Below are 71,032 nucleotides of genomic sequence, written 5' to 3' on the forward strand. Positions count from 1 at the left end.
TGTTGTTGCTGCTGCTGGAACTGCTGCTCATGCTCATCGGTTTCCATGTCGGGGAAAGTGTGCGCTGAGTCCATAATGGTCAGATCGTACTGTCACGATTCAGACAGACGACCAGAGGACCACAATTGCGTCACACCAGAAAGTTTATTAAACTTAAGGGAAAAGGGAAGTAGGGAGTGAATGAAGGCTCCAGGGGTAACAGGGATCCCGTCCAATGCGCTGGGTCTGTGCCCCCCCCAGTGGCAGCGATGCGTCCTATGAAGCCGGTGGTGGGTGGTCCAGAAGTCCTGGGGGGGGGAGACACAGACACAACAGGGCGGAATGAAACCAGGCAGCAGTACAGTTCAAGGGAAATCCAAAATACGTAGTAGCAAGGCAGAAGGCGGGTCAGAGTTACCGGGATTGAAGAGTAGTCAGGAGTCGTAATGGCAGAAGCAGGTCTGGATCTCCTGAGGCAGAAGAGTATCCAAAAAACAGGCAGGTCCGGGGTCACAAAACCAGGGTGAGCCAGAAGCGCGAGCAAACAGGTTCCGGGTGTGAGCTTTGCAGACGATCTGACACCGGAGAGCTGAAAGACAGGGCCTTAAATACTGGGAGAGGTAGTGGGTAATGCAGCGCAGCTGGCAGAGTAATTAGAGCAGAGCAGAGCAGGGACAGGTGGAGCTAGTTAGGCTGAGTAGAGAGAGTGGTGAGCAGAGTGGAAGAAAATTAAGGTGGTAACCCGGTGGAGTGAGAGGCCCATGACACCGGGTGAAGAATAGGGCCCACCTGGCCTGGCGAGGATTCAGGTTACGGTGGTCCGTCCAGACGAGGAAAGGGTGTTTCGCCCCTTCGAGCCAATGTCTCCACACGGTCAAAGCTCGGACAACAGCCAACAGCTCCCGATCACCAACGTTGTAGTTCTGCTCCGCCGGGCTGAGCTTCTTTGAGAAGAAGGCACAGGGGCGGAGCTTGAGTGGCGTGCCCGAGCGTTGAGACAGGACAGCGCCTATCCCTACCTCGGACGCATCCACCTCTACTACGAACGGTAGTGATGGATCGGGGTGGGCCAGTACCGGAGCTGAGGTGAACAGACCCTGCAGTTTGCTGAAGGCCAGGTCAGCCTCAGTAGACCAGCGGTGCTGGGACGGCCCACCCTTCAATAGGAATGTAATGGGAGCTGCAACCTTGCCAAAGCCCCGGATAAACCTCTGATAGTAGTTGACGAAGCCAAGGAAGCGCTGCACCTCCTTAACCGTGGTTGGAGTCGGCCAATTACGCACGGCTGAAATGCGATCTCCCTCCATCTCCACACCTGAGGTGGTAATGCAGTAACCGAGGACGGAGACAGACTGCTGGAAAAACATACACTTCTCTGCCTTGGCATAAAGATCATTTTCCAACAGTCGGACCAGCACTTTGCGAACCAGGGACACATGCTCGGCGCGCGTAGCAGAATACACCAGGATGTCATCGATGTAGGCCACCACACCGCGACCGAGCATGTCCCGAAACACCTCGTTCACAAAGGACTGGAAGACGGATGGAGCATTCATCAAACCGTAGGGCATCACCAGGTATTCATAATGCCCTGTGGTTGTGCTGAATGCTGTCTTCCACTCATCCCCCTCCCGAACACGCACCAGGTTATATGCACTCCTGAGATCTAATATGGTGAAGAAGCGCGCCCCATGCATTGACTCAATCACTGAAGGAATGAGGGGGAGAGGATAACTAAATCTTATAGTCTCCTTGCGCAGACCGCCATCTTTCTTCTTCACAAAGAAGAAACTCGAGTAGGCGGGTGAAGTGGAGGGACGTATATACCCCTGGCCCAGGGACGTATGTTTCCATAGCCTCCGTTTCAGCCTGCGACAGGGGGTACACATGACTCCTGGGAGGTACAGCGTCTACACGAAGGTTTATCGCGCAATCCCCTGCCCGATTAGGTCGTAATTTTGTCGCCTGTATCTTAGAAAATGCGTGCGCCAGATCATGGTATTCGGGGGAATGCGCACGGTGGAGGTACCGTCTGGACTTTCCACCATGGTTGCACCAATGGAAACACCTAGACACCTACCCTGACACTCTTGCGACCACCCTGTGAGAACCCTCTGCGTCCATGAGAAGGTGGGGTTGTGGAGTGCTAGCCAAGGGATACCTAATACCATAGGGAAAGCAGGAGACTCAATAATCGAAAAAGTAACCTGCTCACAATGAGTCTCCTAGGTGATCATGGTGACTGGTACAGTGACTTCCTTTACAAACCCGGACCCTAATGGTCGACTATCAAGTGCTCTGATGGGGAGTGGAATGGATAGGGGAACCAATGAAATGCCTTGACGGCATGAGAATGTCCATAAAGTTCCCAGCTGCGCCTGAATCGACTAGCGGCTTACACTGGGGAACTACCATGTGATCGGGAAAGTGGATAAGTAGGGTACAGTGCGCAGCAGAGGGCTCTGAACGAGTGTGGGTGTTCGATACCTGGGGTGATGCGAGAGTGCCCTGCCTGCCGCCTCCAGGCCCAAAAGAGCGTTGACTACGACGTGTGGTGTACTGTCCCTTCGTGCCACCAGAGTGGCACTGTCGCTGTCGTCCTCCGCTCTCTCGGACGGCGGCTCCACCCAGCTCCATCAGCTCGGGATCCGAGTCGTCCGGGGTGGAAACGGGAAGACCCCTACCAGGACGTCCTCTGGCTGCCAACAGGTTGTCCAAACGGATGGCCATGTCCACCAGTTTCATGAAAGACAACATGGTGTCCCGGCAGGCTAGCTCCCGTCGGACGTCCTCCTGCAGATGGCACCGGAAATGGTCGATCAGGGCCCGCTCGTTCCACCCAGACCCCGCTGCCAGAGTCCGAAACTCCAACGCGAAGTCCTGCGCGGTCCTCGTCCCCTGCCTCAGGTGGACCAGATGCTCGCCCTCCTCTTGATCCTCGGGCGGGTGATCGAAGACCGCCCGAAAGAGGCGAGCGAACTCCCCGTAGTCCTCCTTCGTAGGCTCCTCCTTCGTTACAAACCGCGTTGGCCCACTCCAGGGCTTTCCCCGAGAGTCAGGAAACGAGGACGGACAACTTCTCCCGCTCCGATGGTGCCGGCCTGATGCTGGAGAAGTAAAGCTCCAGTTGGAGGAGGAATCCTTGGCAGAGCGCCGCCGTCCCGTCGAACGCCGTAGTCGGGATATCTGGATCCCTCCGGGTGCTGGGGTGTAGGTGGCTGGATCTGGTTGACCAGCTGGTCTCGACAGATCGGGTCCTCTCCTCTCCAGGCGTTGGACGACCTGAAGAACCCGATCCATCGCTTCCCCCAAGCTGGCCAGCATCGTGGAATGCTCCTGGACCCGTGCCACGACTCCAGGCATGCGCTCTTCTCCCGCTGACTCCATAGCGGGTGGGTGATTCTGTGATGAGTGTGATAGAAGGAGTCAGGCGCAGGAGGCTAATCACCGAATGAAGAGTTTATTCCGTCGTACACAAATAGCGCTGGATAGTGACAAACAAAACAGGCACAGGGGAAAATCTACCCTGGCAATAACAATGTACGAGTAGCTCCACCGAGCTACACTACTCTCACAAAACAACAATCACCCACAAGGACAAGGAGGGCAGAGGGAACACTTATACATGGACTAATGACAGGATAAGAACCAGGTGTGTGTAATTAACAAGTCAAGACAAATGGAATGATGATATATGGAGCGGCAGTGGCTAGCAAGCCGGTGACGACGAACTCCGAAGCCTGCCCGAACAAGGAGGGGAGGCAGCCTCGGCGGAAGTCGTGACATCCAGGCTGTGTAAGGGCTATTTGACCAAGAAGGAGAGTGATGGAGTGCTGCATCAGATGACCTGGCCTCCACAATCCCCCGACCACCCAATTGAGATGGTTTGGGATGAGTCGGACGGCAGAGTGAAGGAAAAGCAGCCAACAAGTACTCAGCATATGTGGGAACTCCTTCAAAATTGTTGGAAAAGCATTCAAGGTTAAGCTGGTTGAGAGAATGCCAAGAGTGTGCAAAGCTGTCATCAAGGCAAAGGGTTGCTATTTAAAATAAAATTGGTTACTACATGATTCCATATGTGTTATTTCATAGTTTTGATGTCTTCACTATCATTCTACAATGTAAAAAAATATATATACAAATAAAGAAAAACCCTTGAATGAGTAGGTGTGTCCAAACTTTTGACTGGTACTGTATATATAAAAAACAATAGCTCGTAGGATAATGCAATAACGCAATAATGCATGTGATTGAGCACTTTGAGCATTTCTTTGTAAAACTGAAGATACTTTATAATTTTTTTGCCCACAGGGGGTGACGCTCCAGCTGATGATGGCAGTGGGAACAGCTGTGATTGGCTCGCTGCAGTTTGGCTACAACACAGGGGTCATCAACGCTCCCCAAAAGGTGAGTGAGAAAGGGCCAATCTCAAATGGCACCATAATCCCTATATAGTGCACTACTTTTGCCCAGAGACATGGAGGCCCTGTATAGAGAATAAGGTGCAACCACGTTTCTATGTTTGTGCCCCTTAAAGCCTGTCCAAACTCAGTGAATGTAAAGACAGTATTCTTCCTATTCTTTCTTGACACTCCTGACTAGCTCAGCAGGTTAAGATGTTCCTCAGAGATGCATGGCGCTTATAGATCTCCTACCCAAAGGTGCCGTACGCCCATGTCCAACGCCCATGTCCAACGCCCATTTTCCAAGCCATTAATAGTCTAGCAACAATACGTACCTCTGTCTGTGACATGAGTTAGATGGCAAATGTGACTATATATCAAGTGCCTCTTAACATTCGTTACCTGTTAGCTAATGGCCCATGTTACACGCAGTATTGGCTTTAAGATGATCAGGATCGATGATTAGGGGGTTGATTACTTGCTATCTTAAAGGGGAACGTTTATGTATAACCCTACGATTCAGTCCTAAACTGTTTTACTACATATCTGCTTTTACTACATGTCTCGCTGCTCAGCCAAGTCACTAATCACTTTTTTACATGTAAATAACCTTCACAATATATTATTGCATTACCAATATTTTTCAGTATATCTTTCTTGCTTTATTACCTTTTTTTGTATTTGTATTTGTGCTCTTTTTGACTTAGTTATTGTGTTATTGTTACTATTATTGAATGCTGTGCATATGTCGAATAAACTCTGATTTGATTTGTTTGTCAAGGATTGCATCTCATCTCTCCATCAAGAGCCCCGCCAGGTCAATCAAAGGTGATACATCAAATACATGTAGGATCTTTGACTGACATGGTGAGACACGCTGGTGAGATGAGATTAGACTCACTCCTTCTACTGAATTGAACACTTGGCTACAGATGTTAGATCTTACTTTGACCTGTTTCGTAGCAGGGGTAAAAATCCTCCTGCAGCAGGAGGATTTGAATGTCTGAAGAAATATTTAGAATCGTCACAAAGGGGAAGCTGTGTTTGTATACAATGCAATACCGTACCTATTCTCTTAGAAAAAAATAACCTAAAACGGTTTTTCGGCTGTCCCAATAGGAGAACCCTTTGAAGAATCCTTTTTGGTTCCATGTAAAACCCTTTCCAAGGAGGGTTTTACATGGACTCCGTAAGAGTTCTACCTGGAACCAAAAATAGTTCTCCCTGGAAGCAAAAGGGGTTTTCCTATGGGGACAGCTGAAGAACCCTTTTGGAGCCCTTAGACTGCAGAGAGCAGTTCTGGGCTCCAGTTCAAGTCCACTGGGCTCCAGTTCAAGTAGCCCATGTAGGCTACGTGCAGGCTACAGCGCGTCTCGTGTGAATTCTTATGTGGATTATAATAAATCAACATATTTGTAGGGAGTAAATGTATTTTTCGTTAGGGGAAATCCTTTAATTTTTTTATAATTTGAATTATACTGTATGTTCAAGGCAAGCAATAGGCAGAATAAATCATCGGTGGCCTCAGTGCCTATGTGGTCCAGCAGTTACAACTGCTGACCCCGTCAGTGCTTAATTTGAGCCGGATCCTGCACCTCTCAGACTTGACCTCGTTTGTTCCAGCACCTATTTGCCCGGCTCCCGTACCTCATGCGGCATTATTTATACAATTTGTTCACTGTTTGCACTGTAAACATTTTTTAAAAATCAATCAGAGTTAAATCAAGTTGCCTCCTGGTTATTTCTTCCACCTCCCAGAACAACCATCATGTAAAAGCGCGGTGATCCTTCTGCGCAATCATCCTAATCCTTCCACACTGATTTCAGAACTGCTCTCTAATTTGTACATATACAGTGAAGGAAAAAAGTTTTTGATCCCCTGCTGATTTTGTACGTTTGCCCACTGACAAAGAAATGATCAGTCTATAATTTTAATGGTAGGTTTATTTGAACAGTTAGAGACAGAATAACAACAACAAAATCCAGAAAAATGCATGTCAAAAATGTTATAAATTGATTTGCATTTTAATGAGGGAAATAAGTATTTGACCCCCTCTCAATCAGAAAGATTTATGGCTCCCAGGTGTCTTTTATACAGGTAACGAGCTGAGATTAGGAGCACACTCTTAAAGGGAGTGCTCCTAATCTCAGCTTGTTACCTGTATAAAAGACACCTGTCCACAGAAGCAATCAATCAATCTGTCAGACTGCTGAATGTGGATGTGGTGCAGGAATCAGGCGCAGGACACAGAAGCTTCGTCCAACAGACTTTAGTTGACGACAACGAAATACAAACGGACCTCAAAAGAGCCCGGAGGCGAGCGATTACGCACACCATGCGTTAACACCAAAATTACAAGAAGCGCGCACACAAGTGCGAAAACTCTCCAAACAAATGGAGCAAAACAATCACAGCACCTGCTGACAGGCGGAACATTTACACACAACACACGACTAACAAAACGAGAACGTATAGGACACATAATTAACACTAAACGGAAACAGGTGTACAAATAAGACAAAACCAAACAAACATCGAAAACATACAACGGTGGCAGCTAGTACTCCGGGGACGACGACCGCCGAAGCCTGCCAGAGCAAGGAGGAGGAGCAGCCTCGGCCGAAACCGTGACACAATCAGATTCCAAACACTCCACCATGGCCAAGACCAAAGAGCTCTCCAAGGATGTCAGGGACAAGATTGTAGACCTACACGAGGCTGGAACGGGCTACAAGACCATCGCCAAGCAGCTTGGTGAGAAGGTGACAACAGTTGGAAGAAATGGAAGAAACACAAAAGAACAGTCAATCTCCCTCGGCCTGGGGCTCCATGCAAGATCTCACCTCGTGGAGTTGCAATGATCATGAGAACGGTGAGGAATCAGCCCAGAACTACACGGGAGGATCTTGTCAATGATCTCAAGGCAGCTGGGACCATAGTCACCAAGAACACACTAACACACTACGGTAACACACTACGCCGTGAATGCTGAGCTATAGTCAATGAACAGCATTCTTACATAGGTATTCTTCTTGTCCAGATGGGATAGGGCAGTGTGCAGTGCGATGGCTATTGCATCGTCTGTGGATCTATTGGGGCGATAAGCAAATTGAAGTGGGTCTAGGGTGTCAGATAAGGTAGAGGTGATATGATCCTTAACTAGCCTCTCAAAGCACTTCATGATGACCGAAGTGAGTGCTACGGGGTGATAGTCATTTAGTTCTGTTACCTTTGCTTTCTTGGGTACAGGAACAATGGTGGACATATTGAAGCAAGTGGGGACAGCAGACTGGGATAGGGAGAGATTGAATAGGTCCGTAAACACTCCAGCCAGCTGGTCTGCGCATGCTCTGAGGACGCGGCTAGGGATGCCGTCTGGGCCGGCACCCTTGCGAGGGTTAACACGCTTAAATGTCTTACTCACATTGGCCACGGAGAAGGAGAACCCACAGTCCTTGGTAGCGGGATTGTGGGCAGGTGCAATTTGGACGGAGGCTCAGTTCAAGACCAAGCAAACATATAACCCCTGGCTTGTCAAGCAAAATTCAAAGCTGGGCTGTACAACATGCAAAAAGGTAGGGAGTTTGGGCCCGGAAAAGACTGGAGGGATGAAACTTGCAAAAGAGTGGGTGGAATGTACAGTAACATCCTCTGCCTCTAACGTAAAAAGCAACAAAGAGCCCTCAGAAAAAATGATTTTGAAAATGACCAAACCAAGGCTCATTTAGCGGCAGCAAGCATTGTAGACAAGGATAAAGAGGACACCTTAACACAGGTTAAGTTAACGCTCAAAATAGAAACATAGACACTAGAGCCAGAGTCTTCTGGACAGCTTGCAATGAGGCTAAACGTCACAGACCCGCTCACGATTTTGAGCAAAACATTTACTGTGAGGAGTTAAATGGACTTGACATGGGGAAAATTCTCCATTCCAATGTTGCTTGCTCCAACATACAGCAACATATTTAATCCGAAATGAAGCGAAAACTATTTGAAAGAATAGTACAGTGCTCTCCCAAAATCAGCCTAATGCTCGATGAGGCTACTAGTTTGAATAAAAAGAGTGCCTTCATTGTATACATCAGACTTCATATGGATGACCCAGCAAACATTTCTGTTGATCTTGTGGAACTGGAGGATGTATCTGCTGGGGGAATTGTCCGTAATCTGTTATCTGCATTAGAGGGTGTAAAGTTTACTAAGGACTTTCTCTCCAAATCCCTCATTGGAATTACGTGTGATGGTGTGTCTGTCATGCTGGGACGCAAGAGCGGAGTAGCAACAAGGCTCCAGGCCCTCTTCCCTAATATAACTGTTTGGTACTGCTCGGCACACAGGCTTGAGCTTGCAGTAGGCAATATGGTAAAAGAGATGGGAGCTATCAATCATTTAAAAATACTTATGGACAAGCTATATGCGCTTTATACCGTATCCAACAAAAACTGAATGGAGCTGAGGGAGTGCACAGAGAGTTTAGACATTCAGCTTTGCAAAATCGGCAGGATCTCGGACACTAGATGGGTGGCATCCAGTTTTAGAACTGTAGAATGTGAAAAAATTACCCGGCTCTTCACAATCATTTCACCACAGCAGCTGATGATGCCTCCCGCGACGGCGTGACCCGTCAGAGCTATAGTGGCCTTGCCATGCACATATCCTCGCATGCATTTGTTAACAATCTAGGCCTTATGTGTGATGCACTTCAAGAACTATCTGAATTGTCACTCGAGCTCCAAAAGAGAGACTGCACAATTATTACTGCACACAGGGCAGTCACCAGGGAAGCGAGGGTGTTCAGTGCAATGGCAGAGCAGCCAGGCCGACACACACAACTCAGCCAGAGAGAGATTCAGGAGAACTCTTTCCAAGGCGTCAAATGGAATGGTGGAAGACCCAGCGACAGAGTTTGGCACTGACAATCCATGTACGGTCATACGGGCCTACAGGCAGTACAGGGACACTAATGGTAATGATAAAGGAGACATTCCAGATGGACTTAAAGAGCTGTTGATGGTGTTCAGCAACATCCCCATCTCCATTGCAGAATGCGAGCAGGGATTTTCTCAAATGAATCTGATTTGCACCTCAACCCGAGCCTCTCTGCATACCTCCATCATATCAGGGCTACTCTTTCTGAACCTTGTTGGCCCACCCCTGACCAAATTCAACCCAGTCCCCTATGTGAGGTCATGGATTGCTAAAGGACACAGATGTGTCACAGACACCAGGAGCAAAACAAGAAATAGGGGGGAGAAGACGCACCAGGAAATGGCTGTGTTGTGGGAGGTTTTGGAAAACTAAGGTAGGAACATATTTTTCCTTAACAAACTTGTTCTGTAATGTGAAGTTAATCTGAATATGCACTTCATATTATCACATAGGCCTATATATTATAATGTGTTCTCTGTAGCCTACATTGATTTATTTTATTTGAATTATGTTCTGATATCATATCAAATTATTTTGATATGTTTGTTCTACTGCTACATTGATGTCTTGAAAAGTATATGAAATTGGAGTCTTGTAAGCCCCACAGTTGAGTATGTGTGCATATGCATATGGCGGGTGTTCTGCAGTGGCGCTTAAAAATGTTGCTGTACATTGATGTCTTGAAAATTAGGCTATAAGAAATTCAGACTTGTAAGCCCGACAGCTATACTAGAGTATGTGGGCATAATATATGTTTGAGACCAATGCATGGCCGACGCGTGACGGTGGCTGTGTGAGAAGCTCGCCTGTATCTCTCACAGAGCTAGAATGAGATTCACTTTCTATGATCTCTCTCCCTCTCTGCTCCGATAGACATGACCCTGAACTCTCATCTCTCAAGCGTTGCACTTAATCATTTATTTAGACTCTATGCTGTAGGCCACCAAAATATCTGATCAACTTCCAAATATTGTTTTACAAGAGAGAGAGAGAGATAGGTTTTTGCGCATCATTGGGTGAGTCAGTGAAACTAGAAAGCATTTTTATGACTATAATTTCCTCCTCATATTGTAGCCGACAATATGTCTCCACACACCTAGGCCTAGACTATTGATCGATTCTAGACAAGGTCGTTTTTATTGATCTCTGATTCTCAGACTTAGAATTGCATGAAATGCGTTTATAAAAGGCCAACATTTCCCTCACATTATGCTACAAAAAATTTACCCCATGTGTGCAACTTCTGTAAGTGCCTCTACTCTACTGCTCTATGCCACTACGCAAATACGATAATATGAATGCAATGCTTTATTATAACGTCCGGTACCTCAGAACTCCCCAGGTCACCCCCCTCTCGTGCTCACTGTTTGTTCCGGCACCTCCCGATTTACAAATTAAGTACTGCCCGTCACACATATGCCAGAGTCAGCATGGGTTCGAATTCTGTCCACTGCCCTTTGACTCACCCTTCCCCATGTTTCCAACACTGTTCTATCTCTTCAATAAAAGCAACAAAATTACAAAAGGAGTGGGACTACCCCACTCATAAAAAATATATTTAAGAAATAATAAATCATTGGACAAATAACAATTAGATTGTGAGCGCACGTCCAACATAAAACATGACTATAAATCGTACAAGGTAGCCTAAATGTATTCATAAAACATGCACAGACCTAACAAGCAACAATAGATGCTATGCTAACTGATTCCACCATTGAAAGAGAAAACAAACAAAGAAATAGAAAATAAACTCTATATGCTGAGATTCAGGCCAGATTTTGAGGTGGAAATTAAAACCTTCAAATCAAATCAAATTGTATTTGTCACATACACGTGTTTAGCAGATGTTATAGCGGGTGTAGCGAAATGCTTGTGCTTCTAGCTCCGACAGTGCAGTAATATCTAACAATTACACAACATATACCCAATACACACAAAAAAGGAAGGAATGGGATTTAAGAATATATACATACAGTGAGGGAAAAAAGTATTTGATCCCCTGCTGATTTTGTACGTTTGCCCACTGACAAAGAAATGATCAGTCTATAATTTTAATGGTAGGTTTATTTGAACAGTGAGAAACAGAATAACAACAAAAAAATCCAGAACAATGCATGTCAAAAATGTTATAAATTGATTTGCATTTGAATGAGGGAAATAAGTATTTGACCCCTCTGCAAAACATGACTTAGTACTTGGTGGCAAAACCCTTGTTGGCAATCACAGAGGTCAGACGTTTCTTGTAGTTGGCCACCAGGTTTACACACATCTCAGGAGGGATTTTGTCCCACTCCTCTTTGCAGATCTTCTCCAAGTCATTAAGGTTTCGAGGCTGACGTTTGGCAACTCGAACCTTCAGCTCCCTCCACAGATTTCCTATGGGATTAAGGTCTAGAGACTGGTTAGGCCACTCCAGGACCTTAATGTGCTTCTTCTTGAGCCACTCCTTTGTTGCCTTGGCCGTGTGTTTTGGGTCATTGTCATGCTGGAATACCCATCCACGACCCATTTTCAATGCCCTGGCTGAGGGAAGGAGGTTCTCACCCAAGATTTGACGGTACATGGCCCCGTCCATCGTCCCTTTGATGCGGTAAAGTTGTCCTGTCCACTTAGCAGAAAAACACCCCCAAAGCATAATGTTTCCACCTCCATGTTTGACGGTGGGGATGGTGTTCTTGGGGTCATAGGCAGCATTCCTCCTCCTCCAAACACGGCGAGTTGAGTTGATGCCAAAGAGCTCAATTTTGGTCTCATCTGACCACAACACTTCACCCAGTTCTCCTCTGAATCATTCAGATGTTCATTGGCAAACTTCAGACGGGCATGTATATATGCTTTCTTGAGCAGGGGGACCTTGCGGGCGCTGCAGGATTTCAGTCCTTCACGGCGTAGTGTGTTACCAATTGTTTTCTTGGTGACTATGGTCCCAGCAGCCTTGAGATCATTGACAAGATCCTCCTGTGTAGTTCTGGGCTGATTCCTCACCGTTCTCATGATCATTGCAACTCCACAAGGTGAGATCTTGCATGGAGCCCCAGGCCGAGGGAGATTGACAGGTCTTTTGTGTTTCTTCCATTTGCGAATAATCGCACCAACTGTTGTCACCTTCTCACCAAGCTGCTTGGCGATGGTCTTGTAGCCCATTCCAGCCTTGTGTAGGTCTACAATCTTGTCCCTGACATCCATGGAGAGCATGATTGCTTCTGTGGACAGGTGTCTTTAATACAGGTAACAAGCTGAGATTAGGAGCACTCCCTTTAAGAGTGTGCTCCTAATCTCAGCTTGTTACCTGTATAAAAGACACCTAAGATCCAGAAATCTTTCTGATTGAGAGGGGGTCAAATACTTATTTCCCTCATTAAAATGCAAATCAATTCATAACATTTTTGACATGCATTTTTCTGGATTTTTTTTTGTTGCTATTCTGTCTCTCACTGTTCAAATAAACTACCATTAAAATTATAGACTGATCATTTCTTTGTCAGTGGGCAAACGTATAAAATCAGCAGGGGATCAAATACTTTTTTCCCTCACTGTATATGGACAAGCAATGACAGAGCGGCATGGACTAAGATACAGAAGAATATTATAGAATAGAATGCAGTATATACATATGAGATGAGTAGTGCAAGATATGTAAACATTATTAAAGTGACTAGTGTTCAATTTCTTAAAGTGGCCAGTGATTTCAATAGGCAGCAGCAGCCTCTAATGTGCTAGTGATGGCTATTTAACAGTCTGATGGCCTTGAGATAGAAGCTGTTTTTCATTCTCTCTGTCCCAGCTTTGATGCACCTGTACTGACCTCGCCTTCTGGATGATAGCGGGGTGAACAGGCAGTGGCTCGGGTGGTTGATGTCCTTGATTATCTTTTTGGCCTTCCTGTGACATCGGGTGCTGTATGTGTCTTGGAGGGTGGGTAGTTTGCACCCGGTAATGCGTTCAGCAGACCGCACCACCCTCTGGAGAGCCCTGCGGTTGTGGGCGGTGCAGTTGCCGGGCGGTGATACAGCCCGACAGGATGCTCTCAATTGTGCAGTGAAGTTGTTTCCTACCTTCACCACCTGGGAGCAGCCCGTCAGGAAGTCCAGGACCCAGTTGCACAGGGCGGGGTTCAGACCCAGGGCCTCGAGCTTAATGATGAGCTTGGAGGGTACTATGGTGTTGAATGCTGAGCTATAGTCAATGAAGAGCATTCTTACATAGGTATTCCTCTTGTCCAGATGGGATAGGGCAGTGTGCAGTGTGATGGCAATTGCATCATCTGTGGATCTATTGGGGCGGTAAGCAAATTGAAGTGGGTCTAGGGTGACAGGTAAGGTAGAGGTGATATGATCCTTAACTAGTCTCTAAAAGCACTTCATGATGACAGAGGTGAGTGCTACAGGGCAATAGTCATTTAGTTCAGTTACCTTTGCTTTCTTGGGTACAGGAACAATGGTGGCCATCTTGAAGCACGTGGGAACAGCAGACTGGGAAAGGGAGAGATTGAATATGTCCATGAACACACCAGCCAGCTGGTCTGCGCATGCTCTGAGGACGCGGCTAGGGATGCCGTCTGGGCCGGCAGCCTTGCGTGTGTCACGGTTTCGGCCGAGGCTGCCTCTCTCCCTTGTTCGGGCAGGCTTCGGCGTTCGTCGTCTCCGGAATTCTAGCTGCCACCGATTTATGTTTTCATGTTCGTTTGCTTTTGTCTGTTTGTGTCACACCTGTTTCTGTTTTACGTGATTAGTGTCCTATAAGTTTCTCGTTGTGTTTGTCTTGTGTTGTGTGTGATTGTTTTCGTCAGTGTAGTGTTTGCTCGGTTGAGCATATTTCTCTCCACTGCGCTGGAGCTCGTTTGCACTTGTTTCGTGCACTACTTATTTTGTCGCACCTGTTTGTGCGCATTTTGCCTACACGCCTTGGGCGTAGTTTAGCTGTTGGGCTTTGTTGCCCTGTTGCCTGTGTTTGGGTCGGAATACAGCTTTTGGAACCTACCGTCTGCGTCCTGCATCTGATTTCCTACACCACACCTACACACGCCCTGACAGAATCACACACCACACCCATGGAATCAGCAGGAGCAGAAGCAGCCCAGACAAGACTGGAAGCCCAGGTTCGGGATCAGCAGGAGCAACTCCTGCAGATGGGGAACGCCCTGCAGGAGGTTATTTCCACACTCCGAGGCTGGGGTTCGCCTCCACCACCGCCCGCCCAGCCAGCACCATCGGCCAGCCCGCCCGTTCCAGCACCGGAACATCGAGGAGTCCGACTATCTCTCCCGAGGGCTTACGACGGGACAGCGGCTGGGTGTCAGGGGTTCTTGCTCCAGGTCGAGCTGTACCTGGCCACAGTCCATCCGGCACCTTCAGGGCATGAGAGCGTGTCCGCCCTAATCTCCTGCCTGGCCGGTAAAGCGTTGGAGTGGGCCAACGCGGAGTGGAGGAAGATCGACGCCACGACCATTACCTACACCGAGTTCTCCCGCCGCTTTAGGGCGGTGTTCGACCATCCCCCGGAGGGGAAAGCGGCGGGGGAGCGTCTGGTCTTCCTTAGGCAGGGGAGGAGGAGTGCCCAGGAATTCGCACTCGAATTCCGTACTCTAGCGGCAGATGCAGGGTGGAATGATCGGGCCCTCATCGATCTCTACCGATGTAGCCTCAGAGAGGACGTCCGTCGGGAGCTGGCCTGTCGGGACGCCAGTCTCACTTTCGACCAGCTGGTCGACATGTCAATTAGGTTGGATAACCTATTGGCTACCCGCGGACGTCCTGAGGGGGGTCCGTCCATTCCATCCTCCAGCGCACCCGAGCCGTGTCCTATGGAGCTCGGGGGCGCTGGCGCTAGAGGTAGGAGGAGTCGGCAGAGTGGGGGGTCCATCCACTGCACCAACTGTGGTCGGGGAGGACACACCGCGGCTAGGTGCTGGGGATGGCCTCCTCGGGGAGATGACGACAGGTCCCGCACTGGGGATTCCCTCCAGGTGAGTAGGCGCCCCACTCACCCAGAGCTCACTGTTGCCCATTTTTGTATGCCTGTGTGTTTTCCGCAGGTGGCACCTCATTCCCAGTGTAAGGCGCTGGTAGATTCAGGCGCGGCTGGGAATTTCATTGATAAGAAGTTTTGTTTAGAGTTAGGGTTTCCCTTTCTCCCTGTGGAGGTTCCTTTTCCCGTTCACGCCCTAGATAGTCGTCCGTTGGGTACGGGCTTAATCAGGGAGGTCACGGCGCCACTTAGGATGTGTGCGCAGGGGAGTCATCAGGAGATAATACAACTGTTTCTGATTGACTCTCCTGCGTATCCGGTGGTGCTGGGCATGCCCTGGTTAAGTACCCATAACCCCGTTATTTCGTGGCAGGAGAGGGCTCTGAAGGAGTGGTCTGCTCAGTGTGTGGGTAGATGTTTGGGCGTTTCCTTAGGGGCTACCTCGGTGGAAAGTCCAAACCAGGTGCCCGCATTGCACATTCCACCTGAGTATGGGGATCTGGCTATCGCGTTTAGTAAGGCGAGGGCGACGCGGTTGCCACCCCATAGGCAGGGGGATTGTGCGATAGACCTTCAGGCAGGAGCTGCGCTCCCACGGAGTCATGTGTATCCTCTGTCTCAGGAGGAGAAGAAAGCTATGGAGGTTTACATAGACGAATCACTGAGACAAGGATACATACGGCCGTCCACTTCCCCCGCGTCCTCGAGTTTCTTTTTCGTGAAGAAGAAGGATGGGGGGTTGCGTCCGTGCATCGACTACCGTGGTCTCAATCAGATTACGGTGAAGTATAGTTATCCACTCCCGCTGATTGCGACCATGACTGAGTCGTTGCATGGGGCGCGTTTCTTCACGAAATTAGATCTCAGGAGCGCGTACAACTTGGTGCGCATCAGGAAGGATGATGAATGGAAAACAGCCTTTAGTACCACCTCGGGCCATTACGAGTATCTCGTCATGCCATACGGGTTGATGAATGCTCCGTCAGTTTTCCAATCATTCGTGGATGAGATCTTCAGGGACATGCAGGGACAGGGAGTGGTGGTGTACATAGATGACATCCTCGTGTACTCACCTACCCGTGTCGAGCATGTGGCCCTGGTGCGCAGAGTGTTGCGGAGGCTGGTGGAGCACGACCTGTATGTGAAGGCAGAGAAGTGTCTGTTTTTCCAGGAGTCGATTTCCTTCTTGGGGTATCAGTTGTCTGCGTCAGGGGTGAAGATGGAGGTAGACCGAGTGTCAGCCGTGAGTAATTGGCAAACACCAACCACTGTGAAAGAGGTGCAGCAGTTTTTGGGGTTTGCGAATTACTACCGGAGGTTTATCCGGGGTTTTGGGCAGGTGGCAGCTCCCATCACGTCTCTCTTAAAGGGGGGCCCGGTGCGTCTGCAGTGGTCAGTCGAGGCGGACAGGGCTTTTAAGAAGCTGAAGGACCTGTTCACCTCGGCTCCGGTGCTGGCGCATCCGGATCCCTCTTTACCATTTCAGGTAGAGGTGGACGCGTCTGAAGCCGGTATTGGCGCCGTGCTGTCCCAACGGTCAGGTGCGCCACCTAAACTCCGCCCCGTTGCCTTCTATTCCAAGAAGCTCAGCCCGGCGGAGCGAAATTATGACGTAGGGGACAGGGAGCTGTTAGCTGTGGTCCAAGCCCTTAAGGTGTGGAGGCACTGGCTTGAGGGGGCTCAACACCCTTTCCTCATTTTGACGGACCACCGTAACCTGGAGTACATCCGGGCAGCGAGGAGGCTGAACCCTCGACAGGCTAGATGGAGTATGTTTTTGACCCGTTTCTCTTTTAAGATCACCTACATCCCTGGGTCACAAAACGGTAAGGCAGATGCACTGTCTCGGCGGTATGACGGGGAGGAGAGGTCCGTGGAGCCCACTCCCATACTGCCGGAGTCGTGTCTAGTGGCACCGGTGGTGTGGGAGCTCGATTCTGAGCTCGAGCGGGCATTACGCACCGACCCTAGTCCACCACAATGCCCGGAGGGTCGGAAGTATGTTCCGCTCGAGTGTCGGGATCGATTGATCTATTGGGCTCACACGTCACCCTCCTCTGGACATCCGGGTATCGGCCGGACAGTGCACTGTCTTAGTGCCAAATATTGGTGGCCTACGTTGGCCAGGGATGTGAGGGTTTATGTTTCCTCCTGCTCGGTGTGCGCCCAGTGTAAGGCGCCTAGACATCTGCCTAGGGGTAAGTTACTACCCCTGCCCGTTCCACAACGACCATGGTCCCACCTCTCGGTGGATTTTATAACTGACCTTCCCCTCTCTCAAGGGAATACTACACTCCTGGTCGTTGTGGATCGGTTCTCTAAGGCCTGTCGTTTGCTCCCCATGCCGGGTCTTCCTACTGCCCTACAAACCGCCGAAGCACTATTCACTCATGTGTTCCGGCACTACGGGGTGCCCGAGGACATTGTGGCTGACCGGGGTCCCCAATTCACCTCCAGAGTCTGGAGAGCTTTTATGGAGCGGTTGGGGGTCTCGGTGAGTCTCACCTCGGGTTACCACCCGGAGAGTAATGGGCAGGTGGAACGCGTAAACCAGGATGTGGGCAGGTTTCTCAGAACATACTGCCGGGACCGGCCGGAGGAGTGGGCGAGATATGTGCCCTGGGCTGAGATGGCACAGAACTCTCTTCGCCACTCCTCCACCCAACTAACCCCTTTTCAGTGTGTTTTAGGGTACCAGCCGGTTCTGGCACCATGGCATGAGAGCCAGATCGAGGCCCCCGCTGTGGATGAGTGGGTGCGGCGCTCGGAGGAGACGTGGAACGCTGCACACGTCCATCTGCAGCGTGCCATACGTCGACAGAAGACGAGCGCCGACCTACACCGCAGTGAGGGGCCTGTGTACGCACCTGGAGATCGAGTCTGGCTCTCTGCCAGAAACCTGCCCCTCCGCCTGCCCTGTCGGAAACTGGGTCGGCGGTTTGTAGGGCCATTTAAAGTCCTGAGAAGGTTGAACGAGGTTTGTTATAGATTACAGTTGCCAGTGGAGTATAAATGTATTAACCCCTCGTTCCATGTGTCCCTTCTCAGGCCGGTGGTAGCAGGCCCGCTCCAAGAACATGAGATCTTGGAGACCCCCCCGCCCCCGTTGGACATCGAGGGGGCACCGGCGTACACCGTGAGATCCATCTTGGATTCTAGACGTCGGAGAGGGGGTCTTCAGTATCTAGTGGAGTGGGAGGGGTACGGTCCGGAGGAGCGGTGCTGGGTGCCGAGGAGAGACATCTTGGACCCGTCGCTCCTGACGGAATTCCATCGGGGGTATCCGACGCGCCCTGCGCCGCGGCCTCCGGGTCGTCCCCAAGGCCGGAGTCGGCGCGCGTCTGGAGCCGCGCGTCAAGGGGGGGGTACTGTCACGGTTTCGGCCGAGGCTGCCTCTCTCCCTTGTTCGGGCAGGCTTCGGCGTTCGTCGTCTCCGGAATTCTAGCTGCCACCGATTTATGTTTTCATGTTCGTTTGCTTTTGTCTGTTTGTGTCACACCTGTTTCTGTTTTACGTGATTAGTGTCCTATAAGTTTCTCGTTGTGTTTGTCTTGTGTTGTGTGTGATTGTTTTCGTCAGTGTAGTGTTTGCTCGGTTGAGCATATTTCTCTCCACTGCGCTGGAGCTCGTTTGCACTTGTTTCGTGCACTACTTATTTTGTCGCACCTGTTTGTGCGCATTTTGCCTACACGCCTTGGGCGTAGTTTAGCTGTTGGGCTTTGTTGCCCTGTTGCCTGTGTTTGGGTCGGAATACAGCTTTTGGAACCTACCGTCTGCGTCCTGCATCTGATTTCCTACACCACACCTACACACGCCCTGACAGCGTGGGTTAACATGCTTAAATGTCTTAATCACAGTCCTTGGTTGTGGGCCTCGTCAGTGGCACTGTGTTATCCTCAAAGCGGGCGAAGAAGGTGTTTAGCTTGTCTGGAAGCGAGACGTCGTCTGTAGACCCTGCCACATACGTCTTGTGTCTGAGCCGTTGAATTGCGTCTCTATATTGATGTTTTGCCAGTTTAATTGCCTTGCGGAGTGAGTAGCTACACTGTTTGTATTCTGCCATATTCCCAGTCACCTTGCCATGGTTGACTGCGGTGGTTTGCGCTTTCAGATTTGCGCGAATGCTGCCGTCTATCCACGGTTTCTGGTTAGGGTAGGTTTTAATAGTCACAGTGGGCACAACATCACCTATACACTTCCTGATAAACTCTGTCACCGTTTCAGTGTATATGTCTAAATTATTTTTGGAAACTACCCGGAACATATCCCAGTCTGCGTGATCGAAACAATCTTGAAGCGTGGATTCCGATTGGTCAGACCAGCTTTGAATAGTCCTTAGCACGGGTACTTCCTGTTTGAGTTTCTGCCTATAGGAAGGGAGAAGCAAAATGGAGTCGTGGTCAGATTTGCCGAAAGGAGGGCGGGGGAGGGCCTTATAACCATCCCGGAAGTTTGAATAGCAATGGTCGAGGATTTTAGCAGTGCGAGTACAACAGTCGAGATGTTGATAGAACTTCGGCAACCTAGTCCTCAAATTTGCTTTGTTAAAATCCCCGGCTACAATAAATGCAGCCTCAGGATATGTGGTTTCCAGTTTGCATAAGGTCCAGTGAAGTTCTTTGAGGGCCGTCGTGGTATCGGCTTGGGGGCGATATACACGGCCGTGACTATAACAGAAGATAATTCTCTTCGGAGATAATACGGTCAGCATTTGATTGTGAGATATTCTAGGTCGGGTGAACAGAAGGACTCAAGTTCCTCTATGTTACTACAATTACACCATGAGTCGTTAGTCATGAAACACACACCTCCGCCCTTCTGCTTCCCGGAGAGATATTTATTCCTGTCTGCGCGATGAACTGAGAACCCATCTGGCTGGACCAATTTCGACAGAATATCCCAAGAGAGCCATGTTTCCGTGAAACAGAGTATGTTACAGGCCTTGATGTCTCTCTGGAAAGAAATCCTTGCCCGTAGTTCATCAACTTTGTTAACCAAAGATTGAAGATTAGCGAGTAGAATACTTGGAAGCGGTGGGTGGTGTGCGCGCCTCCTAAGTCGGATCAGCAGGCTGCTCCGAGTGCCTCTCCTCCGCCGGCGATGTTTTGGGTCAGCCGCTGGAATCAGTTCAGTTGCCCTGGGGAGAGCAAACAAAGGATCTGCTTTGGAAAAGTCGTATTCCTGGTCGTAATGCTGGTGAGTTACCGCCACTCTGATATCCAATAGTTTTTCCAGGCTGTATGTAATGATGCAAAACACTTTCTGAGCTAATAATGTACAAAATAATATATAAAAAAAACAAAATACTGCAAAGTTTCCTAAGAGCTAGCCGCGAGGCCGCCATCTTCGTCGGCGCCAGGTTTCAGAGGACTTTTAAGCATTGAATACATGCAGGTTTGCCCTTTCAGTTTTGATTCACGCACTTAATGAGTGGAGGAGTTCCACCAACGGATTGTTATTTTTTCAATGAATCCCTTACGAAAAATTAATGCAGTCAGAGTCCAGTATAACTGCAGTATGCAGCAAATACTGCGTCCAAAATAACACCGTTTTTTTTTACTGCAGTAATTTTGCAGTGTAACTGCAGTTAGAATGCAGTATAACTGCAGTTCATCTGCAGTACACTGTAGTTATTCTGCAATTACTGCGTCCAAAATACCACAGTCGACTGCAGTTACTGAACTTTTACTGCAGTTTCAAAACTGCAATCTTTTTTTTGTAAGGGTTCAGATAGCCTACAGCCCACTTTAGGCCCACAAGTTAATTGCATTTATTTCAGTTTTCAAGAAGTAAAACGAACTGTCTGATAATCTACACATCAAAGAAAAGTGTCTTAGCTCAACAAAATTGTCTTTGGATAGGCTCAAATGCATAAACATCCTTACGAAAATAAATATTAAAGCCACACAATACAGGCTTTCAATGACTTCAAATGCCGGCATCAAACTGAAAGTACAGTAGGCCTATGCTACTATAGCCGGAACATAACAGTTTAGCAATGGGAATCTCACCTACTGTAAGGGCCATCCACACCAAAGACCATTACTATATTGACAAATGATACATAGCCTAGCTACAAAACGTGGGTAAGCATCCACACTGGAGGAAAGTTTATTGTTCTACAGTAGGCCTACATCTGTCAATCAACTGATGGCTCAAATCAGCTCATCAACTCAGTCAGGGAAACTCAAACAGTAGCCTATTATCGGTTTTCATACCTTTCATTATGTGACAATGGATAGGCTAATGGTTAGCCTACAGAATGTATTGGAATATAATCAAATAACAAGGGGCCTATTTCAACCATCAATGGCACTAGATTATCGCCAACTGATGTCTCGTTAACCCATCAACACTCGCTAAATTCACCCACACATCTAATCTCAATTGCAACCATTATTGGTCACCACATTACCGCTCCCTAAAAGATGTTGTCAGTGTTACCTTAGTCCTGTTTGGAACCAAAGTCTTTCAAGATATGTTCTGCCTCTGGTTGGTATTATCTTCTGAATTTAGTCATTTTTGAACAGTCTAAGGGCTATTTATCTATTTGACAAGCATTCCATACAATTGAAATAGATTATTTCCTCGTTTACCACAGCAAATCTACTGTGGCAATTTACCCAACACTTTGTATGAATGGAAACTAATGTTGCTGTACTATTATTATTTTATTTGTTTACTATTTATGTTATACATTAAATACAACTGTCTTTATAATAAACATGTCAAGACAATCAGTGGGATTGAGTTATTGTGCCAGAAGGGCGTGGGCCGGAATCGAACCCCCGGCGACACGCTATGGCTTATATGTGCATGCTGAAGGCAGCAGCCCTAACCACTGTACCACCCCAGGCCATGATTTAACTCAATTTTGACAGTTGATTTGTAATCTTAGGTTCACTAGTAGCCTTAAAATTAAAAAAAATTCAATAATATATACTGTAGATTTAAAAAATCACAAGGCTTCTTCGAATTTCCAGCTGTGCAAGAACAAATTTTACGACAAAGGTGTAAGTGACAGTCTGGCAGATATACTGGAGAGACTCTGGGACTGTATGGACTTTATACCAGCAGTTTCATGAGAAAGTTACTTGAGGTTTAACTGAAGCCTGCTCTGTAAATAAGAATGTGTATTACTGTGTGTGTGTGTGCGTGTACTTATATTTGTATGTGTGTGTGTGTGTGTGTTTATGTGTGTGTGTGTGTGTGTGTGTGTGTGTGTGTGTGTGTGTGTGTGTGTGTGTGTGAGGGTGTGTGTGTGTGTGTTTGTGTGTGTGAGTGTGTATGCATATGTGTGTGTGTGCATGTGTGTCTGTGTGATTTGGGAGGTTTAAGGCCATCGATGAATCCTGGAGCCTCTTCAGGACACATGAGCACTGTAAATAGCCATGTAGATTAAGATTACGTCAGTCTAAAGTTGTGTAGGCCAGTGAGGTAGCTGCTAGTGGATCAAGTATCTTTGATACTTTGTCATGCAAGGCTTGTAGTCACCTCCACGGTCTGCGGTGGAACATCACCATCTATTATAGTGAATTAAGGTTGCAAAATTCCATTACCTTTCCCAAAATTACCAGGTTTTCCTGAGATCCCTGTTGGAGGATTCCCGGATTTCAATCGTATTCCAGGAAGCCTCCAACTGGACATTTTGGGAAAGGTTTACCATTGCAATCATTCCACTTGCGGTGTGTCCATTACACGTGGCAGAGGTAATGAGGATTATTGTCAGGTTTACAGGATTAAAGTGAAGGCTAGAAGAGTTGTGCAACTAACAATAACAAAGAGATAATTCACGCTGACTGCTCTGGTTTATGGCGCATTTACCTCACATCTCCTTCAAAGTACACTTCAACCAAAAACTAGTATCACCACATAAAAATGTTGTGGGGTATAAGTCAAAGTCAGGTAAAAAAAATAATGTGCTCACATCCAACAAACCGCTGCAGGGGGCAAATGGTGATGCCATAGGAAAAATATGTTTTCCATAGTCAGAGACCCAGGGCATATTCTTTGGAGGGCAATAAACTCTGCCTGACTCATACCTGTATCAATGACACCCTGAATTATGTTTGTCAACATGTAGTCCTGTAATGAACGATCTTGCGTCCTGAATCTCTGCCCCCCTCTGCTGGTCAAAAGCTGGCTTCTGTAAGAATGTTTCTATTTACCTATGTTAAGCTTTTTAGAATACGGCCGAATACGGAGTGGATGCGGATCCGAACTTTTCTGGACCCCTCTTCCCGACAGTAAAGGTCCTGAAAGTTCTGCGCATGTGCGGGATTTTCTGCTTTACACACAGTCTCTGCTCTACTCATAGAGAACAGGCTACTCTGGCAAATGTTGCTCGTTTAATAAAGTTAGATGAAAGCTGAATCAATGTTTGCAAGATCACATAATGATAGTATTCTTCATAACAGAATAGAATAAATAACATTACTGTTAATGTTGGTTATGAGATTTTAGGATGGTCGCATTTTCTCATGTGGCTCAAACTCAACAGCGTGCGCTACTAGGCAAAATATGTGCTTTGATTTAAACTAAACACAGGTTGGCTATGCTACAGTTTGTTAACACCATCTGCTCTAAAATTCACTCACTGTATATCATTCAGAACAAAGCTGCAGGCTAGCCTACTTCGAAACAACACTGTGTAACTCTAGACGATCTAAATTCGTATCCCGATTAAACTGATTGATCAAATGGTTGGTATGCAGATGCATTGGGGGGTTTCATTAGCCAATAAAGAGGCATTGGCTTAATCGGCTTAATCTACCAACCAATCATCTCCCACAACACTTTCCGGCTAACCTTCCCCGTACACTAGCACACCACAAGCACAGAGCCACGCCTCGCATTCGTGTGATTCAATACAATTACATAATGATAAATGCTTTACTCAGTAGGTCACTCACATAGAATTCTATGGTCACTCCTACTAAGGCCAACTTTGAGTGTTTGATATCCCAGGCTTATATGCGCTGTGCGCTATAGCCTAGGGATGAGGTTACATACAGTAACTGGTATCGTAGCGTCTGAGATGACTAACTAGGAACTTTGTTCCGGTACACAGATGTTTCGTCACTGATCATTTGGATAAATCATGATTTCGCAGGTGTTCGCATCTTTCCAATTTCGGAAGGGGCGGGGACATTTAGGCCATATGTTTTGCCTGTAACTTGCAAAGAGAGAGGGGTGGAGATAAGGCCCCGCTTCCGCTCCTCGTTCAAGTATTTTTTCTAACACTTCTCGGCGCAGAATTGAATCGAGCATCTGACGCAGTTAGTTCTGGGATTCCGAGACTACAATATCTATAATTTCACTGTGTGGTTGGTAATTCACTATGAAGTGAATTGTCACTGTATGTATGTATGATAATGATATTATTTAAAGGGGCAATCTGCAGTTGCTACAGATTTTTTTTTTACTTATAAGTGAATGATATGTACCCATTGATTCTTGAAGAATATAACTTATAAATGCCTCATGAGCTTAGTTCAACTGTCGTACCCCATCAGAACCCAAAATATAAGTTTGTTTTACTTTTTACTGTTTTTAAACAAAGTAAATGTACAAAAAATACTAGCTATATAGCTTCGATACAGGGTTGAAACTATATTTTTGATATCATGGATTTTCAGTCATTGCATCCATAACTCTGTCTATGAATTTGAGGGTGGTTACATTTATCCAGCCCCATCCCTCAGCTTTTTACCGGGGAGTATGCTTTGTTATTGTTTCAACTGCTGATTGCCGCATTAACGTCTCCATCAACCTTCAACGATGAATATAGTTCATGTATGTTCTTCATGTTGTGATATGTTGTATTGTACCTTAGATTATCGAGGGCTTTTTGAATGACACATGGAACAACAGGTACTCTGAACCCATCCCTGACACATCCCTGACCACCCTGTGGTCCATCTCCGTGGCCATCTTCTCTGTCGGCGGCATCTTCGGCTCCTTCTCCGTGGGCCTCTTTGTCAACCGCCTGGGCAGGTAAATCTGCTGTATTAGTGTTATATTTTAGGCTGGACTTTATGTTAAAAGGGTGTAGTAATCATGGGTCATTTGTGTTTGTTGTGCTGTCCTGTGCACCTCAACAACAGTATGGCATTTTTGTGCCTTTAGGAAGTGAAGAAGCCAGCCATAATATTAAACTGACCTCTGTAAATGATTTGCAGGAGGAACTCGATGCTCATCGCCAATGTGCTAGCGTTCATCGCCGCCGGGTTCATGGGCTTCTCCAAGCTGGCGGCATCGTGGGAAATGCTGATCATCGGCCGCTTCATCGTGGGGCTTTACTCCGGCCTGTCCACTGGCTTCGTGCCCATATACGTGGGGGAGATCGCGCCCACCTCGCTCCGTGGGGCGCTGGGCACTCTGCACCAGCTGGGCATCGTCACTGGAATCCTCATGGCACAGGTAGGCACTGTCCGTCGGGTGACTTTCAGTTTCACCTGATCTGATGTCAGCGATTACTAGAGAGGACAATCCAAATGTGGCACAGGACAACTGGACAAAAATAGCAATGACAAGAAGACAAATGTTCAAGGAATATCTGCTGCTCTCAGGTGTGATCTTTTAGTAATATTTTTCAAAGCTAGTGATACAGCACAATCATCTTGACAGGTATATTCTTTTCACCAACATACAGTACCCAAGTAACCTCACCACAGTGTATTTCCATGGTAGTTTAACTTTCATTAACAGTGTTACAGTGTACGTACAAATTGTTACTTACAGGTGTTTGGGATGGAGTCGATCATGGGGAACTCCACCATGTGGCCCTTCCTGCTGGGCTTCACTTTCATCCCGGCTGTGTTGCAGTGTATCCTGCTGCCCTTCTGCCCTGAGAGCCCTCGCTTCCTCCTCATCAACCGCAACGAGGAGCTCAAGGCCAGGGAAGGTAAGCCTCTGACCAACTACTGCTACACCCTCACTCCCTCAAACATGGAACCCTCCCGGCTGAGGACCTATTCCTATGGAGAGCAGGAGAGCTCCTGGGTGTGTAGGCTTTTGTTCCAGCCCTGCTCTAACACACCATTCAACTAATCAAGGTCCCGACGAGCAGCTTATTAGTCAAATCTGGGGGTGTTCGAGTAGGGCTGGAACAAACGCCTGCACATCCAGTAGCTCTCCAGGAGGAGGGTCGGCCACCCGTCATGCATCATGGTACCAGTTGAATGCATCATGGTACCAGTTGAATACCAGCTGAGTCCTGAGTCTGCCGTGTATTTGCCTGCAGTGCTGGAGAAGCTGCGAGGCACTGAGGAGGTGGGCGCCGACATGCAGGAGATGAAGGAGGAGGCCAGGCAGATGATGAGGGAGAAGAAGGTGACCATCCTGGAGCTGTTCCGCTCGCCACTCTACCGCCAGCCCATCTTCATCGCCATCATGCTCCAGCTCTCCCAGCAGCTGTCTGGCATCAACGCTGTGAGTGTGGGACACTCTGGGGGACACACACTAACTTGTGAATATACATGTATGCACACACACATGCTAACTCATGCACACACACACACATGCTAACTCATGCACACGCACGCACACACACACACACACACACACACACACACACACACACACACACACACACTTCAAACTACATGATGCACTAAATTATTACCTTTTTGTGCAGGTTTTCTACTACTCCACCAGGATCTTTGAGAAGGCGGGGGTCTCTCAGCCAGTCTATGCTACCATTGGGGCTGGAGTAGTCAATACAGCCTTCACTGTTGTGTCTGTAAGTCAGAAAAACACTGTAGAACATCCATAAACACCCATAAACATCCATAAACACCCATACAATATATTTAATTTCACATCAAATGTATTTCAAATACATGTACAGTGGGGAGAACAAGTATTTGATACACTGCCGATTTTGCAGGTTTTCCTAATTACAAAGCATGTAGAGGTCTGTAATTTTTATCATAGGTACACTTAAACTGTGAGAGACGGAATCTAAAACAAAATTCCAGAAAATCACATTGTATGATTTTTAAGTAATTAATGTGCATTTTATTGCATGACATAAGTATTTGATACATCAGAAAAGCAGAACTTAATATTTGGTACAGAAACCTTTGTTTGCAATTACAGAGATCATACGTTTCCTGTAGGTCTTGACCAGGTTTGCACACACTGCAGCAGGGATTTTGGCCCACTCCTCCATACAGACCTTCTCCAGATACTTCAGGTTTCGGGGCTGTCGCTGGGCAATACGGACTTTCAGCTCCCTCCAAAGATGTTCTATTGGGTTCAGGTCTGGAGACTGGCTAGGCCACTCCAGGACCTTGAGATGCTTCTTACGGAGCCATACCTTAGTTGCCCTGGCTGTGTGTTTCGGGTCGTTGTCATGCTGGAAGACCCAGCCACGACCCATCTTCAATGCTCTTACTGAGGGAAGGAGGTTGTTGGCCAAGATCTCGCGATACATGGCCCCATCCATCCTCCCCTCAATATGGTGCAGTCGTCCTGTCCCCTTTGCAGAAAAGCATCCCCAAATAATGATGTTTCCACCTCCATGCTTCACGGTTGGGATGGTGTTCTTGGGGTTGTACTCATCCTTCTTCTTCCTCCAAACACGGCGAGTGGAGTTTAGACCAAAAAGCTCTATTTTTGTCTCATCAGACCACATGACCTTCTCCCATTCCTCCTCTGGATCATCCAGATGGTCATTGGCAAACTTCAGACGGGCCTGGACATGCGCTGGCTTGAGCAGTGGGACCTTGCGTGCGCTGCAGGATTTTAATCCATGACGGCATAGTGTGTTACTAATGGTTTTCTTTGAGACTGTGGTCCCAGCTCCCTTCAGGTCATTGACCAGGTCCTGCCGTGTAGTTCTGGGCTGATCCCTCACCTTCCTCATGATCATTGATGCCCCACGAGGTGAGGTCTTGCATGGAGCCCCAGACCAAGGGTGATTGACCGTCATCTTGAACTTCTTCCATTTTCTAATAATTGCGCCAACAGTTATTGCCTTCTCACCAAGCTGCTTGCCTATTGTCCTGTAGCCCATCCCAGCCTTGTGCAGGTCTACAATTTTATCCCTGATGTCCTTACACAGCTCTCTGGTCTTGGCCATTGTGGAGAAGTTGGAGTCTGTTTGATTGAGTATGTGGACAGGTGTCTTTTATACAAGTAACGAGTTCAAACAGGTGCAGGTAATACAGGTAATGAGTGGAGAACAGGAGGGCTTCTGAAAGAAAAACTAACAGGTCAGTGAGAGCCGGAATTCTTAATGGTTGGTAGGTGATCAAATACTTATGTCATGCAATAAAATGCAAATTAATTACTTAAAAATCATACAATGTGATTTTCTGGAGTTTTGTTTTAGATTCCGTCTCTCACAGTTGAAGTGTACCTATGATAAAAATTACAGACCTCTACATGCTTTGTAAGTAGGAAAACCTGCAAAATCGGCAGTGTATCAAATACTTGTTCTCCCCACTGTACATACATTTGTATCTTTGCTAAAAATGCATGTAATGCCTTAAATGTATTCCAGAGATGCATATACAGTACATACATTTCCATCTTTGCTCAAAGGCATGTAATGGCTGAGAATTCCAGAAATGCATGGCTATGACATCTAGTCTACAGGGTGGCCAAAGTGGTTCCTAATTCACCATATGACATAATTTGGCCCTACAGAGGATTCTTTAATTACTATTTTTACACAAAATGTTGGTATTGATATAATTTTAACATTCTGTCATGAAGAGTGCATGTTCAACTTCATAAAAAACTAGTTTTCCCATCTCAAGAGGTTAAATATAAAATGTAAAAGACTATAGCCTCTCTTCAGCTTAATTAAATAATGAAAAAATCACTACATGATTTTAAATTTAAATGTATTTTAGTGCTTTTGGTATGCTTTTGATATGTATCAAGTAAAATAAAAATATTTTTTTACCAAATATATTGTAGCTGCGGCAGCCTATTAGAGGATCTGGAGGCGTGGCTTATTGGAGGCGAAGCCTTTGTTTGCTCTTGTTGGGCCACCCATGGGAGAACGTGTCATGCATGTCCATTGTTATGTTAATGTTGGTTAAAGTTTTACACTGTCAGTTCTGTGGTCTGAATGAGAGTGTTATAAGTGCATGTGATACCATTAAAACAGTCACCATTTCATTGCGATATGATTTGGCAAATTCTTTGGATTTGCAATACATTTCAACAAAAACATACTGTGTTTCTTACAAATACAATCAAATGTAATATAATTCAGAAGACATTAACAAAATCATTTAAAAATATATTTACTATCAATAAATACATGTGGAAATATATTCTAAAATACATTGTTTAATGTATTTCAGAATGTATTTTAAAATACATTAAATACATTTTCCGATGCATTTAACATACACTGAGTGTACAAAACATTAAGGACACCTTCCTAATATTGAATTGTATATGTGTGCCATTCAGAGGGTGAATGGGCAAGACAAAAGATTTAAGTGCTTTTGAACGGGGTATGGTAGTAGGTGCCAGGCGCACTGGTTTGATTGTGTCAAGAACTGCAATGCTGCTGGATTTTTCATGCTCAACAGTTTCCCGTGTGTATCAAGAATGGTCCACCACCCAAAGGACATCCAGCCAACTTGATACAACTGTGGGAAGCATTGGAGTCAACATGGGCCAGCATCCCTCTGGAACGCTTTCGACACCTTGTAGAGTCCATACCCCGATGAATTGAGACTGTCCTGAGGGCAAAAGGGGGTGCAACTGAAGTCAATATTAGGAAGGTGTTCTTAATGCTTTGTACACTCAGTGTATATTGTGAAATACAGTACCAGTCAAAGTTTGGACACACCAACTCATTCCAGGGTTTTTCTTTATTTTTACTATTTTCTACATTGTAGAATAATAGTGAAGACATCAAAACTATGAAATAACACATATGGAATCATGTAGTAACAAAAAAAGTGTTAAACAAATCAAAATATATTTTATATTTGAGATTCTTTAAAGTAGCCACCCTTTGCCTTGATGACAGCTTTGCACACTGTTGGCATTCTCTCAACCAGCTTCATGAGGTAGTCACCTGGAATGCATTTCAATTAACAGGTGTGCTTTGTTAAAAGTTAATTTGTGGAATTTCTTTCCTTCTTAATGCGTTTGAGCCAATCAGTTGTGTTGTGACAAGGTAGGGGTGGTATACAGAAGTCATATTATGGCAAGAACAGCTCAAATAAGCAAAGAGAAACAACAGTCCATCATTACTTTGAGACATTAAGGTCAGTCAATCCGGAACATTTCAAGAACTTTGAACGTTTCTTCAGGTGCAGTCATAAAAACCATCAAGCACTATGATGAAACTGGCTCTCATGAGGACCACCACAGGAAAGGAAGACCCAGACTTACCTCTGCTGCAGAGGATAAGTTAATTAGAGTTAACTGCACCTCAGATTGCAGCCCAAATAAATGCTTCACAGAGTTCAAGTAACAGACACATCTCAACATCAACTGTTCAGAGGAGACTGCGTGAATCAGGCCTTCATGGTCGAATTGCTGCAAAGAAACCACTACTAAAGGACACCAATAAGAAGAAGAGACTTGCTCAGGCCAAGAAACATGAGCAATGGACATTAGACCGGTGGAAATCTGTCCTTTGGTCTGAACAGTCCAAATTTGAGATTTTTGGTTACAACCGCTGTGTCTTTGTTAGACGCAGAGTAGGTGAATGGATGATCTCCGCATGTGTGGTTCCCACGTGAAGCATGGAGGAAGAGGTGTGATTGTGTGGGGGTGCTTTGCTGGTGACACTGTCAGTGATTTATTTAGAATTCAAAGCACACTTAACCAGCATGGCTACCACAGCATTCTGCAGCGATAAGCCATCCCATCTGGTTTGCGCTTAGTGGGACTTACATTTGTTTTTCAACAGGACAATGACCCGAAACACTCCTCCAGGCTGTGTAAGGGCTATTTTACCAAGAAGGAGAGTGATGGAGTGCTGCATCAGATGACCTGGCCTCCACAATCACCCGACCTCAACCCAATTGAGATGGTTTGGGATGAGTTGGACCGCAGAGTGAAGGAAAAGCAGCCAACAAGTGCTCTGCATATGTGGGAACTCCTTCAAGACTGTTGGAAAAGCATTTGTTTAACATTTTTTGCATATGTGTTATTTCATAGTTCTGATGTCTTCACTATTATTCTACAATGTAGAAAATAGTAAAAATAAAGAAAAACCCTTGAATGAGTACAGTGAGGGAAAAAAGTATTTGATCCCCTGCTGATTTTGTACGTTTGCCCACTGACAAAGACATGATCAGTCTATAATTTTAATGGTAGGTTTATTTGAACAGTGAGAGACAGAATAACAACAAAAAAATCCAGAAAAACGCATGTCAAAAATGTTATAAATTGATTTGCATTTTAATTAGGGAAATAAGTATTTGACCCCTCTGCAAAACATTACTTAGTACTTGGTGGCAAAACCCTTGTTGGCAATCACAGAGGTCAGAGGTTTCTTGTAGATGGCCACCAGGTTTGCAAACATCTCAGGAGGGATTTTGTTCCACTCCTCTTTGCAGATCTTCTCCAAGTCATTAAGGTTTCGAGGCTGACGTTTGGCAACTCGAACCTTCAGCTCCCTCCACAGATTTTCTATGGGATTAAGGTCTGGAGACTGGCTAGGCCACTCCAGGACATTAATGTGCTTCTTCTTGAGCCGCTCCTTTGTTGCCTTGGCCGTGTGTTTTGGGTCATTGTCACGACCCATTTTCAATGCCCTGGCTGAGGGAAGTAGGTTCTCACCCAAGATTTGACGGTACATGGCCCCGTCCATCGTCCCTTTGATGCGGTGAAGTTGTCCTGTCTCCTTAGCAGAAAACCACCCCCAAAGCATAATGTTTTCACCTCCATGTTTGACGGTGGGGATGGTGTTCTTGGGGTCATAGGCAGCATTCCTCCTCCTCTAAACATGGCGAGTTGAGTTGATGCCAAAGAGCTTGATTTTGGTCTCATCTGACCACAACACTTTCACCCAGTTCTCCTCTGAATCATTCAGATGTTCATTGGAAAACTTCAGATGGCCCTGTATATGTGCTTTCTTGAGCAGAGGGACCTTGCGGGCGCTGCAGGATTTCAGTCCTTCACAGCGTAGTGTGTTACCAATTGTTTTCTTGGTGACTATGGTCCCAGCTGCCTTGAGATCATTGAGAAGATCCTCCCGTGTAGTTCTGGGCTGATTCCTCACCGTTCTCATGATCATTGCAACTCCACGAGGTGAGATCTTGCATGGAGCCCCAGGCCAAGGGAGATTGACAGTTATTTTGTGTTTCTTCCATTTGCGAATAATCGCACCAACTGTTGTCACCTTCTCACCAAGCTGCTTGGCGATGGTCTTGTAGCCCATTCCAGCCTTGTGTAGGTTTACAATATTGTCCCTGACATCCTTGGAGAGCTCTTTGGTCTTGGCCATGGTGGAGAGTTTGGAATCTGATTAATTGATTGCTTCTGTGGACAGGTGTCTTTTATACAGGTAACAAACTGAGATTAGGAGCACTCCCTTTAAGAGTGTGCTCCTAATCTCAGATCATTACCTGTTTAAAAGACACCTGGGAGTCAGAAATCTTTCTGATTGAGAGGGGGTCAAATACTTATTTCCCTCATTAAAATGCAAATCAATTTATAACATTTTTGACATGCATTTGACTGGATTTTTTTGTTGTTATTCTGTCTCTCACTGTTCAAATAAACCTACCATTAAAATTATAGACTGATCATTTCTTTGTCAGTGGGCAAACGTACAAAATCAACAGGGGATCAAATACTTTTCTCCCTCACTGTAGGTGTGCCCAAACATTTGTCTGGTACTGTACATTTTACATACATTTATATATACATTCTAAATACATTCCGTAATATGTTGGAATGTATTTAAAATGTGTTAAATATAAATTTAAAAATTTAACATTATTTGACCAATCTTAATTATTTAATATGTATCCCAAAAAAGGTATCAAACAATATATTGTAAATGTTTTTTTTTCCTTATGTGTAAAATGAAACAGACTAATGTGGCTTGGAAATGTATCCACTCCCCAACCCCCACTAACACCACCATTCTACTCCTCTTCCTCGCTCTCTTTATATAGCTATTCATTGTGGAGCGTGCTGGGAGAAGATCCCTTCACCTCACTGGGTTACTGGGGATGGCATTCTCAGCGGTCCTGATGACAGTTGCCATGGCACTGCTGGTATGTATAATGGTGTACTAAAAGAACATAAAAAACATAACTGGATATGCTTATATCATCTTTCATGTACACGACTACTTCAGCCAGCCTCCTCTACTGATGTGTCTTGCCTTAGGACCAGCTGCCATGGATGTCGTACGTTAGCATTGTGGCCATCTTCAGCTTCGTGGCCTTCTTTGAGATCGGCCCAGGCCCCATCCCATGGTTCATTGTGGCTGAGCTCTTCAGCCAAGGTCCACGGCCCTCTGCCTTTGCCGTGGCTGGATTCTCCAACTGGTCAGCTAACTTTATAGTGGGCATGACCTTCCAATACGTTGAGGTAAGGAGACATAACAGTGCCTTGCAAAAGTATTCATCCCCATTGGCGTTTTTCCTATTTTGTTGCATTACAACCTGTAATTGTAATGGATTTTTATTTGGATTTCATGTAATGGACATACACAAAATAGTCAATATTGGTGAAGTGAAATGAAAAACATAACTTGTTTCAGAAAATTCTAAAAAATACATAACGGAAAAGTGGTGCGTGCATATGTATTCACCCCCTTTGCTATGAAGCCCCTAAATAAGATCTGGTGCAACCAATTACCTTCAGAAGTCACATAATTAGTTAAATAAAGTCCACTTGTGTGCAATCTAAGTGTCACATGATCTGTCACATGATCTCAGTATATATATACCTGTTCTGAAAGGCATCAGAGTCTGCAACACCACTAAGCAAGGGGAACCACTGAGCAAGCTGTCACGCCCTGGCTCTGGGGACTCTTAAATGTTGAGCCAGGGTGTGTAGGTTCTATGTTATATTTTCTATGTTGATGTTCTAGATCGTTTAGATCTATGTTGGCCAGGGTGGTTCCCAATCAGAGGCAGCTGTATCTCGTTGTCTCTGATTGGGGACCATACTTAGGCAGCCTGTTTGGCACTAGTCGGTGTGGGATCTTGTTCCGTATAGGTTTGTTTTGTGTAACCTTAAGACTTCACATATCGTTTGTTTGTTGTTTTGTCGTGTTCAGTACTTAAATAAATATGTACGCTTATCACGCTGCGCCTTGGTTCGACCAGTCATTAAACGATCGTGACAGAAGATCCCACCAAATGAGGACCAAGCAGCGTGTCCAGGAACAGACAGCCTGGACCTGGGAGGAGATCCTGGACGGGAAGGGATCCTGGACTTGGGAGGAGATTCAGGCCGGAATGGATCGCCGTCCTTGGGAGGAGACTGTGGAGGCGCGCTATAGAGAGGAGCAGCGGCAACGCAGAGGGTACCGGCCGAGGAGGAAGCCCGAGAGACAGCCCCAATAAAAAAAATTTGGGGGGCTAAAAGGGTGGTTGGCGGAGCCTAGTGTTAGAGCAGAGCCAACTCCCCGTACTCAGGCTAGGAAGCGTGTGACTGGGCAGGCTCCGTGTTATGCGGAGCCACGTACTGTGCCGCGAGTGTTCCGGCACAGTCCTGTACGTCCTGTGCTAGCACCACGCACGTGTCGTGCAAAGATGGGCATTCAGCCAGGACGGGGTGTGCCGGCTCAACGCTCGTGGTCTCCAGTACGCCTCCTCGGTCCCGTATATCCTGCGCCGGTGCCACATGCTGTAGCGCCAGTACGAGTGCACAGCCCCGTACGTCCTGTGCTGATGCCTCACACATATTGTGTGGAAGTAGGCATTCAGCCAGGACGGGTTGTGTCAGCTCCAGACCTCCAGTCCGCCTCCACAGTCCGGCCCGGCCCGTTCCTGCTCCCCGCACCAAGCCAGTGGTGCGTGTACCCAGTCCAGCCCGGCCTGTTCCTGCTCCCTGCACCAAGCCAGTGGTGCGTGTTCCCAGTCCAGCCCGGCCTGTTCCTGTCCCTCGCACCAAGCCAGTGGTGCGCGTCGCCAGCCCGGTCCGGCCTGTTCCTGCCCCTCGCACCAAGCCAGTGGTGCGCGTCACCAGCCCGGTCCGGCCTGTTCCTGCTCCCCGCACCAAGCCAGTGGTGCGTGTTCCCAATCCAGCCCGGCCTGTTCCTGTCCCTCGCACCAAGCCAGTGGTGCACGTCACCAGCCCGGTCCGGCCTGTTCCTGCTCCCCGCACCAAGCCAGTGGTGCGTGTTCCCAGTCCAGCCCGGCCTGTTCCTGTCCCTCGCACCAAGCCAGTGGTGCACGTTGCCAGCCCGGTCCGGCCCGTTCCTGCTCCCCGCACCAAGCCAGTGGTGCGCGTCGTCAGCCCGGTCCGGCCCGTTCCTGCTCCCCGCACCAAGCCAGTGGTGCGCGTCGTCAGCCCGGTCCGGCCCGTTCCTGCTCCCCACACCAAGCCAGTGGTGCGCGTCGTCAGCCCGGTGCGGCCCGTTCCTGCTCCCCGCACCAAGCCAGTGGTGCGCGTCGTTAGCCCGGTCTGGCCCGTTCCTGGTCCCCGCACCAAGCCAGTGGTGCGCGTCGTTAGCCCGGTCCGGCCCGTTCCTGCTCCCCGCACCAAGCCAGTGGTGCGCGTCGTCAGCCCGGTGCGGCCCGTTCCTGCTCCCGGCTTGGTGCGCGTCGTTAGCCCGGTCCGGCCCGCTCCTGCACCCCGCACCAAGCCAGTGGTGCGCGTCGTCAGCCCGGTCCGGCCCGCTCCTGCTCCCCGCACCAAGCCAGTGGTGCGTGTGTCTAGTCCGGCACGGCCCGTGCCTGTTCCACCGGTGCCTGGTCCGGCACCGGTCAGCTGCTCCACTCCGGAGCCAGAGCAATCCGCTCCACCGGGGTCCGGTCCAACTCCTGTCAGCGGATCCACTCCGGAGCCAGAGCAATCCGCTCCACCGGTGCCCAGTCCAGCTCCGGCCAGCGGCTCCAGTCCGGAGCCTGTACAGATCGATCAACCGTCGTCGGTGCCAGACCAGACCAGGGGCGCAACGGGGAGGTGGAGAGAAAGTGGTGGTCACGCCCGGAGCCGGATCCACCTCCGAGGCGGAATGCCCACCCGGCCCCTACCCTGTTGTGTTTGTGTGGCGCGGTCGCAGTCCACGCCTTTGGGGGGGGGGGGGTACTGTCACGCCCTGGCTCTGGGGACTCTTAAATGTTGAGCCAGGGTGTGTAGGTTCTATGTTATATTTTCTATGTTGATGTTCTAGATCGTTTAGATCTATGTTGGCCAGGGTGGTTCCCAATCAGAGGCAGCTGTATCTCGTTGTCTCTGATTGGGGACAATACTTAGGCAGCCTGTTTGGCACTAGTCGGTGTGGGATCTTGTTCCGTATAGGTTTGTTTTGTGTAACCTTAAGACTTCACGTATCGTTTGTTTGTTGTTTTGTCGTGTTCAGTACTTAAATAAATATGTATGCTTATCACGCTGCGCCTTGGTTCGACCAGTCATTAAACGATCGTGACACAAGCGGCACCATGAAGACCAAGGAGCTCTCCAAACAGGTCAGGGACAAAGTTGTGGAGAAGTACAGATCAGGGTTGGGTTATAAAAAAATATCAGAAACTTTGAACATCCCACGGAGCACCATTAAATCCATTATTAAAAAATTGAAAGAACAAACCTGCCTAGAGAGGGCCGCCCACCAAAACTCACGGACCAGGCAAGGAGGGCATTAATCAGAGAGGCAACAAAGAGACCAAAGATAACCCTGAAGGAGCTGCAAAGCTCCACAGTGGAGATTGGAGTATCTGTCCATAGGACCACTTTAAGCCGTACACTCCACAGAGCTGGGCTTTACGGATGAGTGGCCAGAAAAAAGCCATTGCTTAAAGAAAGAAATAAGCAAACAGGTTTGGTGTTCGCCAAAAGGCATGTGAAAGAGTCCCCAAACATATGGAAGAAAGTACTCTGGTCAGATGAGACAAAAATTGAGCTTTTTGGCCATTAAGGAAAACGCTATGTCTGGCGCAAACCCAGCACCTCTCATCTCCCCGAGAACACCATCCCCACAGTGAAGCATGGTGGTGGCAGCATCATGCTGTGGGGATGTTTTTCATCGGCAGGGACTGGGAAACTGGTCAGAATTGAAGGAATGATGGATGGCACTAAATACAGGGAAATTCTTGAGGGAAACCTGTTTCAGTCTTCCAGAGATTTGAGACTGGGACAGATGTTCACCTTCCAGCAGGACAATGCCCCTAAGCATACTGCTAAAGCAACACTCGAGTGGTTTAAGGGGAAACATTTAAATGTCTTGGAATGGCCTTGTCAAAGACCTCAATCCAATTGAGAATCTGTGGTATGACTTAAAGATTGCTGTACACCAGCGGAACCCATCCAACATGAAGGAGCTGGAGCAGTTTTGCCGTGAAGAATGGGCAAAAATCCCAGTGGCTAGAAGTGCCAAGCTTATAGAGACATACCCCAAGAGACTTGCAGCTGTAATTGCTGCAAAAGGTGGCTCTACAAAGTATTGACTTTGGGGGGGGTGAATAGTTATGCACGCTCAAGTTTTCTGTTTTTTGGTGTTATTTCTTGTTTGTTTCACAATAAAAAATATTTTGCATCTTCAAAGTGGTAGGCATGTTGTGTAAATCAAATAATACAACCCCCCAAAAAATCCATTTTAATTCCAGGTTGTAAGGCATCAAAATAGGAAAAATGCCAAGGGGGGTGAATACTTTCGCAAGCCACTGTATTGCCTTAATGTATATGAATTAATATACATTGACAGTATATATTATTATATATATTATATAGTTCTATAATAGCACTTACTTATGACTTCCACTTTCAAATTTTAAATGTAAAAATAATGTAACTTTTCTGTATTCTCTGTAGCAACTGTGTGGCCCCTACGTCTTCATCATCTTCACCGTGCTGCTGCTGGGCTTCTTCATCTTCACCTACTTCATGGTGCCCGAAACCAAGGGACGGTCATTTGACGAAATCGCCGCTGGCTTCCGCCATGATGCCGGACAAGCGGGGGAGAAGTACACGCATGACGAGATGAACAGCCTGGGGGGAGCCGACTCCCAACTCTAAGCCCTCCGACAACACCGATACATACTCACATACATAGATTTGACTATTTAAAACACTATAGAACCACACATTTGGATAATGCATTTAAAATCATTGAGCATGACACAAAAAAAGTTTAAAGATGTATTTCCATTATGGTCCTCTTTAAATAAATTGTTCCAAAATTTACAAACATAAACATACTAGGCATACTTGGCTTACACATATAGCTAACACATAACAAATCAAAGGATAGGAGACATTGTCGTAGTCATAGAGCAGGACTCCCTCAACAGATCAGCGATCTCAGGCTCCTAAACTGAGTTAGATGATGGTTTGATGATGGTGATGCCAGATGATGGTGACGCAGTTGATGCCAGATGATGGTGATGCAGTTGGCTTGCCGGCTCTGATACATAATACATGGGGTGTTCACAGGGTATCCTTTTCAAATGAATTATTGGGCATTAAAACATATTGTTATTACGGTATTATCTATCATCTATACACCAAAGACTAAGCTTCACAGTTACTAAGTACACTCTTAGAAAAAAAAAGGTGTTATCTAGAACCTAAAAGTGTTCTTCGACTGTCCCCATAAGAGAACCCTTTGAAGAACCCATTTTGGTTCCAGGTAGAACCCTTTTGGGTTCCATGTAAAACTATTTCCACTGAGGGTTCTGTACTCCCAAAAGGGTTCTACCTGGAACCAAAAATATTTATCTTATGGGGAAAGCCGAAGAACCCTTTCAGAATGTGTAGGACAATGATATCAGCAAATTTGAATATATACTTTTATACTAGCAAATTTAGCATACAACTCCACTTGAACCTATTGATTTTAGAGGGCGACAGATGAGGATTCGTAGTCTGTCAATCAGCAGAGGCAAGACATTTAGGAATTTACTGATTTTATCCTTGTCTTGCTTGAACAATACAATGTAATGTTGTGTGTGTGTGTGCGTGTGTGCATGCAATTGTGTCTGTGTGTTTATGTGTGTACACACCACAAGTCACTGCTTTATGTATAGTGACTTTTTCTTTAGAATTTGACAAATGCTGTAAATAATATACAAAATAAATCATTGTAGTTGTATAACCAGAATGAGAGTAAAATCACATGTAAGCTCTAACTTGTCAGTTACAGAGTTGGGACATCTGTATAATTTTCTAAAACAAATTATTTATTAGTGAACTGTAAAATTGTATTGTGTAGCCTACCAAAAAGAAAACGCTAATCTGTGAGTAGTGCCTAGGGGGATGGGGAAGTAGGCAGCAGAATGAGATTTTTTGTGTTTTCTTTATCTTTTATGTAAAAACAATGTGCCACGACTGCTCTACTGACAGCTCTTCCTCTTTTTATGAGATATTGTATGGTAACTGGATATTTTGCTCAATAAAAACAAGCTGCACACAGAGAACCACTTTCATGGATGTGTCTTTTCTGTTCTTTGTTCAATACATTCAAACAGAGAGTTGAAAGTTACCCAAATAATATTCAAATATAATTATTTATGAAATGGTAATTTTGTGGTATCATTTTGACATACACTATATATACAAAAGTATGTGGACACCCCTTCAAATTAATGGATTCGGCTATTTCAGCCACACTCGTTGCTGACAGGTGTATAAAATCGAGCACACAGCCATGCAATATCCATAGACAAACATTTGCAGTAGAATGGCCTTAATGAAGAGCTCAGTGACTGTCAACGTGGCACCGTCATAGGATGGCACTTTCCAACTAGTCAGTTTGTAAAATTTCTGCCCTGCTAGAGCTGCCCCGGTCAAACTGCCTCTGGAAGCAATGTCAGCACAATAACTTTTCGTCGGGAGCTTCATGAAATAGGTTTCCATGGCCGAGCAGCCACACACAAGCCTAAGATCACGATGCACAATGCCAAGCGTCAGCTGGAGTGGTGTAAAGCTCACAGCCATTGTCATGTTTCAGCATGACAATGCCCCCGTGCACAAAGCGAGGTCCATACAGAAATTGTATGTCGAGATCGGTGTGGAAGAACTTGACTGGCCTGCACAGAGCCCTGACCTCAACCCCATCGAACACCTTTGGGATGAATTGGAACGCAGTCTGCGAGCCAGGACTAATCGCTGAACATCAGTGCCCGACCTCACTAATGGTTTTGTGGCGGAATGGAAGCAAGTTCCTGCAGCAATGTTCCAGCATCTAGTGGAAAGCGTTCCCAGAAGAGTGGAGGCTGTTACTTTTGGTCATGTAGTGTATCTTTACCACACCTTACAGTGTAGCCCTTTTGCGGTCAGATGGCGCTATTATTCTTTATGCCGTTTGCTTCCTTCTCAACTTCTCTGCCTCGCCCTGCATGCGCTAGTCTGGGTGCCAGTCTCTATTTAGCGATAACAGTCTCTGCTAAACAGACTGGCACCCAGACTATGCCTGCACCTATTATTTCATGGTTATTATTATTATTATTAGACAGTAGTTGCCATATTACTCTTGTTACTAAGTATTGTTTGTTTGCTTCGTTTTTTCATTTGGAAACTTGAAAATGTTATCCTGCAAAATTTCAAATAAATAAAGGCATCCGCATGCCGAAAGAGTTTGTGCATATATTATGACGACATTTTGTGACGTTTTTGTTTATTTTGGTCTTCTGCAATGGTTTTATCGGGAAGGGTATCTTTACCACTCCTCAGTAAAAGGCACATGACAGCACGCTTGGAGTTTGCCAAAAGTCACCTAAAGCACTCTCAGACCATGAGAAACAAGATTTGCTGAATCTCTGATGAAACCAAGATTGAACTCTTTGGCCTGAATGCCAAGCATCACGTCTGGAGGAAACCAGGCACCGCTCATCACCTGGCCAATACCATCCCTACGGTGAAGCATGGTGGTGGCAGCATCATGCTGTGGGGATATTTTTCAGCGGCAGGTACTGGGAGACTAGTCAGGATCGAGGGAAAGATGAACGGAGCAAAGTACAGAGAGAACCTTGATGAAAACCTGCTCCAGAGCACTCAGGACCTCAGACTGGGGCGAAGGTTCACCTTCCAACAGGACAACGGCCCTAAGCACACAGCCAAGACAATGCAGGAGTGGCTTCGGGACAAGTCTCTGAATGTCCTTGAGTGGCCCACCCAGAGCCCGGACTTGAACCCGATTGAACATCTCTGGAGAGACCTGAAAATAGCTATGCAGCGATGCTCCCCATCCAACCTGACAGTTCTTGAGAGGATCTGCAGAGAAGAATGGGAGAAACTCCCCAAATACAGGTGTGCCAAGCTTGTAGCGTCATACCCAAGAAGACTCAAGGCTGTAATCACTGCCAAAGGTTATTCAACGAAGTACTGAGTAAAGGGTCTGAATACTTATATAAATGTGATATTTCAGTTTTTTTTATTTTTATAAATGATCTCACTCCAATAAATGTTAATAGAAAGTTTGCAAAAATAGATAAGATCTTGCTACCATGGAAAGGAAAATACCTGTCTATTTGTGGAAAAATCACCCTGATTAACTCTTTAGTATTATCACAGTTTACCTATTTGCTTATGGTCTTGCCTACGCCTAGCGAACAGTTTTTTAAATTATATGAGAGAAAAATATTCAATTTTATTTGGAACGGCAAGCCAGACAAAATTAAACGGGCCTATTTATATAATGAATATGAATTCGGAGGACAGAAATTATTAAATATTAACGCATTAGACCTATCACTAAAAGCTTCAGTCATACAAAAGTTATACTTAAATCCGAACTGGTTCTCCAGCAAATTCGTAAGATTGTCTCACCCTATGTTCCATTTTTTTTCCCTTTATTCAGATTACAACCTCTCACTTTCAGTTATTTGAAAAGGAAAACATCTCCCAAAAATCACTATTTCTAAAACAAGCCATAGAAAGTTGGTTGCGATTTCAATTGAATCCTCCAGAAACGACAGAACAAATAATGCAACAAATATTGTGGTTAAACTCAAATATACTAATTGATTTTTAAAAAACATTAGTTTTTGAAAAAATGTTTTAAAAAGGTATAATCTTCGTAAATGATATCATAGGTAGGACTGGTGGAGTTATGTCGCACATGCAGCTAACAAAAACATATGAAAATGTCTGCTCTACCCAAACTTACAAAACATTAATTGCAGCATTACCGCAAAAATGGAAGAGGAAAGTGGAAGGGGGAAAAAGTAAGGAACTTGTCTGTCGGCCCTGCATTAAAGAACATAATTGATTAAAGAAAATTGTGATAAATAAAAAAGTATACCAGTTTAATTTAAGGACCAAAGGATTGACAGCCGTCCCATATAGATTGCAAAATAGTTGGGAAGAGATTTTTGACGTACCGATTCCATGGCATAGTGTTTATGAACTGATACGCAAAACGACGCCGGATTCAAAACTTTGCATTTTTAAATTTTTTAATGACATGGCCGAAGTCAAGGATCGGTAGGATAGTCAGTTTTACGAGGGCATGTTTAGCAGCATGAGTGAAGGAGGCTTTGTTGCGAAACAGAAGCCTATTCTAGATTTAACTTTGGATTGGAGATGCTTAATGTGAGTCTGGAAGGAGAGTTTACAGTCTAACCAGACACCCACATACTCTAAGTCAGACCCGCCGAGAGTAGTGATTCTAGTCGGGCGGGCGGGTGCAAGCAGCGTTCGATTGAAGAGCATGCATTTAGTTTTACTAGCGTTTAAGAGTAGTTGGAGGCCACGGAATGAGTGTTGTATGGCATTGAAGCTCGTTTGGAGGTTTGTTAACACAGTGTCCAATGAAGGGCCAGATGTGTACAAAATGGTGTCGTCTGCATAGAGGTGGATCTGAGAGTCACCAGCAGCAAGAGCGACATCATTGATATACACAGAGAAAAGAGTCTGCCTGAGAATTGAACCCTGTGGCACCCCCATAGAGACTGCCATAGGTCCAGACAACAGGCCCTCCGATTTGACACATTGAACTCTAGCTGAGAAGTAGTTGGTGAACCAGGCGAGGCAATCATTTGAGTAACCAAGGCTATTTAGTCTGCCAATAAGAATGCTGTGATTGACAGAGTCGAAAGCCTTGGCCAGGTCGATGAAGACGGCTGCACAGTACTGTCTTTTATCGATCGCGGTTATAATATCGTTTAGGACCTTGAGGGTGGCTGAGGAGCACCCATGACCAGCTCGGAAACCAGATTGCATAGCGGAGAAGGTACGGTGGGATTCGAAATGGTCGGTGATCTGTTTGTTAACTTGGCTTTCAAAGACTTTCGAAAGGCAGGGCAGGATGGATATAGGTCTGTAATAGTTTGGATCTAGAGTGTCACCCCCTTTGAAGAGGGGGATGACCGAGGCATCTTTCCAATCTCTGGGGATCTCAGACGATACGAAAGAGAGGTTGAACAGGCTAGTAATAGGGGTTGCGACAATTTCGGCAGCTAATTTTTAGAAAGAAAGGGTCCAGATTGTCTAGCCCAGCTGATTTGTAGGGGTCCAGATTTTGCAGCTCTTTCAGAACATCAGCTGTCTGAATTTGGGTGAAGGAGAAGCGGGGGGTGGGGGGCATGGGCAAGTTGCAGCGGAGGGTGCAGAGCTGGTGGCCGTGGTAGGGGTAGCCAGGTGGAAAGCATGGCCAGCTGTAGCAAATTGCTTGTTGAAATTCTCGATTATCGTAGATTTATCGGTGGTGACAGTGTTTCCTAGCCTAGCAGCTAGGAGGAGGTGCTCTTATTCTCCATGGACTTTACAGTGTCCCAAAACTTTTTGGAGTTAGTGCTACAGGATGCAAATTTCTGTTTGAAAAAGCTAGCTATATATATAAATTATATATTTGCAAGAAAGAAAAAAACATATGGGGGATTGGAAGTGATGCAGACAATTACATTGATGGAAGTTACAATCTATCTGCAATATTAAAGCTGATCTAGCCCCACAATTTTTTTTTACAAAAAAATAAATAAAAGAACAGGTGTGCCTTCTTAAAAGTTAATTTGTGGAATTTCTCTCCTTCTTAATGCGTTTGAGCCAAAAAGTTGTGTTGTGACAAGGTAGGGGGGTATACAGAAGATCTATCTGGTAGAAACCAAGTCCATATTATGGCAAGAACAGCTCAAATAAGCAAAGAGAAACAACAGTCCATCATTACTTTCGCCCTGACCTATAGAACTCTAGTTAGTTTGGTCAGGGTGTGATTATCATGTGTGTGTTGATTCTATGTTTGTATTTCTATGTTTGGCCGGGTGTGGTTCCCAATCAAAGGCAGCTGTCGCTCGTTGTCTCTGATTGGGGATCATACTTAGGCAGCCAGTTTTCCTGCCTGTGTTGTGGGATCTTGTTTTGTGCTCGGTGAGTTTGGCTTGGGTGTGTATAGCCTTCCGACGTCACGTTTCCTGTTGTTTTGTATGTTTATTCGGTTTAATAAACATGGGGGCATTTCACGCTGCGCCTTGGTCTGACCCGTCCTTCAACGTCCGTGACATTAAGACATGAAGGTCAGTCAATACGGACAATTTCAAGAACTTTGAACGTTTCTTCAAGTGTAGTCGCAAAAACCATCAAGCGCTATGATGAAACTGGCTCTCATGAGGACCGCCACAGGAATGGAAGACCCAGAGTTACCTCTGCTGCAGAGGATAAGTTCATTATATTTAACAACCTCAGAAATTGCAGCCCAAATAAATGCTTCACAGAGTTCAAGTAACAGACACATCTCAACATCAACTGTTCAGAGGAGACTGTGTGAATCAGGCCTTCATGGTCGAATTGCTGAAAAGAAACCACTACTAAAGGACACCGATAAGAAGAAGAGACTTGCTTGGGCCAAGAAACACGAGCAATGGACATTAGACCGGTGGAAATTTGTATTTTGGTCTGGAGTCCAAATTGGAGATTTTTCGTTCCAACTGCTGTGGCTTTGTGAGGCGCAGTGTAGGTGAACTCCACATGTGTATTTCCCACTGTAAAGCATGGAGGAGGTGGTGTGATTGTGTGGGGGTGCTTTGCTGGTGACACTGTCAGTGATTTATTTTGAATTCAGGCACACTTAACCAGCATGGCTACCACAACATTCTGCAGTGATACGCCATCCCATCTGTTTTGGGCTTAATGGGACTATCATTTGTTTTTCAACAGGACAATGACCCAACACACCTCCAGGCTTTGTAAGGGCTATTTTACCAAGAAGGAGAGTGATGGAGTGCTGCATCAGATGACCTGGCCTCCACAATCCCCCAACCTCAACCCAATTGAGATGGTTTGGGATGAGTCGGACAGCAGAGTGAAGGAAAAGCAGCCAACAAGTGCTCAGCATATGTGGGAACTCCTTCAAGACTGTTGGAAAAGCATTCCAGGTGAAGCTGGTTGAGAGAATGCCAAGAGTGTGCAAAGCTGTCATCAAGGCAAAGGGTGGCTATTTGAAGAATCTAAAATATATTTTGATTTGTTTAACACTTTTTTGTTTACTACATGATTCCATATGTGTTATTTCATAGTTTTGATGTCTTCACTATTATTCTACAATGTAGAAAATAGTATAAATAAAGAAAAACTCTGGAATGAGTAGGTGTGTCCAAACTTTTGACTGGTACTGTAAATCTGGTGAAATAGAAGCAAATATTGGTACCATACTTGTGTTAAAAAATCGTTTTTATGTCCATGAATATTGACCACGAAAATTGCCATTTCCCCATTCACTATAACAGGGATCTTGTTTTCTGTAAACAATGCCTGCAGTAGCGCGCTCGGCCTTCAGAGGGCTGTCGTTCTCCTCTGCTTCCCCCATTCTAATGTAGTCAACTGGGTGGGACTTCCAACTTCATTGGCTGATTCCTCCTGGTGACCCTGTTGGAGTCATGTCCAACCGGGTCATCAGGAGGGATCCGCTAATTGTGAAGAAGAAAAGTGACTACTTCAAAATGGAGATGGCCTCAATGGCCGAACATGCCCCCATTCACATTGAAGCGGCTGTAGTGGAGCGGGTTGAGAGCTTCAAGTTCCTCGGTGTCCACATCACTAAGGACCTATCATGGTCAAAACACACCAACACAGTCGTGAAGAGGGCACGACAACGCCTCTTCCCCCTCAGGAGGCTGAAAAGATTCTGCATGGGCCCTCAGATCCTCAAAAAGTTATACAGCTGCACCACTGAGTGCATCTTAACAGGCTGCATCACCGCTTGGTATGGCAACTGCTCGAACTCCCTGCCATCCAAGACCTCTATACCAGGCGGTGTCAGAGGAAGGCCCTAAAAATTGTCAAAGACTCCAGCCACCCAAGTCATAGACTGTTCTCTCTGCTACCGCACGGCAAACGGTACCGGAGTGCCAAGTATGGGACCAAAAGGCTCCTGAACAGCTTCTACCGCCAAGCCATAAGACTGCTGAACAGTTAATCAAATGGCTACCCGGACTATTTACATTGACCCTCTTTATTATTATTATTTTTATTTTTTGCACTGACTCTATGCACACTCACTAGACTCTACCCACACACTCATAAATACTACACCGACACTCCAACACACACACCACATACGCTCACACACACAAAACACATGCATATTGACTCCACACACACACACACTCACATGCGGACACACTTTCACACTCTTCACCTACGCTGCTGCTACTCTGTTTATTATCTATCCTGATTGCCTAGTCACTTTTACCCCTACCTACATGTACATACTGTAGTTCCTCAACTACCTCATACCCCTGACTCGGTACTGGTACTCCTTGTATATAGCCTCCTTATTGTTATTTTATTGTGTTACTATTTCCTTATTTTTGTATATATTTTTTGGGCAAATATTTTTTTTCTTTTTAACTCTGCATTGTTGGGAATGGGCTCGTAAGTAAGCATTTCGTGGTCAAGTCTACACATGTTGTATTCGGCACATGTGACCAATGCGATTTGATTTGACGCTGTCACAGACACTACAGTGGCACAGATACAAAGATAAGTCCTCTATCTATCTCTATGGACGTAGCCCATAACGTCTTTGCAACATTGTTGCTCACATTGCCACAATGTTTCTCATGCCTAATTGTCTAATTAACACGTACAGCCCCCTGACATTTTTCAAACGTATCAACTATTAAATAATAAGGAATGTAATAATCAGATTTTCATCATTATTTATTTGTATTTTTCGCTCCCTATTCAGGCATTCTTTTGGCCGACTGTTTGCTGGTGCGAAAGAAGGACCTCTGTCAGATGTTTATTTTAATGTCTCATCGTTAAATCTTTGGGTCGCACATCTCAATTGAGATATTTAATAATGCTAATTTAGAAATAAATATATGTTGGCTTAAATGCTCGCGGGTTCATAGACCTTGGAAATTTAGCAATTTCGATTAGGTTGTGTTCTTTGCTCTACATTATTGAGGAACAGGAGAAACACACATCCCTCAATTCAAAGACGAATATATATATATATATTTATATATGAATACTGATAGCATTTAGGGTGGCGTCATAGTTACTAGCCAGAGGTGTTTGATAGGTTTAGGAATAACCAAGGATGGCAGACGAAGCCCTTTTTCAGTTTTTACACAATGAGGTGATACAGTATATTTACAAGTCAACTGAACATGGGGAAATGGTGAGATCTGATTTATTTTTAATGGTATTGGAACATATGGAATGTGTGTGTATAATAACTAATTATGTTGTTTTATCCTCATATCCTTTAGGAAAATGGGAGATGCATTACCAAACTGGAAAATATGGGATTCAGGGTGGGTCTGGGACTAATAGAAAGGTTTGTTCAAGCGCTATGTTTGATTTGTTTATTGATTAATACTAATCAGATAATTAATGTTGTTGTTTACCACTGTGACCACCTCCAATTATTATAATAAACACTGACATCACCAAACACATTATCTCCAAGGGTGATATTTTCCAACCTGATCTGTCAATGATAATGGCACAATCAGGGCCGGCTCTACCCTTTTGGGGCCCCAAGTTAGATATGATTGTGACCCAGACCCCCCCCCCCTTTTGACAGCTGTGAATACATTTATGTTTTAAGGTGAATTTCCTGCAATTCTACATATTTTGCCATGGGGTGGAGAGAAATGTTAGCAATTTTATAACACATCTCATGCAATTCTACTCATTTTACCATGGGGCAGTGAAAAAACATTTGTAGTTTTACAGCCACCTTCCTGCAATTCTACCCATTTAGCCATGGGGTGGATATTTTTTTTTCAGTTTAAGATAATTTCCTGCAATTCTACATGTTTTGCCATGACTTATGCCATGTTAATGATATCTGAGTGAGAGTGACTAAGTGGGGCCCCCTGAAGGTCAGGGCTCCTGGGCACGTGCCCTGCATGACCGGTCGGTATTTGGTCATGATTACTACAAGTTTAGATAGCTGGCCTGGGGCCCTGGGTTGGGTGTCCCTTAGCAGCCTGGGGCCCTAAGCGACTGCTTCTGCCTGGAGCCGGCCCTGGGAACAACATCATGGTGAACATACAATTTTTCTTTAGGTTCACCAAAGACACAGCACGGTTTAAAGATGAGCTTGATGTCATGAAATTCATCTGCAAAGACTTCTGGACCAGTGTGTTCAAAAAGCAAATTGACAACCTAAGAACAAATCACCAAGTAAGGCTCAATTTTCCAATTGCCCTTCAATCACCACCTCTCATGGAAATATTATGCAGTCAAATGTTTTCACTGAATATACTGTAATTTTTCATGTAGTGTTGATTTCTGTGGATTGTTTTTCAGGGTATTTATGTTCTGCAGGATAACAAGTTCCGGTTACTCACTCAGCTCTCTGCTGGTAAACAGTATTTGGAGCATGCCCCAAAGGTGAGGAAGCGTAATGGGGGGAAAAACTCACTTGTCAAGCACTATTTATACCTTTACAAATTTCACCACATGAATGGTTCTCCCTGCCCCTGTCATTGCAGTATTTGGCGTTCACGTGTGGCCTGGTTAGAGGAGGGCTTTCCAACCTGGGAGTGAAGAGTATTGTCACTGCAGAGGTGTCCGTTATGCCTGCCTGTAAGGAATACTTTTCTCTTTGGGAGAGCTTGTGAATTGGGAAACCTATTAAACATCTAACCACACATTCTTCCATAAACACACTATCTATCCAGGGTTGTAAACAGTTTAATGAAAGTCAGACTTATTACAGGTATCCAGAGATATAATGATTCTCAAGCATAACCATGCCCCAACCATTACTCAACAGTCTAATACAACCAACCAAAAACATCAGCCAGCCCAGACCAAAACAGTACTTTGTGTGTGATGTTGGTATGTGAAGAGCAAAATGATATTGGGATAAACAGTACTTTTATCCTTCTGACATATTGTTTATTTCTACACAGGTAAATTTCAGGTCATGATCCAGAAAATGTAGCCCCTTCCGGAGGAAGGCGTATTCACTCCAACCCCACCCATCCCAGTTTTATTGCCTTTCTTTATTGAACAAAAGCTTGAAATGTCCTGCATGCAGACAACAGTGTTGTGCCTACATAACATATGTTTTTATCAAATGTATTTGTACTATTATTGCTTATTGTTGATTATGATAAATGAATGCATTATTGTAACATATTTTTCTTTACATCTGAAAAATATTATTTGCACTGAGTGTTGATTAAAGACCCAAGTCTATTTCGCCTTTGTATCCATATAATTTGTTAAAGTTAGGCCATAACATAGGCCTAAATAAGTAGGCCTAACATGCAAAAAATAGTTACTTTATTTAACAATTTATAAAGATTAGGCCTACAAGGTATGCTGTGTGTGGCGCAGTGGTCTAAGGCGGTGATTTCACTTGAGGACCAATGGAATGATTTATATGTGGGTTTCTTACCTAGCTACCTTAGTTGACTCTGGATAAGAGCGTCTGCTAAATTAGGAAAAAATTCGCTAAATGAAAACGTAGACAGGAAATATAATTTCAGTATGCCGTCATCTAGACTCGTTGAGCCAATGGAAAACCAATTGCTCTGGGAGAGGCTGTTGATTGGCTGGTTCAAATGGGGAGGAAATTTAAACGGTAACGCAAAACCTAATTTTGTGCTCTTAGCACTGCAACTAACTGACGGCTCACGGGATTTCAACTACGGATTGGTTGTGTTTATAAGATACACGTTTAAAAGGTACGTTATAATGTAGTGTATTTTTATGAACATGTTAACTCTTTTGTATCTTATCATTTACCCAGAGAACTTTGATCAACAGTACAGTATCTAGCTAGTACCTCGTTAGCTGGCCAGCTCACGACGTTAGCTACTACTGTACGCTAGTTTATTTTTTATATGGCTCTGTCTTGTGCTTGTTATGTCTTGTCGCTACGCAGTTGAATGTGTTCATGGGGGGAAAAGATTAACGGTTTGCTCGCTAATTTAGCCACTGATACGTTTTCAAACTAATTCCCATCTGAACAATTTGCATCAATCTGCTTGTTAGGAGGATACTAACTACACACAGCTGCTGAAATGGACGGTGAGATGGCGCAGAGTGACTCGGCTAGTCACTACGAATTCGATGCACCGTCACATGTAATTGATTTCAAAACATTGGATACGGAGGACAACGCAGACATTTGGTTTGGTAAGAAATGTTCGCAAGCTTATGCACGATATTATACAATATTTCGGAGGAAATCAGATCTTAAGGGGATGTTTGTAAGGCAACGACTTTACTATTGTCCAACGCACTCAATACAGTTCCCATTGGCTATGTAAGAAGGGATCTTCCCAATATTAATGTATGCATTTCGAAATATTTGTTAGCGTGCTCCAATAGGTGTCTGGCTAAATGCTTTAGCACCTACTGTAACTTGTAAAGTTGTTGAATTTACACTTTATTCTTGAATCATGTGACTTTCTGCAGACCAATGTGCTGGCCAGGATGAGGGAATGTTTGGCCACCTTGCCACCCCAAACAGAAACAATATATCATTTGGAATGACCCCTAAAACACACTTGCCCAGGGTGATTGTATCTCCCAGGGTGAAAGACAATTCTAACTCAGGTTGGTACTTTGGACAGTTTTATGATTATCCAGGGTGATTTCACACTTACATTCAAAAGTTGGACTGACCTGTGTGTAATATGATATCTATTCATGTTTCCACAGTAGAGGCCCCAAGCACTTCCTCAGGACCCACCACAGCAGATGCCCTGAGCATGTCCTCAGCTGCCCTCCCCAACATTGTCACCTCCTGGGGAAATAAGCCAGCTCCGGTAGTTGCCCTGCCAAAAAAGAAGGGACCCCCTGCCCAACCACGCAGGTATGTTGCTTCTAGAACACTCAGCTCGGCTGACATCTTGAGAGTTCTAAGGCTCTACATTGGGTGTCTAAGGAATGTGGAGAATGTGCCTTGTCGTCTTTTTGATGAACCCAGTTGCAGCCATCCTGCTGCATTCATGGGTGTTTGGAATATTTATTTTATTAGTCTAGTTCAATGGGAAAGGAAAGATACAACGACAGAAGGTTATAATGCTAAAGTAATGTTTGTTTCTTCCATAAAAGCATCGACCTGTTTAGCTGCAGACCAGTCCAGGAGTAAATTAAGTTCCTGTTGTATTTGACCTAACTGGTCAGCATTAGACCAAGCAACTATGCTTTTAAGTGTTAATATAACACTTGTTTCTCCACTGAAGGGTGTCAAAGCGCAAAGAGGCAGCCAGCAATGAGGAAGGACGGCACACCGCCCCTCAAGCCGCACCAACTGTCAAGAAGCAGAGAAGGTCAGTAAACTTATATATTTGCACAATCCTTCCCTCTGCCACCTGTGTTCCATGGTTATGATGAGCAACTGTGTGCCTGGGATTATTAAATCTAGCCAGCTCAAACCCAACTGCTGGAAAAACCTTTTGTCCACTTCGAAGTTAAACAACTGGAGTGTCTTGTCTTCCCCCTTTCACCACGGTGGAAATGTATTTTGAGGGGGCTTGTTTAGCATGGTCCAAACTGTTCACTATTGGGTTTGAAATATGACATTGGGTGTTGGTCACTGGTGAATGTGCCACTGTATTACTATTTCACATGCTACGCTCTCCACCTCTTGTGGACAAAAGTAACCAGACTGTCTCGGTTTGTCTGTTTTCCAGGAGCTCCTCATCTCTAACCCCAAGACGCAGTGTTAGAGCCCGCACTAGCGGCACTGTCTGCACCACCGTGCGACTCAATCCCAGAGCAGCCACGCAGGCCCGGCCCGTTGCACCAGCCCCCAGCACCAAACAGTAAGTCATACTGCTATCACTCATGGGTTTTAATTAGTCAAGTAGGCATGAGTGACCTGATATTGGTGCCGACAAGACGGTCAGTCTTTTAATCCATGGATACGTTAAGGAATTTGACTGGTAACGTTTCCCAGCCCCATCCCTCAGCGTTAATACCCTAGCAGTAACTCGCCTTATTCAACTAATCAAGTGTTTACACTGGGCTAGGACAAAAGCTTGCAAACCACAGTGGTTCTCAAGGACCAGGATTGTAGAACACTGCATTTGAAGGTTAATATCCCTAGATTGTGTTATGAAGTGTGTATGTCAACCCCAGGCATAAGAGCTCTGAGCAGCAGGAGATGGAGCGCATCAAGACTCTTCAGAAGGAAGTGGCTGACCAGCGGAAGAGGAACGAGGCCAGTTACAGGGCTGCCATGGCAGGCAGTGAGTACTCCTTCCTACAAGTGAAGCTTTGCAAATCTGTCTGCATTAAGCAGGATTTTATCTTACATTTTCGTCATTTAGCAGACTCTCTTATCCAGAGCGACTTACAGTTAGTGAGTGCATACATTTTCATCATGTCGTCACTCAGGTCATCCCCCTAAGAAGCTGGCTCTGGCCACCACCGTACCCAAAGAGTTCAACTTCAGCACAGATGGGCGTGTGAAGGTGGGCACTTCGCCACCGCACAGGGAGATGGACTTCACCGCTCAGCTCCGCAAGCACCCGTCCTCCCCTGTAAGTAGTAGCTTTATGTTTGGCCACATCAGCTGCTATAGCAGTTTCAGGGATAGTTCACAGAACCCAAATATATGATTTTCCACTTCCCTAAGTTGTCGATTCACCCAGACATATTTGTTTCCCCTTGAATTCATCTCCTGAATTATTTCTTTGTCAGGCCAAGGCGCCAAATGGAACTACTGTGCCCAAGCCCTTTAACCTGTCTACTGGCAGCAAGAGGAAGATGGAGGACACTGCCCCCTACGTGCCCATGGCCCAGCAGATTGAGCAGTTCCACAGACAGACTCCGACCCGCTACCACCTTCGCAGTCGACAGAGCCAGGAAAGGGGTGTGTGTATTAGCTCTAATCCATCCAGTCTTTGGCATTGTTATACAGTCCCACGCTCTGGGGTGTGCTTACTGTATGCATGTGGGGGAAGTAAAAATGACAGCAAATTACAATGATATTCTCTCCTTCAGGCCCGTCGCCTGTGAAGAGTGAGCAGCTGAAGATCACCCACCCTCACACCCCTCAGCTGATGACCCGGCAGAGGAGCCGTCCCACAGCGGTCAAGAGCTGCGCTGAGCTGGAGGCCGAGGAGCTCCAGAAACTCCAACAGTGAGTCCACACACAGGGCTTTTTCACTCACACCCTCTGTCCTTTTGCAGTCATGCGGTGTAGCCTATAAATAGTAGTTATTAGACTTGGTGGGTTACGTCTACTAGCGTGTATTCTACGAATCTAGAATGAAGCCGACACGTTTACTGGTACTCCAGTCCATTCATGGTCCAACGACTCTGAGCCCTCTTAAGGAGGACAGAACGTTCAGATAGAAATACGTTGTCGAACATGTATGATTTTGTTTAAATTTGAATAGGGAATTGTCTTCACTTATTCTATTTGCTACCTTCATTATCCACCCCTGTCCTGTGGTATCTTCCAGGTTTAAGTTCAAGGCCCTGGAGCTGAACCGGAAGATCCTAGAGGGTGCGCTGAACCCCAAGAAGCCCACTGTGAAGGAGCCCACGCGGCCTGAGGGCTTCAATTTGCACATGGACAAGAGGCTGGCGGATCGAAATGCCAGCAAGAAGCCGGAGGAGCCCGAGGAGCAGCACATCTTCCACTCCCGCCCGCTGCCGGTCAGGATCCTGGAGGAGGTGGTGGTGAGTGCTACACGGCCAACTCTAGTTTTTACTAGATTGTCATGGATTTTTGCGCTGGATTGGTAGTACCGGTACATGTAGCCTAGGTGACAGTCTGTTAGCAGTCTGCTCCTAATGGAATTGTCATGCCAAATACTACTCTTTCTGTTCTCCTTTGTTTGGCATGCTCAGTTTTAACTTCAAAAACATTCTAGCGCTGGTATAATACCATGATGGTATATATGTGATGGTGCGCTTGTTAATTGTCTACCCACACCTGTTGGTTCACAGGGTGTTCCGGAGAAGAAGGTGCTGTGTCCCACTGTTCCAGAGTCCCCTGCGTGGGCCTTGAAGAAGAGGGTGCGCATAGACAGAAAGGTGGAGGAGGTGAAACCCCCGGCCCCGCTCAAGGCCCACGCTGCACCCCACTTTGGCCTGCCCTTCCAGCCTAAGCTCCAGGACAAGACCCACATGGAGGTGTGCCCCTTCTCCTTTGAAGAGAGGGAGTGTGAGAGGAGGGTGCTGAAAGAGAAGAGGCTGGAGGAGCTGAGACATGAAGAGGTACTGCCTTAAAACGTTCAGTTTTTCTCCTCTGGTAGCGTTTGCCTCAAATTCTATTGATAGGGTTAACCTGATGAATAGTGCCACTTTTTGGGATAATGAATTAATGCCTTTGGCTGCAAGTTGTTTAGCTAGAAAATGTTATCGTAACCAGATGTCAAATTCTGAACCTCTCAGGTGCCAAAGTTCAAGGCCCAGCCACTGCCGGACTTCCATGAGGTGGTCCTGCCAGAGAAGAAGGTGGCTGAGCCCACCAAGCCTGAGCCCTTCAAGCTGCTCATCGACAAGCGGGGAGCTGTCAAGAACGACCGCTGGGAGCAAATGGTAAGGCCAAGGCGGGGTCCCTTGACAACTCCAGAGTGGTACTGACTGGCTTTATTGAATTCCTGCTCTGCTGTCAAACTGAAGATGTGGCAAAGCTCATGCAGTTGCTTTCATACTCTGACCGTATCAATAGAATAACTAGTTCTTATTTCTGACTGGCACCATAGTACTGTATGTCAGGCACAATCAGTTTTTTGTGTACGTGCATAAACTATTTGCAAAATCCTATTTCCTGCCTAGGGCTGTTGCAATGATGATATTACTGCCACACCAGCAATCATGAGTCATGACCGCAGTAAAATTCGAATCATCTCTTATGCGCTCTGTGCATGCATTAGTAGTACCCAACTGGCTAACGATCATCAGGTCGCTAATGGCCTGGTACTCTGGGCTCTATTGTCCCTCTAACCACTAACGTCAATGCAATTTAAAATGACATCAAACACTTATCAAAACGGTGTGCTTTTAAAACTCGCCTCACTGTGATTGATCAATTTCAAGAAAAGTTCAACAGGTTGAAACTGAGTGGAAAACAATAAACAATAAAACTCACAATAACCTGGTTGCATAAGTGTGCACACCCTTAAACTAATACTTTGTTGAAGCACCTTTTGATTTTATTACAGCACTCAGTCTTTTTGGGTAGGAGTCAAGATGTGCCATGCTAATAGACGTGGCAATATTTGGCCACTCTTCTTTGCAAAAGCACTCAAAATCTGTCAGATTGCGAGGACATCTCCTGTGCACAGCCCTCTTCAGATCACCCCAGAGATGTTCAATTGGATTCAGGTCTGGGCTCTGGCTGGGCCATTCCAAAACATTAATCTTCTTCTGGTGAAGCCATGCTTTTGTGGATTTGGATGTGTGCTTTGGGTCGTTGTCGCGCTGAAAGGTGAACTTCAGCTTTCTAACAGATGCCTGACGGTTTTTTGCCCAAATTGCCTGGTATTTGGAACTGTTCATAATTCCCTCCACCCTGACTAAGGCCCTGGTTCCAGCTGAAGGAAAAACGGCCCCAAAGCATGATGCTGCCACCACCATGCTTCACTGTGGGTATGGTGTTCTTTGGGTGATGTGCAGTGCCAAACATACCTTTTGGAATTATGGCCAAAAAGTTCAACCTTGTTTTCATCAGACCATAACACATTTTCCCATGTTTTTTTTTTTTTGTTTTTTTTTTGGCGAACTTCAGCTGGGTTTGGATGTTTTTCTTTGTAAGAAAAGGCTTCCGTCTTGCCACCCTATCCCATAGCCCATTCATATGAAGAATACGGGAGATTGTCACATGTAGCACACAGCCAGTACTTGCCAGAAATTCCTGCAGTTCCTTTTAATGTTGTTGTAGGCCTCTTGGAAGCCTCCCTGACCAGTTCTCGTCTTTTCATACATTTTGGAGGGACGTCCAGTTCTTGGTAATGTCTCTGTTGTGCCATATTTTCTCCACTTGATGATGACTGTCTTCACTGTGTTCTATGGTATATGTAATGCTTTGGAAATTATTTTGTACCCTTCTCCTGACTATCTTTCAACAATGATCGCTCTGATACTTTGGAAGCTCTCTGCGGACCATGGCTTTTGCTCTGAGATGCAACTAAGAAAAAGTCAGGAATCCTACTAGAACAGCTGAACTTAATTTGTGATTAATCAGTGTCACTTTAAATGATGGCAGGTGTCTAATGACTTCTATTTAACATGAGTTTGAATGTGATTGGTTAATTCTGAACACAGTTATAAGCGGGTGTGCACACTTATGCAACCAGGTTAAGGTTTTTATTTTTCATTTTCCCCCCTCAGATTTCAGTTTTTTTTTTTTTAATTTAATTGTTCACATTAGGTCACATTAACAGTGGAAAAAGTTCTAACATTATTTATCTTTGTCTTATACTTTTACAACACAAAAACCTGGCATTTTAACAGGGGTGTGTAGACTTCTTATATCCACTACATATATTTGTTTACCTTATTTTTCTCCCCAATTTCGTGATATCCAATTACGATCTTGTCTCATTGCTGCAATTTGACAGGAATTTCATGACCGCCACAGCACTATTCCTGCCCAAGCCCCTCTGTTTTGTTCTCTCCAGGTGAAGGAGGAACAGAAGCACCAGGCGGAGGCAGCCACCTTCAAAGCTCGACCAAACACGGTCATTCACAAAGAGCCGTTCATCCCCAAGAAAGCGAACCGCTCTGTCCTGGGTAAGTATGACCACACCAGCCTCACTCACCTCTTTCTGCACTGTGGTGGCCATAGACAACCCTGGTCCTGGAAACCTGTTGGATCTCTTTATTTAACTCACAAAACTTCTCCTCCCACCCTTTATCTAAGGGGTTCCCCCAATTTTGTCACCCTGAGCAGTCCTCTTGGATCATTACCTATCTCGAAGGGAAAGATGTAGTGCGACTCATCTCTAACCTATTTATTTCCCTCAACTTCAAATGCCAGTCTGGTTTTTCTTAGAAAAGTCTCTAAATGCTGGATCAAAGTTGCCTACTCCTTTACATGGGCTTTGTTTGGGTAACGCTGAGCTTGACTTCTGCGCTCCTAACCTTTTTCTGCCTTTCCTTTACCACCCCCCACCTTTTTTTTTAAACACCACCACCCAAACCCTTTATCACCTCCCTCTTTTTTTACTTGCCTCTCTTTAGAAGACATAAATAATTCCGTAGTTCCAGAGGGCTTCCAGCTGTCCACAGAGCGCCGCGCCAAGGAGCGGCTGGAGTTTGACCGGGCGGTGAGTGAGAAGGAGGCACTGAGGGCTCGCTTGGAGGAGGAACAGCGCCGGGAGCAGGAGGAACGTGAGGAGGAGGACATGGCCAGGCTACGCCAAGAGCAGGTAACTACACTAACCTTAGACCAGCCCCCCAGAAATTGGTCATGTGCTTAAAATACTGTAGAGCTAAGTTGTAGCCTGGTAAGGGCTTGTTGTCCATATACCGTTTTTAAACCAGCTCTATTGAATAAACCATTCTCCCTCTACATGTGGAGGCATTTGTTCCAGCACAAACACACCTGGGTAGGGTAGCCTACCTGAACTAGTCTAAAATGTTCCTTTTTTAAAAACGTTGTGTACCCTAATCTGTTTGCTCCAGCCCTGCACCAACACACCTGATACAACTAAGGAATTGCTCATTTGGGCCTTTGGTATAGTTTAATCGGGTGTGGTGGTTTGTTGGAACAGAAGCCCTGGTTGTACCTTAGTGTAACGTGAGTGTTTGACCAGCGTCTTTATGTCCTCTCTCCGTCCCTTAGGTCCACAAAGCCCAGCCCATCAGACGTTACAAACAGCTGGAGCTGAAGAAGAGCAACGTCACACTCACTGTGCCCCAGTCTCCCAACTTTTCTGATCGCTTCCGCATATGATGGATGAGGGAAGGGCTTTAATTATATGTATATTATATAACCACTTCATTTAGTTATTCTATACAGCTTCTGTGGTCTGCCTTTAAATGGTTTGAACCTTTCTTCAGATTTAAATTTCTCTGGATAAACCTGACCTCTCATTCCCACTATGGCTTGTATATTTTTTGCTTGTTCTGACTTGCTGTCTCTTTTGATTATGTATAATAGTCATGTTTTTACTTTTAATGTCTTAACCTTTTAATACACCAGGCTTTACATCCATACTCTGGCTTTGAAGTCTTGTGACGTGTATTTTAATGTGCGGAAATGAATGTAGTCTATTGACTGTCTCTGCAACATGTCGCAGCAGCCTTCTGCCAATAAATGGACTACAACTCTCTCTGATATACTTTTTGGCCTTTTTTATGTACCAGGGACCGGTAAGCTATGGTTTTCCCTCTGGGGAAAGCTTACCAGTGCTAGAACTGTGTATAAGTGTTCACTAACTATCTCCAGGACCGGAGGTTGACAAACTCTGAGCTAGTGGGTAAGGTTGGATGGAAGCCCATCTGTCATTTCAGTAGAGCTCATTTGGAAGTCTTTATTTTATTTGTATATATATATATATATATATATTACACACAGTGGGGAGAACAAGTATTTGATACACTGCCGATTTTGCAGGTTTTCCTACTTACAAAGCATGTAGAGGTCTGTCATTTTTATCATAGGTACACTTGAACTGTGAGATATGGAATCTAAAACAAAAATCCAGAAAATCACATTGTATGATTTTTAAGTAATTAATTTGCATTTTATTGCATGACATGTATTTGATCACCTACCAACCAGTAAGAATTACGGCTCTCACAGACCTGTTAGTTTTTCTTTAAGAAGCCCTCCTGTTCTCCACTCATTACCTGTATTAACTGCACCTGTTTGAACTTGTTACCTGTATAAAAGACACCTGTCCACACACTCAATCAAACAGACTCCAACCTCTCCTCAATGGCCAAGACCAGAGAGCTGTGTAAGGACATCAGGGATAAAATTGTAGACCTGCACAAGGCTGGGATGGGCTACAGGACAATAGGTAAGCAGCTTGGTGAGAAGGCAACAACTGTTGGGCAATTATTAGAAAATTGAAGAAGTTCAAGATGACGGTCAATCACCCTCGGTCTGGGGCTCCATGCAAGATCTCACCTCGTGGGGCATCAATGATCGTGAGGGATCAGCCCAGAACAACACAGCAGGACCTGGTCAATGACCTGAAGAGAGCTGGGACCACAGTCTCAAAGAGAACCATTAGTAACACATTACGCCGTCATAGATTAAAATCCTGCAGCGCACGCAAGGTCCCCCTGCTCAAGCCAGCGCATGTCCAGGCCCGTCTGAAGTTTGCCAATGACCATCTGGATGATCCAGAGGAGGAATGGGACAAGGTCATGTGGTCTGATGAGACAAAAATAGAGCTATTTGGTCTAAACTCCACTCGCCGTGTTTGGAGGAAGAAGAAGGATGAGTACAACCCAAGAACACCATCCCAACCGTGAAGCATGGAGGTGGAAACATCATTCTTTGGGGATGCTTTTCTGCAAAGGGGACAGGACGACTGCACCGTATTGAGGGGAGGATGGATGGGGCCATGTATCGCGAGATCTTGGCCAACAACCTCCTTCCCTCAGTAAGAGTATTGAAGATGGGTCGTGGCTGGGTCTTCCAGCATGACAACGACCTGAAACACACAGCCAGGGCAACTAAGGAGTGGCTCCGTAAGAAGCATCTCAAGGTCCTGGAGTGGCCTAGCCAGTCTCCATACCTGAACCCAATAGAAAATCTTTGGAGAGAGGTGAAAGTCCGTATTGCCCAGCGACAGCCCCGAAACCTGAAGGATCTGGAGAAGTTCTGTATGGAGGAGTGGGCCAAAATCCCTGCTGCAGTGTGTGCAAACCTGGTCAAGACCTACAGGAAACGTATGATCTCTGTAATTGCAAACACAGGTTTCTGTACCAAATATTAAGTTCTGCTTTTCTAATGTATCAAATACTTATGTCATGCAATAAAATGCTAATACATTTTTTCTCTCCCTTGTTTCAGCTCATAAAACAATTTTGTGCGTACAGGTAACTGCCAAAATAAAGGAAACCCCAACAAGGTGTCTTAAAAGGGTGTTGGGCCAGAACAGCGTCAATGCACCTTGGCATAGATTCTGCAAGTGTCTGGAACTCTTGGCGGGATGTGGTGCCATTCTTCAGTGAGAAATTCCGTGATTTGGTATTCTGTTGTGGAAAACGCTGTCTCAGTCGCTGCTCCAGAATCTCCCGTAAGTGTTCATTTGGGTAGAGCTCTGGTGACAGACGAATATGGTAGGGGTAGGCAACTAGATTCAGCTGTGGGCTGATTTATATACATTTTTTTGGGGGGGGTTGGAGCGGATGTCCGGAACACAATTATTTGTACACTGCAAATTGACCACAACTAAGGGCAAAAAGATTGCATTTGAAAATAACACTTTCATAACGATCACGTCTCTTATATTTGTGGGAATACTTGAACAGATTTCCTAAAAAAAAATTTTTGGGGGGGGAACACCTGTTGCTGACCACTGGCATATGGTTTTCATGCTCATCAAACCAATCTGTGACCTCATGCCATGTGGATGAGGGCGTTGTAGTCCTATGGGGTCGTAGCCAAAATAATGGCCTGCCCAGCATTTACATGACCCTAGTCATGATGGGCTGTTAATGGCTGAATTAACTCAGGAACCGAACCTGTGTGGAAGCAATATACTTTGTATCCCTGTGTTTCCATTATTTTGGCAGTAACCTGTATATTTGAATTCCAAAATGAAACAAGGTAACATAAAACAGCATAATCAACAAACACCAAAACAAATTGGAAAGAGTATCTGAAACAGGAACAGTATCATGTCGGAATTGTATCTGATAGTTTAGTGAGAGACTACAACACCAATAGGTATGCTATTTAGGAGTCTGGAAAAGTATTTAATAGAAGACCGGTCCAAACTGAGACAAATTGCCAAGACCCAGACAGCTGAATCACAGCCTTCTGTGCCCAAATACTGGATTGTTTTTGTGTGCACATGCTCTCCTTCATCAGAGGAACTGCATCTATGTCCTGCTCTTGACGTCTGTCTGGCCTACCATGCATGCCTTGGTTATCTGCTACTGTTTCCCAACCCTTGGCACCCTTGCCCTTCGCTTGCCTATTTCTGGACCATGAGGCTGTAGCTGGAAGAGATAACGGAGAAAACCAGCTCACTGCGGCTTTCTCCTCTCTGGACGAGACCAACCCTACTGTGCCTAACCAATACTGGTCCATCTGCTCGTCGTGTACCTGATCTTACCTTATTCTTCCTACTCTGCCTTCTACAGTTTTCATTGATCTAAGAGGTAGGTACAATTTGAAGAGTGCCAACCTTTGTATTTGTTGAGGGAGCTGTAACCAACTGTGCTGACGTTTGTAGCATATGTAACTAGTAACAATTTGTAGCATTTGTAACGATCACTTCCATTTCTTGAGGATAATTGATGATAGCCTCAAATCTGTGCCTCTGTCTTCTGTGACTCCTGCTTCTAGTCTAAAGGCTGGTTTTGCAGAGGCCTATTGAAGGCCACTCTTAATTTATAATGGGTTCAGTGTGGTGTCTGCCACCAGTCCCACTCCCCACAAACCTACCTGTCCTAGAGGCCAAATGAGATCACTTGGCTCACAAACTGGATGAGCTCTCCAGTACCTGCTCCACCTGCAGTCTGCACAGCGGCCAGTGAGAGGCGACAGAGAGACAGCTTGTGGCCCAGTTCAGGCTGATAGAGAACTTGGAGAAAACGATCAGTGAGACGCATAGGACCTTAGAGGGCCTGACCAAAGGTAACGTGTTCAATCGCTTTGAAATAACACATGGAAGTATTGTATCATTATTCACAAGCTTATATATATATATATTACCAGTCAAAAGTTTGTCAATATTTGTACTGTACTATTTTTTTTATAGCCACCCTTTGCCTTGATGACAGCTTTCCCTCATCAATCCACACACAATACCACTCCTGCGTTGTCTTGGCTGTGTGCTTAGGGTCGTTGTCCTGTTGGAAGGTGAACCTTCACCCCAGTCTGAGGTCCTGAGCGCTCTGGAACAGGTTTTAATCAAGGATCTCTCTGTACTTTGCTCCGTTCATCTTTCCCTCGATCCTGACTAGTCTCCCAGTCCCTGCCGCTGAAAAACATCCCCACAGCATGATGCTGCCACCACCATGCTTCACCGTAGGGATGGTGCCAGTTTTCCTCCAGACGTGACGTTTGGTATTCAGGCCAAATAGTTAAATCTTGGTTTCATCAGACCAGAGAATCTTGTTTCTCATGGTCTGAGAGTCTTTAGGTGCCTTTTGGCAAACTCCAAGTGGGCTGTCATGTGCCTTTCACTGAGGAGTGGCTTCCTTCTGGCCTCTCTACCATAAAGGCCTGATTGGTGGAGTGCTGCAGAGATGGTTGTCCTTCTGGATGGTTCTCCCATCTCCACAGACGAACTCTGGAGCTCTGTCAGAGTGACCATCGGGTTCTTGGTCACCTCCCTGACAAATGCCCTTCTCCCCCGATTGCTCAGTTTGGAAGCTCTAGGAAGAGTCTTGGTGGTTCCAGACTTCTTCCATTTAAGAATGATGGAGGCCACTGTGTTCTTGGGGACCTTCAATGCTGCAGACATTTTTTGGTACCTTTCAACTGTGGGACCTTTCCAAATCATGTCCAATGAATTTAATGTACCACAGGTGGACTCCAATCAAGTTGTAGAAACATTTCAAGCATGATCAATGGAAACAGGATGTACCTGAGCTCAATTTCGAGTCTCATAGCAAAGGGTTTGAATAGTTATATGAATAAGGTATTTCTGTTGTAGTTTTTTTAATACATTTTTATGTTTTTTTTATATACAAACCTGTTTTCACTTTGTCATTATGGGGTATTGTGTGTAGATTGCTGAGGATTTTTATTTATTTAATCCATTTTAGAATAAGGCTGTAACGTAACAAAATGTGGAAAAAGTCAAGGGGTCTGAATACTTTCCGAAGGCACTGTATACAGTATATGACAAAACATGAAATCATTTTGTTGATGATTGGTCAGCGGCCCACAATGTTTGATGCTCAAACAGCCTCTGTTTCTGTTTGATACTGTATGTGCTCTCATGCTCAGGATGTCATCCGAAATCTGTTGGAGACAAACAGACACCAGGATAAGAAACAACTCCTATCACCCATGCAACGAAAGGTAACTATATTTATACTCAATGAGCTCAAGACAATGCAGGTGACCAATATCCAGGATGGATTTGATTGGTGTGTTATGTGTGATTTGACAGAGACAGATACAATGAAAACATTGACAAGGCTGGCTGTAGTGGCTGGCCATTCAATGGTGCACACTCAAAAGACTCAGACGAGGACCACAGTGACGGAGAACCAAGAGGCCACGCCCTCACACCCCGCCCCCAAGCCACAAAAGGATGAGACCCCGAATCAGTTGGAAACGAACAGACAGCAGGATGCAAAACAACACACTCCTACCACTGCTGCAAAGAAAGGTTCATTTGATCTATATGACTATAGTCAATAGACGTTAGTCACCTCAATTTAGCCATAGTCACTCTCTAGACCTCTGGATAAATTGAAGTGACCAAAATCTGTGGATGCGATGGGTGTTTTTATGTGTTATATGATAGACAGGTACAATGAAAACATTGACACATGAATGTCTGTAGGTATGGGAGCAGAGTGATCAAGGGTTTTTCTTTATTTTTTACAATTTTCTATGAAATAATACATATGGAATCATGTAGTAACCAAAAAAGTGTTCAACAAATCAAAATATATTTTATATTTGAGATTCTTCAAAAAGCCACCCTTTGCCTTGATGACAGCTTTGCACACTCTTGGCATTCTCTCAACCAGCTTCACCTGGAATGCTTTTCCAACAGTCTTGAAGGAGTTCCCACATATGCTGAGCACTTGTTGGCTGCTTTTCCTTCACTCTGCAGTCCAACTCATCCCAAACCATCTCAGTTGGGTTGAGGTCGGGGGATTGTCGAGGCCAGGTCATCTGATGCAGCACTCCATCACTCTCCTCCTTGGTACAATAGCCCTTACACAGCCTGGAGGTGTGTTGGGTCATTGACCTCTTGACAAACAAATGATAGTCCCACTAAGCCCAAACCAGATGGGATGGCTTATCGCTGCAGAATGCTGTGGTAGCCATGCTGGTTAAGTGTGCCTTGAATTCTAAATAAATCACAAACAGTGTCACCAGCAAAGCACCCCCACACAATCACACCACCTCCTCCATGCTTTACGGTGGGAAATACACATGCGGAGATCATCCGTTCACCCACATCGCATCTCCCAAAGACACGGCGGTTGGAACCAAAAATCTAAAATTTTGACTCCAGACCAAAGGACACATTTCCACTGGTCTAATGTCCATTGCTCGTGTTTCTTGGCCCAAGCAAGTCTCTTCTTATTATTGGTGTTCTTTAGTAGTGGTTTCTTTGCAGCAATTCGACCATGAAGGCTTGATTCACACAGTCTCCTCTGAACAGTTGATGTTGAGATGTGTCTGTTACTTGAACTCTGTGAAGCATTTATTTGGGCTGCAATTTCTGAGGCTGTTAACTCTAATGAACTTATCCTCTGCAGCAGAGGTAACTCTGGGTCTTCCTTTCCTGTGGCGGTCCTCATGAGAGCCAGTTTCATCATAGTGCTTGATGGTTTTTGCGACTGCACTTGAAGAAACTTTCAAAGTTCTTGACATTTTCTGTGTTGACTGACCTTCATGTCTTAAAGTAATGATGGACTGTCGTTTCTCTTTGCTTATTTGAGCTGTTCTTGCCATAATATGGACTTGGTCTTTTACCAAATAGGGCTATCTTCTGTATACCCCCCCTACCTTGTTACAACACAACTGATTGACTCAAACGCATTAAGAAGGAAAGAAATTCCACAAATTAACTTTTAAGAAGGCACACCTGTTAATTGAAATGCATTCCAGGTGACTATATCATGAAGCTGGTTGAGAGAATGGCAAGAGTGTGCAAAGCTGTCGTCAAGGCAAGGGGTGGCTATTTGAAGACTCAAATATAAAATATATTTTGATTTGTTGAATACTTTTTTGGTTACTACCTGATTCCATATGTGGTCCTCTGTAGCTCAGCTGGTAGAGCACGGCGCTTGTAACGCCAAGGTAGTGGGTTCGATCCCCGGGACCACCCATACACAAAAAAAAAAAATGTATGCACGCATGACTGTAAGTCGCTTTGGATAAAAGCGTCTGCTAAATGGCATATTATTATTATTATTATAGTTTTGATGTCTTCACTATTATTCTACAATGTAGAAAACAGTAAAAAATAAAGACAAACCCTTGAATGAGTAGGTGCTCTAAAACGTTTGACCGGTAGTGTGTATATATATATATTATTTATTTCCAGGTACATATTTGTATGTTGACATTTGCCTGTGGTGTTCTCTCAGGAAAGGGCGAATAATGAGATGCAGGTGATGAACCAGCTGAGTCATCCTAACATCCTCCAGCTCTACGAGGCCCTTGAGGCCAAGCACCAGCTGGTGTTAATTCTGGAATAGTAAGTTGCTACTATTCCTTCATACTCCATTATGCTATTCCTTGTCATGATCTCCATTACACTGTAGTGCTTCCAGACATTCTACATATAATTTAACAGGGATCAATAAATGAACAATTCATTAATATACTTTACTGATCTCCTGAGGGGAGATTTGGTTTACTGGCAGCATACACTAAAGAACAAAATACAGACGATCAGAGGCATACATACAGTAGCCAGAATCACCACAAATATGGATACATGATGAAACAAAGTGCATTACATATACCTTAAACAAAAGTACACAATGGAAAGGGGTGAAAGGAGCAGTGGAGTTGGTCAACGTGCTGTCTGTGTGTGGCAGTGTTGAGGGCGGAGAGCTGTTTGAAAGGATCGTGGATGAGAGTGCACCACTGACCGAGGAGAATTCCCTGGTGTTTGTCAAGCAGATCTGTGAAGGGGTCAGCTACATGCATCAGATGTACGTCCTCCACCTCGACCTGAAAGTGAGTATGGTGGACTGGATGTGCATTGTGTCAAACCAGATTTTAAGGCTCACCACCAACTGTCACAAATGCCAGGCACATTTTAATCACCACTTGAAGCACTGCGTGGTCACTCACCATGGATCAAAGAGGCACTCATACATGTGTCGGTGTGAGAAAAGTAATCAATGGTTCATTTATCCACTACAATGTTTACAGCCGGAGAATATCCTTTGTGTAAATCACACTGGCCATCAGGTGAATATTATTGACTTTGGGCTGGCCAGAAGGTAATGCCTCCTTTCTCTTCAGCTGTGTGTGTGTTGGGGGCTTTATTGGTAGCAGCTCTGTCAAAGATAACCTTGAAAATGAATGTTCTTTCTTCCTGGGAATCAGATACAGGCCTCGATAGAAGCTCAGAGTCAATTTTGGAACCCCTGTATTTTTGGCCCCAGAGGTGGTAAACTTTGACTTTGTGTCCTTCCCCACAGATATGTGGACCTTAGGGGTCGTCACTTATATGCTGTGAGTCTAAAATACACTACATGGACAAAAGTATGTGGACACCTGCTCGTCGAACATCACATTCCAAAATCATGGGCATTAATATGGAGTTGGTCCCTTTCTTTGCTGCTATAACAGCCTCCACTCTTCTTGGAAGGCTTTTCACTCGGTGTTGGAACATTGCTGCAGGGACTTGCTTCCATTCAGCCACAAGAGCATTAGTGAGGTCGGGCACTGATGTTGGGCGATTAGGCCTAGCTTACAGTCGGCGTTCCAATTCATCCCAAAGGTGTTCGATGGGGTTGAGGTCAGGGCTCTGTGCAGGCCAGGCAAGTTCTTCCACACTGATCTCGACAAACCATTCTGTATGGACCTCGCTTTGTGCACAGGGGCATTGTCATGCTGAAACAGGAAAGGGCCTTCCCCAAACTGTTGCCACAAAGTTGGAAGCACAGAATCTTCTAGAAGATTTCCCTTCACTGGAACTAAGGGGCCTAGACCAAACCATGAAAAACAGCCCCTAAAAAAAAACCAGCACTATGCATTCGGGCAGGTAGCGTTCTCCTGGCATCTGCCAAACCCAGATTTGTCTGTCGGACTGCCAGATGGTGAAGCGTGATTCATCACTCCAGAGAATGCGTTTCCACTGCTCCAGAGTCCAATGACGGCGAGCTTTACACCACTCCAGCTAACACTTGGCATTGCGCATGGTGATCTTAGGCTTGTGTGCGGCTGCTCGGCCATGGAAACCTGTTTCATGAAGCTCCTGACAAACAGCTATTGTGCTGACGGTGCTTCCAGAGGCAGTTTGGAACTCGGTAGTGAGTGTTGCAACCGAGAACAGACGATTTTTACGCGCTACGCGCTTCAGCATTCGTCGGTCCCGTTCTGTGAGCTTGTGAGGCCTACCACTTGGCGGCTGAGCCATTGTTGCTCCTAGACGTTTTCACTTCATAATAACAGCACTTGCAGTTGACCGGGGCAGCTCTACTAGGGCAGATATTTTACGAACTGACTTGTTGGAAACGTGGCATCCTATGACGGTGCCACGTTGAAGGTCACTGAGCTCTCTACTGCCAATGTATGTCTATGGAGATTGCATGGCTGTGTGCTCGATTTTATACACCTGTCTGCAACGGGTGTGGCTGAAATAGCCGAATCCACTAATTTGAAGTGGTGTCCACATACTTTTGTGTATATAGTGTACCAGCGTCATATTCCCTAACATCTCAGTTATACTGTAAATTGTACTGGGCAAATGTTGTTCCACGTAAGTCACATTTTCACTTGGTCTCCCATTGACATCAATACATGACTAAGTAAAAATGTGACTTAAGTGGAAGTTAGGATTCACCCCCATGTCCCTACCATGCTCTTTCATTGTGACCTGTGTCCCTGTGTAAGTGCATGCAGCACTTCCTTCCTCTCACCCTTCCTGGGTGACGATGACTGCCAGACCCTCAACAACATCCTCTCTGCCAACTGTTCCTTTGAGGACGAGGCCTTTGAGCACATCTCAGCGGAGGCCAAGGAATTTATCTCCCACCTTCTGGTCAAAGAGAGGGGGTGAGGGCCAAAACCGAAATAATAATCATAACATTTATGATTATTACAGTTTAATAGTAATACTTCTACCCGTTTCCCTGTTTGGCCAGAGGGCGAATAAGTGCTGCAGTGTGTCTAAGACATCCGTGGCTCAACAACATTGCAGAGAAGGCCAAGGGCAGCAATATAATACTGAAGTCCCAGGTTCTGCTGAAGAAATACCTGGCCAAGAGACTATGGAAGGTCAGTCCAACAGATTTCCTACACCACACACGTTAGTGTGGTTCATTTTGTGGTTGGAAGACACATTGTTCACATTACAGTACAGTTTTGTCATCTTCGCACTGCAATCAGCTTCATGTAAATTTATTCTGGTCTACCAGTTGATGAGATGCAGCGAAGCTTCCTGCCTTGCTCACTGTATGTTGTAAATGTGCTTCTGTGCTTGTTGATAGCTGCTGCTATCGCTATGTAGTTTTTCTAACAGATTCAAGAAGATCAGCGGCGCTGGGGAACAGACCTCTCTGGATACAGTACCTATAGCAACGTAACAATGTCACCCATAAGTACAGTACCTACACTGCAACCTAAGAATGTCACCCACCGTGAACCTGACCTCTTCCGTTGGACTGCATACTTTCCCTCACAATCAGTCAGAAGATCCTCTTGTCTTGGTCTGTCTGGGTAAAATAAACGGGTGATGGTGTGTGATTAAATAGTGGCTACGCTACATCATTTCACTCATAAAATTAACAAAAATGTTGTTCTTTAATATTTGTACCTTTTTGTGTGGAAATGTATGGAAGCAAATTCATGCCAAAACAAATTACATTACATCTATAGAGGAAATGTGCTCGATAGTGAAATAAAGAGAAACCTATCCAATCTAAGGGGTACTTTATTGTTTACATTCTGACAATAAGAAAATGCTTCAAAGATAATATGATAAGAGCAATTCTTATTTTGTAACTTCTTCTATATGGTGATGGTACAAACAGCTAGAGCATAGTCCTAAGCGCTAACGGGGATGTTATGCCTGCCTAAATAGTAGCTAATTTTACTGCAGGCAACACTGCAATTCAATTCAATAAAATCACCATTTAATATAATATAATGGGAACTTAACTATTGTGCTAACATCCCTTCGTCGATATGCTAAGCTAACCTCAAAACAAATCTATTACTGAAGTGTGCGTTCGTTGAACTGACAAAAATAAACTCTAAAAATTATATGAAGAGTAACAAGTTGCTCTTTTCTGAGGTAGTCAACGGTCACGTTCCAGGCCGACTACATTGCAGACAGGTGCACTGCATCAACCAATGGTTGCGTGTTACGTCATCGACTGCACAGCCGGGCATCAGATTGCTATATCATATGTGGTTGGCAGATATCTTAAAACACCTATCCAGGCGTTGTGAGATCTGGCAGGCATCTGCAATGTAGTCAATCTGGAATGCGGCAAACAAGTATAAAATAAACATGGCTGTGGAACAGATATCTACATATCAGGATAGGATACAATACATGAGTACTGGTAAAAGAGACAATGTTCAAGGAGATGTTATCCAACATTTTCCGTACTGCGTGTTACATTTCTTCTTACATTTTTAGATTACACTTACCGGTGACAGAATATGGCAGAAAAAAATGACATACTATAATAGGATAAGATAGAGGTAGAAAGTTTATGGGTCAATCAATGTCACTGTCTGTTGTATCTAAACAAAAAGGCAACTAGATTCATTAAATCTACATTTTCACTTGAGATCTAATGGCACAACTCAGAGCCAAAGTAACTGGGAAAGATATAGGCCTACCCTAACCCCACAGGACATAATTATGTTTATCCGTTCATCTAGGAGAGCATGTTGTTGAGGTAAAAGGAACAAAACATTTCATAAGACATCAATTCTCTCCTTTCATAATGTCATAAGTGCTTTAACACAGTCAAGAGTAGACATCCAAGAGGCACAACAGTAGCATTTTTTAAGACATCGGTGCAAACATTTCACTGAATACAGGATACAGTCAATGATATGCAGTAATATGAAACCCATTTCAGGAACACTGTCTAAAGAAGTGTTTGCCAAACCTCTCCTCGAGTACCCCCTGCCATTCCACTTATTTGGTCTATACCAGAACAAGCACAGCTGATTCAAATGGTCAACTTAAGCAATAAGGCCCGGGGAGGTGTGGAATATGGCCAATAAACCACAGTT

General features: G+C 45.3%; 5 protein-coding genes across 6 annotated transcripts in view; 4 read left to right on the forward strand and 1 right to left on the reverse strand.

Moving 5' to 3' along the window:
* The first annotated feature begins 4,299 nt into the window (after positions 1–4,299).
* On the forward strand, positions 4,300–38,429 carry LOC311147386 (solute carrier family 2, facilitated glucose transporter member 1-like). Its single transcript, XM_084184082.1, has 9 exons — positions 4,300–4,386; positions 25,118–25,278; positions 25,464–25,704; positions 26,026–26,188; positions 26,528–26,715; positions 26,921–27,025; positions 33,396–33,497; positions 33,613–33,816; positions 38,209–38,429. Exons 1-9 carry the CDS (start codon positions 4,309–4,311, stop codon positions 38,410–38,412), a joined length of 1,446 nt encoding a protein of 481 aa, XP_084040208.1. The 5' UTR covers positions 4,300–4,308; the 3' UTR covers positions 38,413–38,429.
* A 9,132-nt stretch (positions 38,430–47,561) lies between these two features.
* trappc6b (trafficking protein particle complex subunit 6B) lies at positions 47,562–49,997 on the forward strand. 2 transcript variants are annotated; one of them, XM_084184086.1, is made up of 6 exons: positions 47,562–47,956; positions 48,048–48,115; positions 48,852–48,969; positions 49,096–49,179; positions 49,281–49,374; positions 49,704–49,997. In XM_084184086.1, the coding sequence occupies exons 1-6, from the start codon at positions 47,876–47,878 to the stop codon at positions 49,733–49,735; spliced, it is 477 nt and encodes a 158-aa protein (XP_084040212.1). In that variant the 5' UTR covers positions 47,562–47,875; the 3' UTR covers positions 49,736–49,997. The 2 variants fall into 2 exon arrangements, with proteins under 2 accessions (XP_084040212.1, XP_084040213.1); XM_084184087.1 differs by having other exon boundaries at positions 49,114–49,179; positions 49,704–49,979.
* A 397-nt stretch (positions 49,998–50,394) lies between these two features.
* LOC311147700 (targeting protein for Xklp2-A-like) lies at positions 50,395–59,049 on the forward strand. Its single transcript, XM_084184454.1, has 16 exons — positions 50,395–50,483; positions 50,794–50,937; positions 51,220–51,360; positions 51,466–51,619; positions 51,993–52,079; positions 52,443–52,574; positions 52,891–53,000; positions 53,149–53,294; positions 53,455–53,626; positions 53,758–53,896; positions 54,222–54,441; positions 54,712–54,981; positions 55,159–55,305; positions 57,390–57,501; positions 57,952–58,139; positions 58,556–59,049. Exons 2-16 carry the CDS (start codon positions 50,823–50,825, stop codon positions 58,664–58,666), a joined length of 2,244 nt encoding a protein of 747 aa, XP_084040580.1. The 5' UTR covers positions 50,395–50,483; positions 50,794–50,822; the 3' UTR covers positions 58,667–59,049.
* A 5,026-nt stretch (positions 59,050–64,075) lies between these two features.
* On the forward strand, positions 64,076–69,363 carry LOC311147619 (myosin light chain kinase 2, skeletal/cardiac muscle-like; the record flags this gene model as incomplete). The annotated part of the gene is given in 9 exon segments (XM_084184354.1): positions 64,076–64,207; positions 66,187–66,296; positions 66,643–66,784; positions 66,983–67,053; positions 67,160–67,172; positions 67,176–67,288; positions 68,681–68,833; positions 68,923–69,055; positions 69,268–69,363. Coding segments are annotated over 9 exon segments (963 nt in total).
* A 329-nt stretch (positions 69,364–69,692) lies between these two features.
* The window catches only part of LOC311147296 (zinc finger protein PLAGL2-like), a 6,337-nt gene continuing 4,997 nt past the window's right edge, over positions 69,693–71,032 (reverse strand). The window contains exon 2 of the mRNA XM_084183982.1: positions 69,693–71,032. This exon is cut by the window's right edge and continues 3,929 nt beyond it. The gene's annotated coding sequence lies outside the window, so the exon portion shown is untranslated.

This window comes from Coregonus lavaretus (genome assembly GCF_964263955.1).
Source record: "Coregonus lavaretus genome assembly, chromosome: 20".
NCBI lineage: Eukaryota > Metazoa > Chordata > Actinopteri > Salmoniformes > Salmonidae > Coregonus > Coregonus lavaretus.

Coding starts and splice junctions, on each gene's coding strand:
- LOC311147386 (XM_084184082.1), top strand. CDS start 4,309: ATGATGGCAGTGGGAACAGCTGTGATTGGCTCGCTGCAGTTTGGCTAC. Junction 26,716..26,920: donor AGCTGTCTGGCATCAACGCT/GTGAGTGTGGGA, acceptor CTTTTTGTGCAG/GTTTTCTACTACTCCACCAG. Junction 27,026..33,395: donor CAGCCTTCACTGTTGTGTCT/GTAAGTCAGAAA, acceptor CTCTTTATATAG/CTATTCATTGTGGAGCGTGC.
- trappc6b (XM_084184086.1), top strand. CDS start 47,876: ATGGCAGACGAAGCCCTTTTTCAGTTTTTACACAATGAGGTGATACAG. Junction 47,957..48,047: donor CAACTGAACATGGGGAAATG/GTGAGATCTGAT, acceptor CATATCCTTTAG/GAAAATGGGAGATGCATTAC. Junction 48,970..49,095: donor ACCTAAGAACAAATCACCAA/GTAAGGCTCAAT, acceptor ATTGTTTTTCAG/GGTATTTATGTTCTGCAGGA.
- LOC311147700 (XM_084184454.1), top strand. CDS start 50,823: ATGGACGGTGAGATGGCGCAGAGTGACTCGGCTAGTCACTACGAATTC. Junction 51,620..51,992: donor CCCCCTGCCCAACCACGCAG/GTATGTTGCTTC, acceptor TCTCCACTGAAG/GGTGTCAAAGCGCAAAGAGG. Junction 55,306..57,389: donor ACGACCGCTGGGAGCAAATG/GTAAGGCCAAGG, acceptor TGTTCTCTCCAG/GTGAAGGAGGAACAGAAGCA.